General features: G+C 41.8%; 1 protein-coding gene across 2 annotated transcripts; it reads left to right on the forward strand.

Annotated features, from left to right (window-relative positions):
* Positions 1-5296: 5296 nt before the first annotated feature.
* PLRG1 (pleiotropic regulator 1) lies at positions 5297-34821 on the forward strand. 2 transcript variants are annotated; one of them, XM_054029614.1, is made up of 15 exons: positions 5297-5381; positions 11514-11620; positions 12764-12906; positions 16348-16401; positions 17500-17593; positions 21219-21309; positions 21561-21662; positions 26857-26949; positions 27791-27940; positions 28030-28131; positions 28926-29028; positions 30011-30119; positions 30520-30659; positions 33252-33445; positions 34620-34821. In XM_054029614.1, exons 1-15 carry the CDS (start codon positions 5373-5375, stop codon positions 34677-34679), a joined length of 1551 nt encoding a protein of 516 aa, XP_053885589.1. In that variant the 5' UTR covers positions 5297-5372; the 3' UTR covers positions 34680-34821. The 2 variants fall into 2 exon arrangements, with proteins under 2 accessions (XP_053885589.1, XP_053885590.1); XM_054029615.1 differs by lacking the exon at positions 5297-5381 and adding an exon at positions 5438-5542.
* The last annotated feature ends 36659 nt before the right edge of the window (positions 34822-71480 follow it).

The raw sequence follows: 71480 nt of genomic DNA on the forward strand, positions 1-71480 counted from the left end.
ATGACTCCAAGATCTCTTGCTTGAGTGGTAACAGCTAATTTAGACCCCATCATTTTATATGTTTAGTTGGTATTATGCTTTCCAATGTGCATTACTTTGCATTTATCAACACTAAATTTCATCGGCCATTTTGTTGCCCAGTCACTCAGTTTTTGAGAGACCCCTTTGTAGATCTTCACAGTCTGCCTGGGTCTTAACTATCTTTAGTAATTTTGTATCATCTGCAAATTTTGCCACCTGTTTACTCCCTTTTCCAGATCATTAACAAATATGTTGAATAGAACAGACCCCTGGGGGACACCACTATTTACCTTCCTCCATTCTGAAAACTGACCATTTATTTCTAGCCTTTGTTTCCTATCTTTTAACTAGTTACTAATCCATGAGAGCACCTTCCCTTTTATCCCGTGGCAGCTTACTTTGCGTAAGAGCCTTTGGTGAGGGACCTTGTCAAAGGCTTTCTGAAAATCTAAGTACACTATATCCACTGGATCCCCTTGGTCCACATGCTTGTTGACCCCCTCAAAGAATTCCTATAGATTGGTGAGGCATGATTTCTCTTTACTAAAACCATGTTGACTCTTCCTCAACAAATTATGTCCATCTATATGTCTGACAATATTATTCTTTATTATAGTTTCAACCAGTTTGCCCGGTACTGAAGTCAGGTTTACAGGCCTGTAATTGCCGGGATCACCTCTGGAGCCCTTTTTAAAAATTGGAGTCACATTAGCTATCCTCCAGTCATCTGGTACAGAAGCTGATTTAAATGATAGGTTACAGACTACAGTTAGTAGTTCTGCAATTTCACATTTGAGTTTCTTCAGAACTCTTGGATGAATACCATCTGGTCCTGGTGACTTATCGCTGTTTAATTTATCAATTTATTCCAAAACCTCCTCTAATGATACCTCAATCTGGGACAATTCCTCAGATCTGTCATCTAAAAAGAATGGCTCAAGTTTGGGAATCTCCCTCACATCCTCAGCTGTGAAGACTGATGCAAAGAATTTATTTCGTTTCTCTGCAATGGCCTTATCCTCCTTGAGTGTTCCTTTAGCACCTCAATCGTCCAGTGGCCCCACTGGTTGTTTAGCAGGCTTCCTGCTTCTGATGTACTTAAAAAAAAATTGCTATTACTTTTTGAGACTTTGGCTAAGTGTTCCTCAAATTCTTTTTTGGCCTTCCTAATTGTATTTTTACACTTAATTTGCCAGTGTTTATGATCCTTTCTATTTTCCTCACTAGGATTTAACTTCCACTTTTTAAAGGATGCCTTTTTGTCTCTCTCTGCTTCTTTTACTTTGTTGTTTAACCACGGTGACTCTTTTTTGGTTCTCTGACTATGTTTTTTAATTTGGGGTATACATTTAAGTTGAGCCTCTATTATGGTGTCTTTAAAAAGTTTCCACGCAGCTTGCAGAGATTTCACTTTTGGAACTGTACCCTTTAATTTCTGTTTAATTAACCGCCTCATTTTTGTGTGGTTCCCCTCTCTGAAATTAAATGCTACAGTGTTGGGCCTCTGTGGTGTTTTTCTTGCCACGGGGATATTAAATTTAATTATATTATGGTCACTATTACCAAGCAGTCCAGCTATATTCACCTCTTGGACCAGATCCTGTGCTCCATTTAGGACTAAATCAAGAATTGCCTCTCCTCTGATGCATTCCAGGACCAGCTGCTCCAAGAAGCAGTCATTGAATGTCTCAAGAAACTTTATCTCTGTATCCCGTCCTGAGATGACCTGTACCAGTTTATATGGGGATAACTGAAATCCCCCATTATTATTATTGAGTTTTTTTATTTTAATAGACTCTCTAATCTCTCTGAGCATTTCACAGTGACTATCACCATGCTGGTCAGGTAATGGGAGGGGGATGGATAGCTCAGTGGTTTAAGCAGTGGCCTGCTAAACCCAGGGTTGTGAGTTTAATCCTTGGGGGGAGGCATTTAGGGATCTGGGGCAAAAAATTGGTCCTACTAGTGAAGGTAGGGGACTGGACTCAATGACCTTTCAAGGTTCTTTCTAGCTCTATGAGATAGGTATATCTCCATGTATTGTTAATATATCCCTACTGCTATACTCTTATTATTAGAGCATGGAATTTCTATCCAGAGAGATTCTATGGTACAGTTTGATTCATTTACAATTTTTACTTCATTTGATTCTATGCTTTCTTTCACGTACAATGCCACTCCTGCACCAGCACGACCTGTTCTGTCCTTCCAATATATTTTGTACCCTGGTATTGATTATCCTTATTCCACCAAGTTTCTGTGATGCCTATTATATCAATATCCTCATTTAAATACAAGGCACTCTAGTTCACCCATTTTATTATTTAGACTTCTAGCATTGGTATATAAGTATTTTAAAAACATGTCTCCTTTTAGCTGTCTGCCATTATACAATGTAATTGAATGGGACTCTATTTTATTTGACTGTTTCTGATTAGACCCGGCCTGTATGTTATCATTTTCCATCCTCTCGTCCTCACTAGGAGATAGAGATTCTCTATTCCCTCCCCTAAGGGATGTCCGAACTGTGTGCTCCTCCACTCCTGTCAGCTTTCCCCCAGCCCTTAGTTTAAAAATTGCTCTACGACCTTTTTAATGTTAAGTGCCAGCAATCTGGTTCCATTTTGGTTTAGGTGGAGCCCATCCTTCCTGAATAGGCTCCTCCTTTTCCAAAAGTTTTCCCACTTCCTAATAAATCTAAACCCCTCCTCCCTACCCCATCATCTCATCCACACGTTGAGACTCTGCAGTTCTGCCTGTCTAACTGGCCCTGTACATGGAACTGGGAGCATCTCAGAGAATGCTACCATGGAGGTCCTGGACTTCAATCTCTTACCTAGCAGCCTAAATTTGGCCTCCAGGACCTCTTTCCTATCTTCCCTATGTCATTGGTACCTACATGTACCATGACCACCAGCTCCTCCCCAGCCCTACACATAAGTCTCGAGAGATCCGCAACCTTCGCACCAGGCAGGCAAGTCACCATGGGGTTCTCCCGGTCATCGCAAAGCCAGTTATCTGTTTCTAATGATCAAATTGTCCATTACTAATACCTGTCTCTTTCTAATAGATGGAGTTCCCTCCCCCGGAGAGGTATCCTCAGTGTGAGAGGATACCACAACATCATCTGGAAGAAGGGTCCCAATTATGGGATTGTTTCCCTCTGCTCGTTAGATGCTCTCCTCTCCTTCTCCTTCATCCTCCTCAACAGCACAGAGGCTGTCAGACCGGGGGTGGGACTGTTCTATGTTTGCTGGAAAGTCTCATCTATGTACCTCTCTGTCTTCCTCAGCTCCTCCAGTTCAGCCACTCTGGTCTCCAAAGCCCATACATGGTCAATAGATACATATTTTCCCTGGAGTGCCACCATGCAGAGGAACCTTCTTATAGCAGGAATTTCAATTCCTGAGGATTTTGGCAAATCAACTGAGACTGTAAATTCCTCAGAGTAGGGGGCTTGTCTTTTTATTTACTTGTAAAGTGTCAAGCATGACTATAGTGCTATATGAATGAATAATAATAGTAATACATGGACATTAACAGGACAATCTTTTCCCCCCATATATGGCCATAGCTGACATCTTTTGTGTGGTTTATACGAAGTCTTTGGGGAAAAACAAATACTCTATGAGTTCAAATAAAGGCTTCCTTTAAAAAAAAATATTTAGTGTTATTAGAACAAGGAGTCCGGTGGCATTTTAAAGACTAACAGATTTATTTGGGCATAAGCTTTTGTGGGTAAAAAACCTCACTTCTTCAGATGCATGGAGATGAGAAGTGAGGTTTTTACCCATGAAAGCTTATGCTCAAATAAATCTGTTAGTCTTTAAGGTGCCACTCCTTGTTGTTTTTGTGGATATAGACTAACACGGCTACTTCCTGATACTATATTCATTACACCTAATAACACTAAGTATCACATAACAATGCAGTTTTCCTTTGCAAATTTCTTATTGTGATCCTGGGATTAAAAACACTTCTCCCTTGTCCACATTACTCTGGCTTGTTTCATACATAAAGTTTAATATATTACAAATCCTATGAATTAGAAAAACCTCTCCTAAAATATTTCTCTGCATTCTACAATAAAATTAGAAAGTTGGATGAGGTTTTATAAAATCAAACCTAAATTCAGAAACCAATACTCCAGAGACATTTCTCATTTTGGAATTGTTAACATGCCTTTCAGCATTCTGATCTTTACTACAGCTGCTCAGTGAAATACCCTGTATCTTTTAGAAAGCTAACTGTTGCACTCTTCTGTTCAGTATCTGTAATTGCAGTTGCTATGTTCTGATGGTTAATTGCTCCATACAACAATTGTTTATACAAAAACATCTGTGCCGCCACATGGTTATATATATTTATCACGTAATCCCCGAAGACTGAGTGGAAATGACACAATGTAGCCTGGCTAAAACATGTTGCAGCAGCGACAGTTAAATTAAAGCTGCCTAAGAGTGTATCTTCTAAACAGCTTTTTTCAGTTGTTTATTACACTTTTTTTTACCATCTGGCTGAAATGTTCAGGCTAGTCTCTAAGTGTGGCAAGTGGAGCTGGAGTAGTAAGGGTCAAGCTTTGATCCATTATTAAATTAAAGCTGCTTCTCAACCTGTTTTGGAGTAGACTGTAAAAACCGTCAACACGTTTGCAAAGCATCGCTCCTCTCAAGATCTTCTAATACAGGCTCTGGGTGCGCATTTCAACTGGCTAGAGCTTCGTTACGTTCAAACGAGCCCTGTCCAGCCCGGCTAGCAGGGGAAGTTCGCTCGCCCGAGGGAGCGGGTCCAGTAGCTCTGGGGTGTGGAACGGCAGCGGGCTCTCCTGGAAGCTCTACCGTCCTATCCACAGGCTTCGCCGCCACTGCTCGCTCCGAAGTCCGCAGCGGGCTCGCCCCCAGCACGTGCGGCGAGCGCTGTGTCGCCGCAAGGGGCGCTGACAGTGATTGACAGGCCAGGTTCACCTGAAATCAGGGGCCCTAAACCACGCCCCCTAGCTGCGTGTGTGGCTTGTTGTGGGCTAAAAACACTTCATCCATTCGCAGCGCCCAATGCCCCTCGCCGTGTCCACCGCTCCAGGTGTAGCAGCGTCACAAACGGATCCTGACCCCCTGCTCCGGGCACCACGCGGGGGGGCGTAGGGGGGAAGGAATCGAATCCGCAGCTCCCCAAGCAACGCCCCGCCGGGCAAGAGCCCCGCCCCCTCAGCCCTACCATTTCTTGATCGATGGCGCATGCGCCTGTGTCAGCGCGTCACTTCCGGGTCAGCCGGGCAGGCGCCGGAAGTGTCTCCATAGCGGAACGGTCGGGGGGTGTGTGCGGTCAGTCTCTTGCTGGGCGCAGCGGGCACCATGGTGGAGGTGAGAGAGCGGCCTCCCCCCGCCCCGCCCCCGAACCCCCAGCCCCGGCTGAGGGGTTTGCCGCTGCCGAAGCGAGGAGCGCCCGGCCTGGAGAACCGGGCGGGGGATTCCGGCCTCCCACTGCCCCTGAGGCTGCGATTAGCCCCCTCGGCCCGTTTCCGGTATGCCCCGTGGTGGGGTTTGTGCCCCGGGGGGATGAGCTGAGCCGAGCCGCAGGCCCAGGCGTGGGGGCGGGGCTGGGGCCCGGCATCCCCCGTGGGACCGAACCCGCCCGCCACCAGCCTCGCGCAGCAGTGGCGGCCCCGGGTGAACCGGGCTCTGGGGCAGCTGCCGGTCGCCCATGTGGTGTGTACGGTAACGAGCGAGGGGGTGAGTGTGTTGAGTCCCGGTCGGGGGAGGGTTGTCCCTCTCCCCAGGGCAGCGTCTGCACGAAGCGAAGGTGCCTCGGAGGTCGCTGGCGAGTTTCAGCAGAAAACGTTCCCGTTCTCGAGGAAGGTGTCGCCGCCCCTGTCCCTTGGCAGCAGTGCGAGCACCCCCGTGCCGCCCTGTCAGCCTTAAACCCGACAACGACTCTGCTGGTCTCTCTGGTCGTTGGCCTCTGTTGACATTATCAGTGGGTTTGACAAGTAGTTAAGTACTTTACAAAAGCAAGTATCATTATCATCAAACATAGGAATTGCAGTACTGGATCAGACCAGCAGATTACCTAGTTAATCGTGTTGTAGAGTTATGTTTAGGCTTGTCAGAATTAGATTTTTGTTTTATCATTGACAGATAATCTCCATTTTCCTTTGTATTTCATTTCTATTTTTATTCATTTGCATTTTCACAGTCCCAGGAAATTGTGGGTGGAGAGTCGGACAATAATTATTTAATGACAAGTATCAGAGGGGTAGCCGTGTTAGTCTGAATCTGTAAAAAGCAACAGAGGATCCTGTGGCACCTTTGAGACTAACAGAAGTATTGGGAGCATAAGCTTTCGTGGGTAAGAACCTCACTTCTTCAGATGCAAGTAATGGAAATCTCCAGAGGCAGGTATAAATCAGTATGGAGATAACGAGGTTAGCTCAATCAGGGAGGGTGAAGTGCTCTGCTAGCAGTTGAGGTGTGAACACCAAGGGAGGAGACAGTGCTTCTGTAGTTGGATAGCCATTCACAGTCTTTGTTTAATCCTGATCTGATGGTGTCAAATTTGCAAATGAACTGGAGCTCAGCAGTTTCTCTTTGGAGTCTGGTCCTGAAGTTTTTTTGCTGTAAGATGGCTACCTTTACATCTGCTATTGTGTGGCCAGGTAGGTTGAAGTGTTCTTCTACAGGTTTTTGTATATTGCCATTCCTGATATCTAACTTGTGTCTATTTATCCTCTTGTGTAGTGACTGTCCAGTTTGGCCAATGTACATAGCAGAGGGGCATTGCTGGCATATGATGGCATATATAACATTGGTGGACGTGCAGGTGAATGAGCCGGTGATGTTGTAGCTGATCTGGTTAGGTCCTGTGATGGTGTTGCTGGTGTAGATATGTGGGCAGAGTTGGCATCGAGGTTTGTTGCATGGGTTGGTTCCTGAGTTAGAGTTGTTATGGTGCGGTGCGTGGTTGCTGGTGAGAATATGCTTAAGGTTGGCAGGTTGTCTGTGGGCGAGGACTGGCCTGCCTCCCAAGGTCTGTGAAAGTGAGGGATCATTGTCCAGGATGGGTTGTAGATCACTGATGATGCGTTGGAGCGGTTTAAGCTGAGGACTGTAGGTGATGGCCAGTGGAGTTCTGTTGGTTTCTCTTCTGGGCCTGTCTTGTAGCAGGAGTCTTCTGGGTACACGTCTGGCTCTGTTGATTTGTTTCTTTATTTCCTTCTGTGGGTATCGTAGTTTTGAGAATGCTTGGTGAAGATCTTGTAGGTGTTGGTCTCTGTCTGAGGGGTTGGAGCAGATGCGGTTGTACCTCCGTGCTTGGGTGTAGACGATGGATCGTGTGGTGTGACCAGGGTGGAAGCTGGAGGCATGAAGGTAGGCGTAGCGGTCGGTGGGTTTTCGGTATAGGGTGGTGGTAATGTGGCCATCGCTTATTTGTACGGTGGTGTCTAGGAAGTGGACCTCCCGTGTTGATTGGTCCAGGCTGAGGTTGATGGTGGGGTGGAAGCTGTTGAAATCATGGTGGAATTCTTCCAGGGTCTCCTTCCCATGGGTCCAGATGATGATGTCATCAATATAGCGTAGGTTGAGAAGTGGACGAGAGCCGAGGAAGCGTTGTTCCGGGCCAGCCATAAAAATGTTGGCATATTGTGGGGCCATGCGGGTGCCCATAGCGGTGCCACTGGTCTGGAGGTATATATTGTCACCAAATTTGAAATAATTGTGCGTGAGGATAAAGTCACAGAACTCAGCAATTAGTTGTGCTGTGTCATCATCAGGGATACTGTTCCTGACAGCTTGTATTCCATCTGTGTGTGGGATGTTTGTGTAGAGAGCCTCTACATCCATGGTGGCTAGGATGGTGTTTTCTGGGAGGTCACCAATGCATTGTAGTTTTCTCAGGAAATCTGTGGTGTCATGGAGATAGCTGGGAGTGCTGGTGGCGTAGGGTCTGAGTAGGGAGTCCACATATCCAGACAGTCCTTCAGTGAGAGTGCCAATGCCCGAGATGATGGGGCGTCCAGGATTTCCAGGTTTGTGGATCTTAGGTAGTAGATAGAATAACCCCGGTTGGGGCTCTAAGGGTATGTTGATTTGTTCCTGTGTTAGTGTAGGGAGTGTCCTGAGTAGATGGTGCAGTTTCTTAGTGTATTCCTCAGTGGGATCTGAGGAAAGTGGCCTGTAGAATTTGGTATTGGAGAGTTGTCTGGCAGCCCCCTTCTGGTAGTCAGACCTGTTCATGATGACAACAGCAGCTCCTTTATCAGCCTCTTTGATGATAATGTCAGGGTGGTTTCTGAGGCTGTGGATGGCATTGCGTTCTGCACGACTTAGGTTATGAGGCAAGCGATGTTGTTTTTCCACAATTTCTGCCTGTGCACGTCGGCGGAAGCATTCTATGTATAGGTCCAGACTGTCATTTCGACCCTCAGGAGGAGTCCATGTGGAGTTCTTCTTCCTGTGTTGTTGGTGGGAGGGTATCTGTGTATCAGTGCGCTGTTCAGTGTTATCTTGAAAGTATTCTTTGAGTCGGAGGCGGCGAAAGTAGGCTTCCAGATCACCGCAGAACTGTATCATGTTCGTGGGGGTGCTGGGGCAAAAGGAGAGTCCCCGAGATAGGACAGACTCTTCTGCTGGGTTGAGTGTGTAGCTGGATAAATTGACGATATTGCTGGGTGAGTTAGGTGCATGGTTTCATATTCTCACCAGCAACCACGCACCGCACCATAACAACTCTAACTCAGGAACCAACCCATGCAACAAACCTCGATGCCAACTCTGCCCACATATCTACACCAGCAACACCATCACAGGACCTAACCAGATCAGCTACAACATCACCGGCTCATTCACCTGCACGTCCACCAATGTTATATATGCCATCATATGCCAGCAATGCCCCTCTGCTATGTACATTGGCCAAACTGGACAGTCACTACACAAGAGGATAAATGGACACAAGTCAGATATCAGGAATGGCAATATACAAAAACCTGTAGGAGAACACTTCAACCTCCCATGCCACACAATAGCAGATGTAAAGGTAGCCATCTTACAGCAAAAAAACTTCAGGACCAGACTCCAAAGAGAAACTGCTGAGCTCCAGTTCATTTGCAAATTTGACACCATCAGATCAGGATTAAACAAAGACTGTGAATGGCTATCCAACTACAGAAGCAGTTTCTCCTCCCTTGGTGTTCACACCTCAACTGCTAGCAGAGCACCTCACCCTCCCTGATTGCACTAACCTCGTTATCTCCATACTGATTTATACCTGCCTCTGGAGATTTCCATTCTTGCATCTGAAGAAGTGAGGTTCTTACCCACGAAAGCTTATGCTCCCAATACTTCTGTTAGTCTCAAAGGTGCCACAGGACCCTCTGTTGCTATTTAATGACAGTAGATGTTGATACAAAAAATTAAAGGATGATAATAGTTAAAACACCAATTGTCAACATCACATGTCAAAATATAGGAATTAATGTCCTTAAATCACACTCTAATAAATTCTCAAGCAGCATTTTTCTTACTTTACCGATCTATAATATTTTTTGTCAGTATATTGTGCTTCTAAACTAAACGATCCTAGACTTTGCAATCTCTACGTGCTTTTAATCAATTCTGTCCATCCATCTCTGGGCTCCTACCTCTATTTTTTTTGAGGTTAGGGGATGAGAACTGAGCCCATTATTCAAGGTGAAGAGTACTGTCAGTCCCCATTTTACACGAGGGGCACATGAGAAAGATTGTAATTTGTCCCAAGCTAACCATCCGGTCAGCGGGTGAACTAGGAATAGTACTATAGTTTCCTGACTCTCGGTCCATGTTCCATAGTTACTCTAACATCTGTTTTAATTCTTGTTTCTGTTTTTAGTTTGGATTCAATTTCCAGCAGTAAAAGAAAGTAATACACCTCTACCCTGATATAATGAGGTCCAATATAACGCGAATTCGGATATAATGCTGTAAAGCAGTGCTCTGGGGGACGGGGCTGCTTTACCTCATTCTATCCAAATTCATGTTACCGCAAGCGGTTCCTCTGTGCCCGCCAGCTACTTGCTGCACCCCACCCCGCCAGCTCACCTCCGCTCCGCCTCCTCCAACAAGCACGCTGCAGCTCTGCTTCTCCTCCCTCCCAGGCTTGCTGTGCCAATCAGCTGTTTTGGTGCGGCAAGCCTGGGAGGGAGGAGAACCAGAGCTGTGGCACACTCATGGGCGGAGGAAGAACGGAGGTGAGCTGGGGTGGGGGGGCCCCAGAGAGGGCTGCTGCAAGTAACGGGGGGGGGGTCGCTGAGGAACTGCTCCCCACTCCAGCTCATCTCTGCCTCCTCCCCTGAGCGCGCTGCCAGCACTCTGCTTCTCCCCCCTCTTCCAGACTTGCCAGGCCAAACAGCTGATTGGCGCTGCAAGCCTGGAAGGGAGGGAGGGAGAAGTGGAGCAGTGGCAGTGAGCTCAGGGAGGAGGCAGAGGCAGAGTGGAGGTGAGCTGGGGCAGGGAGCGGTTCCTCTCCCTACCCCGATATAATGCGGTCTCACCTATAACACGGTGAGATTTTTTGGCTTTTTAGGACCGTGTTATATCGGGGTAGAGGTGTATATGCTTTAGTTGCCAGTTGTTTACATAGCACTTATAAAACACGTATTTCTAAAGTGTTTATGAAAGAGAGATATAGTGTAGAGCTCCCTGTGAGCTGAGGGGTGAAAACATGGCACTAAGCAAGTCACTCAGACATTGCTAATGTTTTTGAAACTTGATGCCTGTCTAAGTCTCATGGCCCTCTTCCTGGGTCTTCGGGAAAGAGAAAATGCTAATACAGTTGTGGTAGAAAAACTAACATTTGATATTAGAATTACCATTAAAGTTTCGTTAATCTGCCTATGAGTTCTTGTTGACAGCTCAATGGTGTTCTGGACCTTTTCTTTTAAAAACAAAACAATTTGATTAATTAAATGAAAACAAGTGCTACTGATTTTGAGCCCAGAATAACACTACTGTACAGTTTTCTGATCAGAGGCATACACAAAGGTGACATAATGTACATGGCACTTTATAAATCTTTTGCTTGTTTATTTAGGCAATAAAATCAAATTTATAGGGAGTCCTGCACTCTGACTCATTTGCTTTATTGGCAACTTATAAAAATGGAGCTGGCAAGCATGAGTGAAAAGCTTTTTTGTTTCTCTTCATTAAATTCACATGTGCCTATAGTTGGAAACACAGAATTTTGATCCAAGTTTTGGCCTGCTATTTTTGATCATCACAGTATCCCATGAAAGGGGGAAGTAGTTAAGTATTGATTTAAGTTTGGAGATGAGGGAGGTGAAACTCTCTCTCACATCAAATTATAGTTTTTAGCACTCAAGCACAACTGTGTACTTTAGTTTGCTAAAGTCCATTTCTTACATACAGAAGGCAAGAATCACTACTTTAATTTTCATTGCCATTTTCAGGTTTTTTATTAAATTATTGCCATGTGTATAATTAAATGTATCTTCTCTGCAGGAAGTGCAGAAACACTCTGTGCACACATTAGTGTTCAGATCCTTGAAGAGAACCCATGATATGTTTGTGGCTGATAATGCAAAGCCTATACCATTAGACGATGTAAGGTAAGAACAGCTATCATAAAATATTGGTATGTCTATTATTTATTATCATAAAATATTAGTTAACGTGAGGCAGGCACTCCTTTGCAACTGTTTCTAGCACTGGCTGAAACTCAGGATTTCCAGTTCACTTCAAATTTGGTTTCATTTAAAAATTTTTGAATTTGGTCCAATTCAGATTTCATTATAAACTGAAAATTCCTCTAAAAATTAGTTTTGGAAACACCTACATATGGTGTTTCTAAAACAAAATATGATTCTGGGGACAGGCAGCTGCTGTTTGAATTTGACATTTAGTTGTGCTGAAACTGACAAAAATGTCATTTTCTGTCAGCAGCTGCTGGGGCTCCCAGGGTCTGCAGCTCTGGGGCTGCTCACTGTGAACAGTGCTCTGGGGCCAGTGATCTCAGGGCTTCCAGACTCCTAGCCTGAGAGTCTGGAAGCCCTGGGATTCCTGGTCCCAGGGCTGTCTTCATGGTGGGGCTCCCCAGATCCACAGTGTGTGGAAGCCAGTACCAGGACCTCCAGGCTCCCAGCTCCATAGCAGGGAGCCTGGAAATCCTGGCTCAAGCTGAAGCTCCCAGGGCTTACAGGTTCCCTGCTGTGGAGCCAGGAGCCTATGTTCTGAGAGCCATCCTGGCTAGGTCTGGAGCTTATAGGGCTGTGCAGCTCTCAGCTCTGTGACAAGGACTTCGACAGCCTTTGGCATGGTGGGGCTGCCATGGAGTTGTGGACCCTGGAAGCCTGGGATCGCCGGCTCTGGGGCAGCCTGCATGGTGCAACTGCCATGGAGCTTCAGACCGTGGAAGCTCAGGGTCCCCAGCAGCTGCCAGGTGAGTTGGTGGGGAACCAGGCAGGTTTCCGTAAGAATCCTGCCTATGATTCTGCAAAAGGTAGTCGAATCTGGTTCTCTTCTGTAAGACATTTCAGACTTGACAAAGGAGTTTCATTGGAAAATTTCTGACTAGCTTTAATTGTCATACAAGTCTGATAGTGTATGTTCAGACTCTTGGACAAAACTGCTATCTGGTGATAGTGAAAGGAAAATATTAGCATAGCTAATATTTACAAATATTTTAAATATAAACATTTTAAAATGAATAATGTATTAGAAGATCAAGATTTAATATATATTTTCGTAAACAGCCACAAATTAAAGATGTCAATCAAGCTTCGCACAGATTATGGTTCTGTGCTGCACATGCCTATTCTGAAGGAAAATTTTAGAGAGAAGGATTCTCCAAATCCAGGGGATCTCTATGGACATAAACAGTATCCTGCAAATCAAGGTTAGTGTGCCATTATTTGTTAACTGAAATTAAATTTCAAGATCACTATGATATAGCCTAAGGGAAATATTTGTAAGGAAAACATCTATTTTTCATTGTCTTGTATTCTGGCATATGCCCATACAACGTAAACTGTTCGGAACAGGGAAGGTGTTTATCAGAACATATTATGTGGTACAATGTTATACAAATAATAAGGCTCAAAAACATAATGGTTATTTCATGTAGGTGGCAAAGAAGGAACAAGACATTGTGTTCTTCTAGTTTGCCACTAATGGTGGTGGTAAAGAATGTGTGAAGTGTTGGCTAAGAGTTATATAGAACTTTTTCAAATGTCTTTAAACATGTAGGTATTAAAAATACCCTATATTTAAGTATGAATTATTCACGGAAGGAGGAATCCCTTTTCCCTTTCAATTAAAACTCTTCTAGTGGCAAATGACATGTACCTTGAGATTTTTTAACTTCTGGTCAATCCCTTCTACTGTGATATGTTCATAGAATCCTAGAATATCAAGGTTGGAAGGGACCTCAGGAGGTCATCTAGTCCAACCCCCTGCTCAAAGCAGGACCAATCCCCAACTAAATCATCCCAGCCAGGGCTTTGTCAAGCCTGACCTTAAAAACCTCTAAGGAAGGAGATTCCACCACCTCCCTAGGTAACCCATTCCAGTGCTTCACCACCCTCCTAGTGAAAAAGTTTTTCCTAATATTCAACCTAAACCTCCCCCACTGCAACTTGAGACCATTACTCCTTGTTCTGTAATCTGGTACCACTGAGAACAGTCTAGATCCATCCTCTTTGGAACCCCCTTTCAGCTAGTTAAAAGCAGCTATCAAATCCCACCTCATTCTTCTCTTCTGCAGACTAAACAATCCCAGTTCCCCTCAGTCTCTTCTCATAAGTCATGTGCTCCAGCCCCCTAATCAATTTTGTTGCCCTCCGCTGGACTCTTTCCAATTTTTCCACATCCTTCTTGTAGTGTGGGGCCCAAAACTGGACACAGTACTCCAGATGAGGCCTCACCAATGTCGAATAGAGGGGAATGATCACGTCCCTCAATCTGCTGGCAATGCCCCTACTTATACAGCCCAAAATGCCATTAGCCTTCTTGGCAACAAGGGCACACTGTTGACTCGTATCTAGCTTCTTGTCCGCTGTAACCTCTAGGTCCTATTCTGCAGAACTGCTGCCTAGCCATTCGGTCCCTAGTCTGTAGCAGTGCATGGGATTCTTCCGTCCTAAGTGCAGGACTCTGCACTTGTCCTTGTTGAACCTCATCAGATTTCTTTTGGCCCAATCCTCTAATTTGTCTAGGTCCCTCTGTATCCTATCCCTACTCTCCAACGTATCTACCACTCCTCCCAGTTTAGTGTCACCTGAAAACTTGCTGAGGGTGCAGTCCACGCCATCCTCCAGATCATTAATGAAGATATTGAACAAAACCAGCCCCAGAACCGACCCTTGGGGCACTCCGCTTGATACCGGCTGCTAACTAGACATGGAGCCATTGATCACTACCCGTTGAGCCTGATGATCTAGCCAGCTTTCTATCCACCTTATAGTCCATCCATCCAGCCCATACTCCTTTAACTTGCTGTCAAGAATACTGTGGGAGACCATATCAGAAGCTTTGCTGAAGGAATAACACGTCCACTGCTTTCCCCTCATCCACAGAGCTAGTTATCTTGTTATAGAAGGCAATTAGGTTAGTCAGGCATGACTTGCCCTTGGTGAATCAATGCTGACTGTTCCTGATCACTTTCCTCTCCTCTAAGTGCTTCAGAATTGATTCCTTGAGGACCTGCTCCATGATTTTTTCCAGGGACTGAGGTGAGGCTGACTAGCTGTGTTCCCAGGATCCTCCTCCTTCCCCTTTTTAAAGGTGGGCACTACGTTAGCCTTTTTCCAGTCATCCGGGACCTCCCCCAATCACCACCAGTTTTCAAAGATAATAGCCAATGGCTCTGCAATCACATCCGCCAACTCCTTTAGCACCCTCTGATGCAGTGCATCCAGCACCATGGACTTGTGCTTGTCCAGCTTTTCTAAATAGTCCCAGACTACTTCTTTCTCCACAGAGGGCTGGTCACCTCCTCCCCAGGCAGTGCTGCCCAGTGCCATAGTCTGGGAGCTGACCTTGTTCGTGAATACAGTGGCAAAAAAAAGCATAGAGTACATTAGTTTTTTCCACATCCTCTGTCACTAGATTGCATCCCTCGTTCAGTAAGGGGCCCACACTTTCCTTGATCTTCTTCTTGTTGCTAACATACCTGAAGAAACCCTTCTTGTTGTTCTTAACATCTCTTGCTAGCTGCAACTCCAAGTGTGATTTGGCCTTCCTGATTTCACTCCTGCATGCCTGAGCAGTATTTTTATACTCCTCCCTGGTCATTTGTCCAATCTTCCACTTCTTGTAAGCTTCTTTTTTGTGTTTAAGATCAGCAAGGATTTCACTGTTAAGCCAAGCTGGTCGCCTGCCATATTTACCATTATTTCTACACATTGGGATGGTTTCCTCCTGCAGCCTCAATAAGGATTCTTTAAAATACAGCCAGCTCTCCTGGACTCCTTTTCCCCCTCATGTTATTCTCCCAGGGGATCCTGCCCATCAGTTCCCTGAGGGAGTCAGTCTGCTTTTCTGAAGTCCAGGGTACATATTCTGCTGCTCTCCTTCCTTGTGTCAGGATCCTGAACTTCACCATCTCATGGTCACTACCTTCCAGGTTCCCATCCACTTTTGCTTCCCCTACTAATTCTTTTCTGTTTGTGAGCAGCAGGTCAAGAAGAGTTCTGTCCTTCCAGCACTTGTACCAGGAAGTGCAAGTATTCTTTTCTCAAGAGTGTCTCACATCTTCATACTGTAATTGAGATGTTTACCTTCTGAGAGAGTTACAAGTAGTGAGAGAGGCTGGCATGATGAGGACTGTCTTAAAAAGAGAAGTTAAAAAGAACTTGTATTTGCCTTTTTTTCCTTCTCCAATCTCATGTAAACTTCATTGTCTTAGCTTAATAACTTGATAAACTCTTCTCTAAAATTCTCTTACATTCCATGTGGAACATTCATTTGTTGGGTAACAGAATCCTTTCTTGCTGGATGAGCTTCTCTAATGCATCCTTATCTATATGAAAATATACTCTTTTTAGTTTTTTGTGGGGGACTAGAGTGTTCCTAAAGCAAAGTCATTGTTGGTAGTAAGCAGTAGCATCAGCATTTCAAAGAATGGTGCTTTTCTGGTCTATGCCAGATATCTTACTGACACAGTGGAGAGTAAAAGAAACAAAGGGAAATAGGGAGCACTCAGGTACTGCAGTGTTACAACTTAGATGCGACTGCCATTTTTGCTGGTTGCTGACATGCTATGATTTTTGTAATTGATCACTTTATTTTAGTGTTTACAACAAAAAGCAATAATTAAGAAAAATATTCTGTTATTTAGGACAAGAACTTGAATATTTGATAACAGGTACACATCCATATCCACCTGGTCCTGGTGAGTAAAATTTTATATAAAAATATCTACTTTTCACACACAAATGATATAAAAACTATTTTTAAAAATCAGGAAATTCAGAGTTTATGCCGATGATCTAGACAGTAATTGGATAGGTTTAGTTTCAACTGTGAATTATATTGATAAACAAATTCTAATAAGGATGTTCTCATTTGGGTGTTAATGAAACTCTTCTGACAGGCTATATTAGAAGAAAGTTGTGGAAAAATAGGCAGTAGCTCTAAAATATATTCTACTTTGGGTATCTACAGGAGGCTTCAACTACATTGACTTGAGTAGTGGGAGTTTTGTTTGAAACAGGTCTGTGGTATCATACCCCATATATTTTTACAGTTTAAATGGAATGTTTCAGAAAGTGGGCCATCTTTACTATTAATAGAATTGGAACAGTGTAGTTTCATTATTAAAGTATATGCTGTAAGAGAAATTGAAACTGTTATTTTGGTATAGAAAAAATTAATTTAATCTGAATGCTAGTGTCCAATATTTAAAACGTTGGTTAAGAGAGGTGGAACAAATTCTCTAGCCTTGTGCAAAAGCAAAGTAAAAGCATTTTGAACAGGTATGCCTTAAGGGAAGGAGACAGAATCTCACTCCCAACCCCTAATATTGCAATTTATGGAGGGCCGATGCTTTCATAGTTCCTACACTACCCCTACAGTATCAGCCAGTGGGTTTAGAAAATCATGGGTTTTCTGGCTGTCTCTTCTGCAACTTATACAGAAACAGTCTCCACTCATGATGGGTTCTCTGTTCCACAGTGTTTAGAGGAAGGGGTGTGCACACTGTCTCTATGTAGGTATTTCTTGTCTCTTGTAATAGAACCACACCGTTTCCACTGCCAGTCAAACCCTGTATGTGCCCCTGTACAGTGTTGTCACCATGCAAAGGATTTGGACCAAAATGAACAATAACCTTGTTTTATTTAGCCTTGTGATATTCTTATCTGTCAGCCATGTCAGTGAATGACAAAGATTTCTTTGTTACCAAAATATTCAGTTATATGTAACAGTTCATATACAAAAATGCATCTCTGACCAGATTAATTTGTGCTTTTTGTATACTTTCTTTTACAAGGTGTGGCTCTGACAGCAGACACCAAGATCCAGAGAATGCCCAGTGAATCAGCTGCTCAGTCCTTAGCTGTGGCACTTCCTCCTTCTCAGTCCAGGTACTGCTGAATTATTTTCTGAGACTTTTTTTTATAACCTATAACCAAGTTAAAAAACATAACCTGGATTTAATGATGAAAGAACCTTTCTTCAGACAAAAACACCCTAAAATTATATACTTTTCTTTTTAAATCAATAAATAAAAATACTAACATTAGCTTGGAAATTACAAATTAAGATTGCATTTTGCAATTAAACACCAAATCACTAGAAAATATGCTCATGCAAAAATTAGTCACCCAAGCAATCTTAATTTTGCTCCAGTTGTGCCGCATATAGCAATCAGATTATAGTGTTCTTAGCCTTCCACCAAACAGGTTTTTTTAAGATGAAGAATTTAATTTTTTGTGGTGATTAGATTAATTCGTTTGGATGGAAGAGTAAAGTTATCACAGAATCCTGAATTAGCAGTGTGAGGAAGAATGTGGATGATTATAACTGCATTTGCATATATTTTGTTTTTTCCTAAGCAGAGCCTTTACTTGGAATGGCCAAGCTTTTCGATGCTTGTGGGTTTTTTAGAAAAGTACAGTATTCTCAAGATGATTGATTTATTATTATTATGGTAGTTGGGAAGACACTAACGTAGAAGGCAGTCTTTTTTGGTCTTAACTCTGAGCTAATGTTTTTTGCTTGCAGTAACTGATTACATATCTGTCAAAATGCCCTCCTTTTCTGCAACCTATGAGTTTTAATCCAGCACCATAAGTAGTGTTGTTCTTTTAATATACATGATTCTAGGTCTGATTTGTAATTTTTCTCTCTTTTGGCCCCAATTCCCATGCAGATTCACAGTCATTTATATATCCTCTGTTCTGTACATCTCTAATCATAGTATTTGTTGAGTGTGAATAATAATCTTATTTCCAGTTTTATTGTTTGTTTTCACACATTATTGAACTTCCACACAATAGCTAATAACAATATAGGATACCCTATCTCAAGCAAAATAGTTCTGTTTTTCATTGCTGGTATTTAGTAATTTTTCATTGGACTTAATTGTTCATAAGAACAACTTCTTGATATGCTGTACAGAAATCCTTGTTAACTTTCGATCTACCTTCCGACAATCAAAGCATGTGATAGTCAGACCTGGGCTTCACATTTAGTATATCTTTAAAGGGATACTTTCCACTTACAATCACACCTTCCTGGAGTGTGTGTTTTTTTTTTTTTGTTTTTTTTAACCTATTGTTGGTAAAAGTTGTTAAGTGCTGAAGGCTAGAATGTCGTTGCCATGGTAACACTATGGGGGGAGGGGCTGCTTGGCTGTTAAAGTGCTTAGTGCAGTGGTCCCCAAACTGGGATGTGCCCCCAGGGGGTTGCAGAGGAACATTCCGGGGGAGAGCACGCTGGGGCAGGCTCCAGCCCCACCAGGGGACGGGGAGGGAGCACCACGCTTCCAATCCCACTCCGCCCCCTGCTCTGTCCTCCTTCCCTCTCCACTCCCAGATCAGCTCCACCTCTGTCCTTGGCTCCCCTATCCCCAGTTCTGCCTCCAGCTCTGCCTTCAGCCCAAGCGCCCCTGCAGCCTCTGTGACCCCTGCTCCCCACTCGCCTGCAGCTCCTGCACCCCCCGCCCCTGCAGCCTCTGTGACGTCTGCTCCTCACTCACCCTGCACCCTCCCACCCCTGCAGCCTCTGTGACATCTGCTCCTCACTTGCCCTGCATCCCCCCACCCCTGCAGCTTCTGAGACCCCTGCTCCCCACTCGCCCTGCAGCCCGTGCACCCCCTGCCCCTGCCGCCTCTATGCCCCTGCCTGCCCTGCTCCGCTGTCGGCCTAAGCTGGACAAAGGTGCCCCTCCTATGACTTATCCTTTTGTTCATTGATACAAACAAGTTCTGTATTACACTCCCAACACAGTTAGTTACCACCCTTATCCTTGTATCTGCTAGTCCGAATTAAACATCCTTCTCCATTATCCTGTTATCCCATCCTTATCTTACGAGCGATCAGTGTGTTCCTGTACCATCTCTTAAGAATGTGTTTATGTAGCTACTTGAGAACTCTGGGTGTTCTTGTACCATCCTCTCCAGACAGGAATGTGCTTACTTGGTTAGCCAATATCTAGTGTGTTGTTATTTTGCCAAGGCCAGGCCTACTCTAGTTCACAGCATTTGGTTCACACTGCCTAGAGCTCTAGCCAGGCCTACAAAAGTAATACCTGAGATTAATACAACAGAAAGGGTGGGTGGAGGGGTGTGTGGAATTTCCCTGTTAATTCAGTCTGTTTACTTTGTTTGACAGCACTATGACAGTTTCGGCTGTTAGTTTGTAGTTTTTTCCCTACACAGTACCAGAGGAAAGAACACGTTTTTGTTTTTAAGTTGTTTTAGGTTCTACACTGGCCTTGAGTCTTCCTGACAATTTTTTTGCTTTTCCATCACATTTCCCTTTAAAAAAAACCTTTTTTTTTAATGTAGTAGATTCCAAGTGATCATTTACCTTAATTTCATTACTGACACTAAATAAGAAAATTGGCTGGCGGCTGCACTATGAACTATAGCACCAGATAGCTAGAGCTGGGGAAATTATTTTGGATCTCTTGTTCTCTGGCATGGAATGAAATCTCTGAAACTGGGACTTAGGAGATAATGGCTAATGTTTATTACAGTAGTGCCTCCTGGTGTCAGATTATTAAGTCACCATTGGTATTGGTGGGGGAGGAAGGGGCGAAACAGTGCTGGCCTTGTACAAAATAATGTTTGGGGCCTCTTTATACAGCTTCCACTCCTGCCTGTATGCTTGCAAAACCCATTATGCTGTGGTTGTTCCTCTTCTCATCACCAGTTTGTAAGAATCCACATTTTAATTCTCTCAGCTGGCCTCAGACCAGTTGTTAGATGTACGGCGAGCCCAAGCTGAGCAGAGATCTGCAAAGAAAAGATTCTTCAATACAAATATTTTGAATGCTTTACAGATTTAAATTTAATTTTTGAGTAAGGCATATTAGAATAGACTAGAATCATAGAACTGGAAGGGACCTCGAGAGGTCATCTAGTCCAGTCCCCTGCACTCAAGGCAAGACTAAGTATTATCTAGACCACCCCTTTCAGTTGTTTGTCCAACCTGCTCTTAAAAATCCCCAATGACGGAGATTCCACAACCTCCCTAGGCAATTTATTCCAGTGCTTAACCACCCTGACAGTTAGGAAGTTTTTCCTAATATCCAAACTAAACCGCCCTTGTTGCAATTTAAGCCCATTGCTTCTTGTCCTGTCCTCAGAGGTTAAGAACATTTTTCTCCTTCCTCCTTGTAAAAACCTTTTATGTACTTGAAAACTGTTATGTCCCCTCTCAGTCTTCTCTTCTCCAGACTGAAAAAATTGGGTTTGTTTAATCTTCCCTCACTATTTTAAAGACAAGTTTCAGAGTAACAGCCGTGTTAGTCTGTATCCGCAAAAAGAAGAACAGGAGTACTTGTGGCACCTTAGAGACTAACAAATTTATTAGAGCATAAGCTTTCGTGGACTACAGCCCACTAAGTGGGCTGTAGTCCACGAAAGCTTATGCTCTAATAAATTTGTTAGTCTCTAAGGTGCCACAAGTACTCCTGTTCTTCTTTTTTCACTATTTTAAAGTGCTTCCTATTCATTGTTCAGAACTTTTTTCTCTATCCAGGTTAGAGGCAAATCGTACTGCTGCTGGTGTGGGTGATATTTACAGACATGCTGGGATTCCGGAGCGTGCACAGCCTCCTGGTTTGTCCATGGTGAGATACTTATAATACATAACACTTCTAATATTGATGATGTAATCTTTTACCTAGTTGGGTTCAGAGTCTGCAGTTAGCTCCATGCAGTAGTCCTATGCAGTCCTCTTGATGGAAAGAGGCTGACCAAAATGTGAGGCCTTCAGAGGAGAGAGCATCCTCAAGGCTTTGAAAGGGGTGCAAGAAACTCCAGAGTTGAGTGGAGAATGTTTGTCATAGAATGTAATCGTAACCTTCTGTTCAATTTATAGGCTCTGATGGAAGCAGGTGGGAACAAAAATTCTGCGTTGATTGCAAAGAAAGCTCCAACAATGCCCAAACCTCAATGGCATTCACCATGGAAACTGTACAGAGTAAGTTGGAAGCATGCAACAAAATAAAAAGGAGTATTACATTTTCTATAGATCTACTAAAGTCCATATTTTAAAATTTTACTTATCTTACCCCAAAAGGGAATTAGACAGTCAATTTAAAAATCAAGCCTCTGTCTGAAATGTGAGTGTACCTCCTCCCTATTCTAGGTATCACCTGAAAAGAGAAATTAGAATAAACTATTTGAGGTTTTTTTCCATTTTGTTTACTATTTCGCAGCATATTGTTTATAATTACTCATTTTCCCCTCTTGTTTTTGTGGGTCTTTCACTTTAACAGTGAGTGGGGAAAAATAAAAAAGAGAGAGAGAGAAACTTAGAGTGACTCCTGGACAGATGTAATATCTGTGTGACCGGATTACCAGGGAGCCAGCCACGGTCTCTCAATTAGAGTGAACTGCAAAGAATGGGGCAGACAACCCCATAGCTGTTGGCTATTTTAATACTTAGATTTACCAAGTCAGTACTAAACAGCTTCTGTTATACCTTATGGTCACTCAGCAGTCCAAACCACAGTTCCCTTAAAGTAACCCAGCTTCAGGTCTCCACCTAGTTACCCAAGTCAAATATGATTAAGATTAATGAAAATCTTATTCACCATATAAAATAAAAGGTTCTACCAATCCCAAAGGATTGGACACATTACCTCCCAGATTAATGAATATTCCAGAATTTACCCAAATACATGCTTATAGCCAATTCTTATTAACTAAACTAAAATTTATTAGAAAAGAGCGAGTATAGGTTAAAAGATCAGTATACATACAGACATGAGTTCAGTTCTTGAGGTTCAGATACATAGCAGAGTTGGGTTTCAGAGTGGTAGCCGTGTTAGTCTGTATCAGCAAAAACAATGAGGAGTCCTTGTGGCACCTGAGAGATTAACGAATTTATTTGGGCATAAGCTTTCATGGGCTAGAACCCACGAAAGCTTATGCCCAGATAAATTTGTTAGTCTCTCAAGTGCCACAAGGACTCCTTGCTATAGCAAAGATGGTGAGCTTTGTAGTTGCAGAGTTCTTTTAAAATTTAGTCCGTAGGTTATAGTCCAATATTATATTCAGGGTGTTTCCAGCTGAACTGGGACCTCAATCTTGCAACTCAAACTTCCCCTGATGGAGTTTAAGCAGATCTGAGATAAAAGGGATTGGGACCCAAGGATCTTTTATACAATTTCAAGCCTTCTTTGACATGGCGGAGTCTCTCAGGGAACAATATGTAATTAGGGCGACTTTGAAGTAGGTTCATCAGCGGTACTTAGTTATACAAATTAACATAAGGCAATTGCCTGTTCCTCCACCATTCACAGGTGATTTGCTATACATTTCAAAGAGAGATGAATACAGTGATATCCCATGTTTACAATTAATTTAAATGCTAGGATGTTCTTTTGATATCTGAATTACCAGAATACAGCATAGACAGGGACTGTTGATTACATTATTGACCATTACCCATATATATATATGTAAATACACAAAAACAGAAACATTATCTCCCCATATATCTTTAAGTGTTGAATTTGAGTAATTTATCCTGCAGGATGTTTAACCCTTTCTGGTCATATGTCACAACCTGAAACTACTTTAACTTATTTTTTAAAATTGACTAGATTTCAAATAGGCAACCCTGCAATTGCTGCTCTAACAGTGTTAACAGATCATAATGAAATAAAAGCATTAATATAATTTTTAAATACAAACACTATTGGAGAATTTTTCAATAAATCTGACCAGTTTTACCTAACATGAATACTGTCTGAACACTATTGAATTATCACTTCATTTAGAACTGCTTGACTTGTATGTGCTTGAGCTCAGTCTAAATGTTGCATTAATGTTAATTGTTGCCTTAATTTTATTCTCACATGATACCTTGGTGATAATTGAGAAATACTAATTGGTATCTGAATACCTTGTTAAATGAGTATATGGGAAAATAAGCATGAAGGGAAAAATTCTAAAGGTATGTGGTAGAAAAAACAAACTGAAAACGATGAAATCCTCCCTTTAGAATTAGATATTACTTGAAGGAAAAGTTTACGTAATATGAAACTCAAGAAGCTTTCAACCATGCTCAGAGAAATGGTCTGGTTACTGAAGGAAGATCAGACTTAATTGTGAGAGACTGGAAAATCTCAATAATGCTGAGTTACCAGAGGACTATCTTATTTTGTTAGCACAGTTCATCTAGTGTATAGTGCCTTTTTATGTACACTTGATATTCTGTAAACATTTACTGAAGATTTATTATCTATGAGACCTATGGTTAATCTAAAGAACAGTCTTTTTGAAAAACCATTGAGAACAAAGGAATGTGTAAGAGTATGATGTAAGATTATAGCTCTGCAGCAATTCAATTATAAAAAAATAAAGAGGCAAATTTTATTTTTGGTGCAACAGTGTCAAAAAGGAAACAAGTGAATAGTGGTGCGGACAGTCTAATAAGGAAAACAGGACTTTAGAGAGAATTCTTGTATATAACTGAAGATGACATGGTGGAAGGCTCAATATCATAGTCTGCCTGTAGCTCCTGCTCAGTTATGGCCCAGCACTAGCTGTTAAAACCCCAAAAGGGAGCAAGGCTGGGTCACCAGGTGCAGTGAACCCATGTGTACAGGGGAGCCTAGATTGTTTTAGCACTCTGGCCCTGATTCACCACTACCCTGAGCTGCACTCTGATATAATGGAGAGTGATAGCCACAGAAAATAGAATGTGGCTTCCAGATCCAGCGCTGCCCAGAAAATAGAGCAACAGGAGGAGGAGGTTTAGTGAAGCTCCGCTTCACCATACTTCCTCTCATGCCTATTCACATGCCCACAGTCTCCCCTTATGCTGGGCGGGGGGGTGGGGGAAGTGGCTTGTTTAGGAGGCAGCAGAGCCACCTCCACCAGCTTTCCACTGGTGGAAAGTTTTTTCCTATGCAAGAGGATTTGGCGACTGGTGGTCTCCAGCTGTTTTAAGACCACTTTGAACCATCGGGCCTCAGTGGACCAGAGACCAGTGGTCAAGTCCTATCTATTATTTAATATGTGTTCTATAGCTATATATGAGTAACATCTGCAAGAAACCATCACATAATTCAATGAAAAATGTTTTCTTTAGAAGACATGGACTACAGCTATGGTTATGGAAATGCAAATAAAGATAGCCTTTCAGTTATTTTTTTCCTTCATGTTCATATAGCCTGTAATTTTACTGGATTTTTTTTTTAAACTGATTTTTAATGCTACTGTAAGGTCCTTGATTGATTACCCTGGAAACTGACGTTCCTGCTATTTATAGAACAGGTAGCACCTGGGCAAGGGTAATGTCATTTTGTCTCACCCGACAACTGAAAGAGCCAACTTTAGGGAGGGTGTATCACAGTCTATTTGCCATGTTCTCCTGCTAGCTGTCCTAGGGATTAGCTCCGCCAGTGGGTGCACCCTCTTCCGGTGATACCGCTCCTGCTATCGTCTCCACTTGCAGACCGACGTCACTCCAGGAACCGCAGCATCTTCTTTATGAGTTGGCCCTCCAGCCATGGGTGGTATTGGTGGTTGGGGATGCGTATCACTGTCCATAGTCCGCCACTTCCCCAGTGGCTAACAGGGTGGACCCAGGTCCTCTCACTACTCCAGGTCCCAACCCAGGGACCCTGTAGATAGTACAACAGGAGGCTGCTGCTTTACCTTCTCTCTGTCCTGCTACAATTCCCTAGGTCACTTCCCCATGGCCTTGGTACCTTCTTCAGACTCACCTTGAGGCCTTCAGCTGTCCAGTCTCAGCCAGCCAGGAGCTCCTTCTTGCTCCCCTGTTCCCTGCCAGCAGTACTCCAGCTCTCTCAGCCTGCTAGGGGGACAGTCCTCACTTCTGACTGTCCCTGCAGCTCCTTTTATGTAAGCCTGCTGGGCCCTGATTGGCTGCTCCTTGCAGCCTCTCTCCCATTGTCCGTTTCCCTTGCAGCCTCCCTAGGCTGCTTGGAAGACTCACCTCCACTTCTCCTCTCTAGGGTAGTGTATGGTTAATCCCTTCCACACCTGCGTGGGGTGGACACCCCATCACACACCCTTCCTCTCAAGCCTGCAGCCCTCGGGGTGGGGTATGGGTACCTCCGGCCCTGCAGCTACCTAACTTGTGCCTGCAGATCATCCTTCACTTTTTCTATTTCTCTCAACTGGAGGCACACATTTTTCTGGTCCTCCATAACATACTTGAGCCATTAGCTTTGGAACACTAAGTCTCCTTTGGCTGTTTGCAAGGCCTTCTCAGCAGTTGCCAGCTTCTCCTGAAGCTCCTTTATTTGCCCTTCAGTGCCCCCTTCATTCAGGGTCAGTGTCCCCACAGTAGCCTGCTGTGCCACTGTGTACTCCAGCTCTTTCGGCCTACTGTCACCTCTCCTTGAGCTCCCAGCTGCCCACTGACTGACTGTCCTTACAGATCCTTTTATGTGAGCCCATTGGACCCTCGATTGGCTACTCCTTGCAGCATCTCTCCCATTGGCTGTTTCCCTTGTAGCCTCTATAGGCCTCTTAAAGGACTCACTTCCACTCTAGGGCAGAGCACAGTTAATCCCTTCTACACCTGTGTGGGGTGGATGCACCCTATCACAAATGGGATGGTAATTCATTCTCAGTTTATCAACTCATTAACTGGTGCATCAATCCAACAAGGTTGCTGGTTATGACTTGTATTTTTTTAATGTGGACACACCTATCTGGGGAGAACTGGACTGAAATTGCCAGATTTACTTCCCAGCTATGATGGTCAGTCAGCTGATGGTAACGAGTACTGGCAGTTCATGTACAATTGTATGGGAATATAGAAGAGAGGCAGCCAAGACCTGGTCCTTGCCTGAGGAATCTAAATGGTGATCTACAATCATTTCTGACCTGATATGGATTTGAATCAGTGATTTATAGGTGAAGGTTTCTTTCCCACTACAAATCCCCTGTATTATCCAGTTTCTCATATTTTGACACTTGTGTCCATTCTTCTTCTGAAAATGTTGCTTCTATTTCAGTCAATATTTAACTTTATTTTCCAAGTCGAATTTTAGATCTCCAATTTTATTGTGAAACATTATATTTCTTGGGATAATACTGATGGAAATTCAGAAGTAGAGTTAACAATAATTATGTCAACAAATGTACATTTATTTTGATTCAGAAGGCTTTTATTACTATTTGTAAAGGTTATCAGTGGACACCTGGGCTGGGTGAGATGTATTGCAGTTGAACCAGGAAATCAGTGGTTTGTTACTGGCTCTGCTGACAGAACTATAAAGGTAAGGAATGGAGGGAAGGATTGGCGAATGGAGGGAAGGATTGGTCCCAGTTTAACTTTACTTTTTCACTTGCTTCTTAAATGTTTTCAGCTGTTTGAAATGGTTTCTTGACTGCCATGCACAGAACAGTCAGCGATAAAACACATTTTCTTTCACTCGTCATCTTCTGGAAGATTACTTTCTGTGTGAGATCTGATTTTAAAAGTTAGGATTAGCATTAATGTTGAAACCTCTAGACCATTGATACTCAGAGTTCAGTGATTCAGGAGGCAAATTAGCGATCAGCATTACCCAAAAGAGCCACTGTATGTGAATTCATCATTTCATTTTTTTATTTATATATAGATATAAAAAAAGTTTGTATATAAATTATTTATAATTATTCTCAGCAAAATACTGACCAAATATTTTATCAACTACAATTGGTTAATAACAGTAAAAGTATCGTAATTGGTTGCTTAAGTGTTCATGTCGCGTTCCCTGTTAGTACCAGGCCAGGGAAGCCAGTGATCCAACCGGTGGACCAAATTCGATGATGAATGTTGGTCATGTGCCAGCTGAGGCATGTTGCACCTATACGAAGAAGAATAATTAAATTACACAGTGTTTTAATATTGTATGCGGCAAAGAGCCAGAGGAGACGCATTAAAGAGCCTATTGTAGCTCATGAGCCTCAGTCTGAGTATCACCGCTCTAGATCCTATGATGCCAATGAGATAAAAGTCTATATGCTAATTTAGTTCTTAAACCTTAATTATGCATGATAGATTTGCCTAAGGTATAACTATATAATGCTTTGATATCTGGCTAACTTACAAATATTTATATCTCTCAATACCAGATCTGGGACCTTGCTAGTGGCAAATTAAAATTGTCTTTGACGGGGCACATTAGTACTGTACGAGGGGTGATAGTAAGTGGAAGAAGTCCATACCTCTTCTCTTGTGGAGAAGATAAACAGGTGAAGTGCTGGGATCTCGAATATAATAAGGTAAGTTTAGACTTCTTTGGTCAAGGCACAATGAATGAAAGATTGCCCTTTAAAATATCCAGTTAACTAAAGTCTATTTATCCATCTAGGTTATTAGGCATTACCATGGTCACCTAAGTGCAGTCTACGGTTTGGACTTGCACCCGACAATAGATGTGCTGGTAACATGTAGCAGAGATTCAACTGCACGAGTAAGTAGAACAGTGAGATTTAACTTTGTTACATGTCCATTTTTATAATTAAAAAACCTGTAAGCATAGAAAAATTAAAACATAAATAGGCAACTTGTATTATCTACATGAACTCTTTTACCAAAAATGTCATACCTTTTTTACCTTCACTTATTGCATTAAGTCCCTGCCTGAGTGAAAACCGCAAGTTGAATGTCAACACACTTGGGCTCTGACAGTCCAATGAATGAGCAAAAATTCCAGTATTGAGAGCTCTCCACCAAGAGCACTCTGCCTCCAGTTTCCAAACATTTAAATCTAGGAACTTTTAACTCTTGAGCTCCTCTGCTAATTTCAAGTCCTGCAAAGGCTCATGGAGAGAGGGATTGTTTTGGTAATCAGGATCCAAACCATGTTGGTGTCTCTAGATTAAAATTGAAGCCTTGAAATTGTGCTCAACAGTGTATAGAGGGCTAGTGGATTCTTATATATTACTTACCCCTGAGGCCACTAAGAAAGATCATTTAGACAGTTAAGAACCTTTAGTCATTAAAGTTTCTTGGCCTGAGAGAGTAGTACAGCTTTATGGTGACTGGCTTTAAATAAAGTTGTCCTGATTCCTTAGAATACATTGAATGGCAGCTTTTCCATGTTTTTTCTCCAGCTTGCACAGTTCTGTGATGAATTTATAAGTCAAAAGTATAGTAGTTTCATTCGTCAGGATTGTGACATGTAATCCATGCAATCAATGATAGGACCTAAAAAATGATGAATATACGTTTTCTTGACTAATTAAATTTAGTGTGCTCTCATAGATTTGGGATGTGAGGACAAAAGCCAGCGTGCATACATTAGCGGGACACACAAATGCAGTAGCAACAGTGAAGTGTCAAGCTGCGGAACCACAGATTATTACAGGTATGGTATATGTTGTTTCCGAAATTGAGTTACTCAAAACCAACTAACTGTGCATATAACTAGTCTGTATAAGCACACGTTCATATCACTGTTACCTTCATTGATTAATACCAATTCATCATATTTGTTTTTCCCATTTGCTGTCTCTTCTATTAAATCAATTTGTAAGCTGTTGGAGGCAAACAAGTACCATATATTGTGATGTTTGTGCCGTGCTCTGGTCTGTTTGAAGCTAATGTAATACAAATAATAATACAAAAGAACTGCAACATTAATGGAAAAATAAGGTTATGTGTTTAAGTACATGTCAGGTAATGCAGAAGTAAAGGTTCTGATAGTAACACGGCACATATACAGTATTTCCAATTACTAGTTGGCCAACTAGTAATGTGCCTAATTATATGTAGTATGTATTCAATGAAAACTTTACTTTCTGCATTTCCGGACTCTTGTGCTTAAATATTCTTAACTTTTTTTTTCATTTAATATGTAAAATGATGTTTGAGTGGTTCTTTTCATGTCCATGAAATCATGCAAGGGGAAGAGTCACTGTAAGTGTAAATAATAAGAGGAAATACAAAACAATTAAAGTGAAGAATTTCAGATTGTACAGGTAAGTGTAAAAATGATGGCGTCAACCCCAGTATATCAAAAGCCATATATGGTAAAAATTCAACTTAATTGCATGATGACAACTTGCATTCCTTTTAGTTTCAAACTAGATAAAATAATCTTCATTCCTTCTCTTAAACATTTATAATGTTGCTGTAAAACATTTTGGCTTTTAACAGTCTACTTCAGAGGTGGTTATATATCAGTAGTTACTAAAGATCACTGTTTCTAGTGAGTATGTTTTTCAAGCACTTTTAGGATGAAAGGTCTTGTTTTAATTTATTAGCAACTTCTGTATATCTGATTTGGTTTTCCAAACAAAAGTTGGCAGTGTTTATGTATATACCATTTTTGTCTTTTTAAATCACAGGAAGCCATGATACCACAATACGACTGTGGGACTTAGTGGCAGGAAAAACTCGTGTCACTTTGACAAATCACAAGAAATCTGTAAGAGCAGTTGTATTGCATCCAAGACAGTAAGTTTTCCTTGTTCCTTTAGCCTGTCACAGTTTGTAACGTGTGACAGGAGAAGCAAGCTAATATTAGATACCTTGTAGAACATTAGTTTTATATGTACTACTCAGCCTAGCAAATAGAGTCCAATTAATAAAATGAAAAACAAATGTAATGAAACATAGCAGAATTACATAACTAACATTTGCATGATAAGAAAGCAATGTATATAAATATAAAAGGTTATGTTTTTATAAACTGGCTATTTTAGAAACATGGTAATTTAGTGATAAAGTAATTTTGGAAATAACATTCAGCATCTGCCATGTAGCTTTAGAAGTGATGTGCCACACTGAAATGAATTATTAATAAAATGATATGATGTAATACTTTTTTAACTTTACTGTGCTAATCTTATTCCAGTTATACATTTGCATCTGGTTCTCCAGATAACATTAAACAGTGGAAATTCCCAGATGGAAACTTCATTCAAAACCTTTCTGGTCATAATGCTATTATCAATACGTTGGCTGTGAATTCCGATGGAGTGTTGGTATCAGGAGGTAAATTTAAACATCTTGATTTTTTTCCTATGTGTATGCATTTAAGACTAAATCCTTAGCCAAAGATGCAGCTTAAGTAGGTGGGCTAAGTAGCCCCTGGAGAGCAAGAAGAGGAGTCCCTGTCCTCTCTCTCACTCTCCACTTGCTGTTGTGGAGTGGCTGCAGAGTCACTCTGTGGACCCTACTGTACTCTTGAGCCTGAAGCAGCCATTGCCTTTTTAACATGTTGCCTATAGGTGTGGGTTGGATTGGGCAAATCTATATAGCAGTAGCTCTCCCTGGCCTACTTCTGCCTCACTCCTACCCGCTTGATGCATGGTAGTGCACATGGAGCAGAGGTCTGCAAACACAAGGTGCATGCATTCCTGTGAAGACCACCAGATCCTAACCCCTTACTTCATGTGCAGCAGAAGAGCATTGGTTCTGTTTCCTGAAAGCCCTTTGCATATCTTTGATATCATGGTGGTGATGAAAGTTGGATAGACAGTATATGCCCCTTAATGAATACACTACAATCTACTTGACACAGCCTCGTGTATCAAAGTCTGTCTTACTCAATATATAGATGTGTGCATATATTTTAAACTGAAGAAAGTAACCACATTGCTGTATTCAAATTCCACTATTTGTTTCTCCATACATTGAATCCATCTACCTTTTTTGGAAATTTTACAAATGGTGTATATTATTTAATTAAATGTTGAATACTTCCTAACTAAATCTGTTATGAGTTAATTTATTAGAACATTGATTAGCTCAAGTTGATGGTGACTTTTTTCCCCAATAACAAGGTTTAATCAACTACTGTAGTGTAACTAATTTTGATGAAAATACTATCAAAGCTATATGTGTGTGTGTGTGTGTGAACTCAGGGCCCCATTCTGCAAGGTACAGTACAAACATAGTGAAAGGGTAGTGTATGACTTTAGACAGCTAACAGTCTAAATAGATGAGACAGGCAAAGGGTGGGCTAAGGGAAGTATTGTCTCCTGTTTGCAGACAGAGAGCTGATTGTCATCTTGCCCAGGATCACATAGGGAGCCAGAAGCAAAGTAGGAATTAAATTCAGATCTGCAGAGTCCCAGTCCAGTGCCTTAACTACAAGACCAACTTTCTTTTCACTTCTTTCTGCTCCTGCTAGCACTGAAGAACCAGCACAGCTATGGGAGAGTGAACTGAGATTCTATTCTATGCACTACTCACAGAATTATTAACTAAGTTACAATTGCAGGGGCAAATTCTGCCTTTGGTTTCACTTGGGCAAACCTGTTGTACACGTGTAACCAAGAGTAGAATTTAGTTCACAGAATCATGTCTGAGCCAGAACATGCGGCTTTCCTTCCTTTAAGGATGAGTTTGTAGAAAGACTGTTACTGATAAACATTTTTTTTATTTGTAAATGGAGCATGTTTGCTCTGGAAGTCGAGAGAAGTCACTTTTCAGAGGAGAATCATAATATTTAAACACCTAAATATTATCGTCACATTTAGTGTAGTATTAAGCATGGAGGGCGGTCAGTTTATTCTGATTGTTTTTAAATATAAATAAGTGGGCTTTCTTTTTAAATGTAAATTAAATCTGTATTTGTCACCATAAATAACAGTTCATAGCCTTAAGGATTTTTGCAAATTGTGTGGGTAAAAGCTTTTAAAAATGGATTCTTTTTTATTTAATTCTAGATAATTTTGAAGGATAAATTCTGCAAGGACCTTGTAGGAGCATTTGTACTGATTTTAGTACACAACTGGGCTGCTCTTATTCTGCAGGCAGCCCCTTTGAAATAGCTGAAGCTTATGGAGAAACTAGTTTCTTTCCACAGATCAAAATTGCTGTTCTAGTAAAAACTAAATTGTAAAGACTTCTTTAAAAAACTGGGACCTTACAAAAACAAGTTTTCTTGAAAATCAGTACACAATCTGCCACAACTGCAAAGAAACTGATGCTGAAATAAGATACATTAATGTTTGAAGTCTTACTTTAGAAAAGACTCTTCCTGAAATGTCTGGATTCCATATCTGGCTGGCATTGGTGGTCAAATTAAGCTCTGGTTTGACTAGGTGGCACACATTTAGCATAACTGAAACATTGCTTTGATAATGGGTCTTTCCAAAAGTGGATCTCTGATCCATGAAACTACCCTTAAACTGATGCTACTGGCAGTGATATTGGCTCTAGTTTAATCTGAAAGACCTTCTATAAACTTTAAATTTGTGCAAGGTCATAAATTCTGTAGTGTTTTTAATTAATTCATAATTGAATATAGAAATACCAGCCTATTTGTAATGCTATATGCTACCAAGTGGGGAATTGGAGTTCAAGATTCCAGCACCATTTATCTGTTCCCAGACAGACTAGGGAAAACTTAGATGAACTCCAGAGCAAGTTGCATCCCTCCCTCTTCGTCGGAAAGGGAACAAGGAAACCAAAAGGAAATGGGGGACCTATTGAGGTGCAATAAACTACTCTAATTGAGTGTTTTAGCTAACCAGTTCAAACCAGTCGATTTCCTCGTGCATTAGTCAGAAGTTCAGAGTGCTGTTCTTACAGGGTGGCAGAAATGGATTGATTGAAATGCTGTTTTTTCTTTTTCAGCTGATAATGGCACTATGCATCTTTGGGACTGGAGAACTGGGTATAATTTCCAGAGAGTACATGCAGCTGTACAGCCTGGTTCTTTGGACAGTGAATCAGGAATATTTGCTTGTGCATTTGACCAGTCGGAAAGCAGATTGCTCACTGCTGAAGCTGATAAAACCATAAAAGTGTACAGAGAAGATGATACTGCGGTATGCTGAAGTGTCTTAATTGCATTTTCCTGAAGTCCACAGTTTCAAGACAAAATTAACAGTCAGGTTTTCTGCAGAACTGTTTTATTCAGGTTAAGGTTGCAACATTTATATCCAAGAGGAATATAGTAGTGTCTAATAATATGTGGACCGTGGCTAGTTTCTGTACTAGCGATTACCTGTTAAGTGTAGTATACAAGCCTGTCTAAAGGAGGTCCATCTATTCAAATACAGAACTCCCCTTGTGAAGCAGTATGGGGATATCTCATTACAAAAAGAGTGTGCATTGCAAATTGAGGCCAATGTAGTGGTGTGCCTTATTGTAATCTTCAAGACAAAGATGCAGTTTAAAATGGGTATATTAATAATCTTTATGTGATTCCTATAGAATAGTTATAAGGCAAGCAGATTGGAATCTAGTGTAGACAGCTTATTTTCGAAATACCACACTTTGTTAAAAACTGAGTACATCAAGGAATGAGATCAGTTGCTGTATAGTCACTGTATATAATAAGTGTGTGTGTAATACATGGATTCTAATAATTTTTGGACTTTCTGGTCCACTAGGCACTACTATAATACAAATAATAATAGATATGAATAGGGTTATATAATGTTACTTTGCACTTACATAGTGCCTTCCATCTGAGGATTTTAAGAGTGCTTCACAAATAATGAATTAGCACCTCCATATCCCTTGGAGGTAGCTGTTTTCCCCACTTGGGGGAAAATGAGGCACAGGGGTTAAAGAACTTGACCATGGTCGCATAGCATATCAGTGGCAGAACCTGAGTAGAGCCCAACTCTGGTGGCTCCCAGTCCTGTGCCCTGATCCCCAGAACATTCTTCTAAACCTGTCATTGACCTCTCATGATCTTGTTCTCCCACCCCAAAAATTCACAAAAACGAGATTCGTCCAGGACTTCCAATGGTGGGAGAGGGAGGAGGAACAAAGTTAACGAGTATATGAAGCCACTGAGCATTCTTAAGTAAAATTCTAACTAAAGCAAATACATAAACTGTTCAGTATTATGAATATAGTGTACCTATGAAATTTATAGTATATAATGTGTAACTGATTTTTAAACCATGAACTAATTATAGTTTAGTTTACAGTTAAAAATAACTTTACTACAATTTCAGTCTTTATTTTTTGTTACTTTTTCCCCCCCAGACTGAAGAAACTCATCCTGTCAGCTGGAAACCAGAAATTATCAAGAGAAAGCGATTTTAATGAGGCAACATCTGCATAGTCATGCTTTCATTTTGTTTTGGCTTTCCTGAGAGCATTATGTTCTGTATAGAACTGCAGAGCAGGAACTCAGCTAAAGTCATTGTTGTTTCACCTTGTTTTACAATAAATTTTGTTTCTATTAGGGTTTTGTCTTTTTTAAATAATAATAATCCCAGGAAACCAGCTGCAGCTGTTAACTGTTTGACTTTGTTGCGCATGTATAGTTCATGAATAGGATAGACGTGCAGGTGGTTATTTCATTATATATTCATTGTGTGCAAGAGCTCTGAAGATACTTTGTTGAGCCAGTTTTTCTGGAATACTCTTGTTTGTCTCCAAGAACTAATGACAAGTTCTTTGAGTCAAACATTCTACAGGATTTTTTTTTTTTTTTTTTTAGAGAATGAAATTTTTAGATTTTTAGAGCAGTATTGTTTACCCCTTATTACTGTTAAATTACTCTGTCACTGAATAATAAAACCATCAATGAGGAGTCAGGACTGTATGACAATTATGTGCTTTGCTTCATGAACGTGAGCCATTGAGCATTGCCAGAGATTATACTATTTGGTGAAACTGAGTTTAAAGTAAATTTTTTTTCCCATTAGAAAAACTTTTATCTTGTACCTAAAATTTGGGTAGTAAGGTATGAAAGTGAAATTTGTTTGGACCTTTACAGTGAATATTTTATAGTTTTATATTTGAAAGCGTCATTGTCAGGATGTTCAGGACCAAATGACTTATCTTTTTAAATTATATTTTGTCTTTATCAATGATCAAAATCATACATGAGTCATCTTATAAAACTTTTTTAAACTGTTCTTTTGGTGCTAAAACTCTTCTGAATTAGATTTGGAGACTGTAAATCATATCTTAATGTTGCAGCTTATCACTGCATTATTGAGACATTTGTAATATTTGAAAAAGAACTTTTAGTATTCATGAAAGGTGATGAATTAGTAACCCTAGAAAGGCAAGTCTTTAATTTGTTTACAGAACATGCAAGTGATGGGAAGCAGAAGTGCAAGCAAATTTATATTATTTTGTCAGTGAGCTCAGTCCTGTTCTGAAGTAATTTCACATAGGGGAGGAAGTATTTGTAATTGACCCTGACCTTGGCCTCAATCCTTGGTTTTCCAGATGATACTGTTAACCACCATCACAACTGTCTTTGTTTTCACATTGTGAATATGTACCTGTCCATTAAGAACTTTGCTATGGCCACTAGTTGGATATTAACAACTTCTAGTTGCTGCCAACCTGGCCTTGATATTCAAAGCTGTGAACTAGTGGTGGGAGAACTGCCAGTTCCCGGAGCCCTCTGTTTCAGAGAATTTTTAGTTTTGGGTCACTTGTAATGCAAGTATGTATGTTAACATTGTAAGAATAGTTAAACATTATTTACTGCCATCTAAAAGATTTTAGAAGGAACACAGTCTTGTATACATCCTTTGTTGAATACTATATCTAAAAATAATAGACTGGATAGTGTCCTTTTAAATAGTCCATGCAGCTTAAAACAGTTGCACTTTGGTTTAAGACTATTACCTAAACTGTTATGTCCACAATGTTTTATACATATAATTGCAATAATTTTGTTCAGTTGCTATACATCAAGTTTTATTGCCTTTTACGTCAAGATACTTCAAGGTATGAAAGAAAAAAAAGTTGGGAGAGATAAGTAGCATTTCCACAATTCTTCAAAAGAAGACATATTTAAAAGCAAAAAAATCTGAAACACTGTCAATATTAAATTTTGGGTTAAAGCTGCTTTGAAAATAAATGAACATCTCACTTTTAAAGGGATGCTTCTAACTCTAATCTTTTGAAATTTGTCTAATTTTTAAAAAAATGCAACATTTGATAGAACGTCCCAAATCTTAAAAACAAAAAAAGTCCCACCCTCTTTTTCCCGCCTTCCCCTTTCTGCACACACCTTGCCTGCAGCCTCTTACCTGTGCTGGCTGTTTTGTGCTGTTACTGGTAAACACACCTTGCAGAGCTTGGGGAAGTGTGTGCATGTGAACTCCCCTCAGAGCAGTGCCTGAGCAGTGGTTTCATGCTAGTATGTAGTGGAGAAATACATTCTACCATCAACAAATCATAAATGTGATTATACAGATAATTTGGGTCCTTGTAAAATATATTTGTCAGTGTATTGATATGTAAAAAGATTACATACAGGTAACTTTTATATACATTTTCATTTAAATATACTTCAAGCGGAATCCTGACTTAAAAAGTTAAGTAATCAGCAAAGATTCAGATGCATGTTGCTGCTGGTCAAAATTACTAACAATCGGGATAGTAAGTGCCGTATTATTTAAGTCGATATTATTTCATGAGTACTGAAGTTGTGGCGCTCTCAAGAACAGCTGTCAGCCACTGTAACCTCAGTTATATGGAAAGCGTGTTGTATTCTTGTGTATTGTATTTCTGTAAATTTATTATGACCACAAACTCTTTTGCATCCCTGAAATTCACAAGTTTGGCATCATGTGTTGCAAAATGTTCAGGTTGGGAATAAAGCCCTCTTTAGGGAAAAGGAGTAGGAAGAAATAATAATTTTTCCCAAGAAAATCTTAGATTACTGTTGAAACACCTTAGTCTCCTTTATCAGGATACATCCATTTGAAGTTACAAGGTGAAAAATTAGAGACTTGGGCTCATGACTTGCCTGTCCTTCTGGGTTAGTTCCTTCTTCCTTCCCTTAACAGCTTCTGTCATTGCACTGTTGTACTACTTTGTGAAGATGGATGAATAATCCATTGCAGAACCTGTGCTTCTCACGTACAGTTTGGCAGAACACCGGTAGCATGGTGAGGTAGCACGGTGAGGCAGCACCAAATATTTAGGGTCATAATCTCTTTGCAGCAGTACATGTACATAATTCTCATTAACGCACATGGATTTGGTTTGCAATTTAAAAGGTGTGTAGTCATTACTGTTCGGCCTTACAGTTTTCCTTTCTGGTTCTGTAGTACACTGTCCTAATACTAACTCAGCTCTCCTTGCTTTCTTAACATTTGACCTGAGTGTTACATTTCTTACCAGCAGTTTCATTTTTTCTATTAGTTTTTTCAGTAATGTAAATATCATTACACCTGATTTAGTTCTAATTAATTATCTATAATACACCGAGTGCAGATTAATTCATTTTTAAATGTTCCTCTATTGAAAGGTTAGTTTTAATAAGTAGCTATAGACAATTGTGATGTTCTTCCTATAGATGTACAGTGAGCATCTTAGTCTTTTCTTGTACATCTAAATAAATCACAAGATAATGGGGCAATACAAGAGGATAAGGCTCATAGCTTAACTTCCATGTTGCTGGGAAGTATCATGCTACAATTTGTTATAGTACTTTTGGATTGGAATCTAATCTGATACGTGGATAATTATTGCCCAGTATCTTGTAAAATCCATTATTGCCTCTGTGTTTGTGTATATATAGTAAAATCATACCCATTTCTACCCACAAAAGTTTGTTTTGCTTTTTACTGTACAATTACAGTAAAGTGAGAGAAACTGTTTCTGATTGTAACATAATTGCAAAATTGTGTAATTGGCAAGGGTGATGTGATTTTATAATCTTCTTATGCTGTACAGTAAAGCATACAGTGTAAATTAAAGAGCACTAGGAAGTTGTCATTAGATGGCAGTATGAAGGCTGTGGAAGAAGATTATGCATTTTTCCTGATACAGCATACATAAATGAGTCTTTAATCATCTTTTTTTGTCCAGTTCCTCTTGAAAAAAAAATTGCTATGCCTAACTTTTAAGTGACAGCAATTTAATAACCAATAAAATTTTAAATACAAAATGATTTGTCATTTTTTCATATTCAGTTTGTTCTTCAGTTATGATAACACAACAAAACAAACTATGTCAGTGAGTGAAGGTAAGTCAAGATAAAACAATGGGTAGCATCACTTAGTATGTGCTGTTTTCCTTTAGTACAGCATGAATATTTTTTGCTGATCAGGTGTAACAGAGGATTGAGGAGGCTGGGTTCCTCTGTCAGGTGATTCAACCCTACATGAAGGTGCAGTAGAACTAATGTAGAGTCATTAACAGGTGGATTCCATTAGCCTCAACAGGGACATATACGGGATTGAAGCCTCTCTGAAAGAGATAAACATAGGCCCTGGGATATAGAAGTCTCCAACCAGAACCTAGGAACAGCCAAGCTTGTGGAGAAAGCTTAGGTGACAGTTTGTTTTTGGTTGGGGTTTGAGTTACCAATAAAAGGCAAGGGATATGTTTGTGGTGGTGGTATTGTTCTGTAGTCAGGATTTCATCCTGTCTACACTGAAGTTAATGGGAGTTTTGTCATTGACTTCAGTGAGGCCAGGATTTCACCCAGAGCATAGGCTAGGAATGCCACCTACTTCTGGGAAGAATTGGCCTGGAACAATTTTGTCTTTATATTCTTGCCACTTACAATTTTTGTAGAGATCTTTTTAATAAACATTTTTGAGAGTTTATTTGTACAGACAAATTCCAGTGTATTGCATTATTGCCTTCAACTGAAACCCAGAAACCCTAAATTTTAATTTGTGTGTACTAGTGAATGAACTACTAAATTTTTAACCTTCCTGAAATTCAAAGCCTACAAACAATTCAGGTATTCTCCAACTATTAACATGTTCTTTCACATTGTTGCAATATCTTGTATGCTGCTCAAACATTTGTTTCAGGAGAAGCAATTTTTATTATAGCTTTCATTTTCAATTTGATACAAAGTAGAGATTCAGAGTTTTTTGGAGCAGAGGTTACAAAACAAACAGCCTATCGTATAACATGAGATCTCTGTATATTTTAAACAAACATAGGCGTCTAACTACTGGTCTTTTTACTTCTTTGCTTTATTAAGTAGTGGAGAGTTTTACCATGTTGCTGAAGCATCCAATTAGCACAGTATGCAATTCACATGAAAACCATTTTATTTGTACAAATTAATATGTGAAAAGTTAACGTTTTGAATGATGAACAAAAATGGATACAGCGTTTTCTTTTAGAGAAACAGAAAAATAGTTCAAGTTCAAAGATTGCTTTTTGCCTTTTATTATCAAAAGTAGATAGTAGATTCTTTACAGGTTAACTGAGGTTTATAATTGTATTTTAGGTGAATATCTTGGAGGAAGCAACAAAAGTAACTGGATGGTCTATCATTTAAATGCTGTTTTGAACACTTAAAAGCAAGATATCCTTGCAAAGAATGACAACTGAAAGCATGCTGTTATTTTAATAGCAATTGTCATTTAAATGGAATTTGTAGTTTGTGGATCAACATTTTTTTTTTAATGTAAACAACTTCTCATTGAAGTGAATTGGCATGTGATGAGAGGGGAGATATTGACCCAGTTTATCTATAGCTACAGAACTTGACAGGAGGGGAACTAAATGGATCACTATTACGGATGCAGAGCTTTGCACCTCTAGGGCACTGCATTAATTTGAAGCTACCTTTTGGATAGTGATCAAGGATAATTATAGTCTAGCAGCTTTCTGGTGGTCTAGTGGACTTAAACTGTTGTATACGTGGCACTGGCCTATGTAATGAGAACTAACAGAATTGGCTGGCATTTTACTAGCAGTCTCAATAGAGAGGTCCGAGAGTGGGTATGGAATGTGGGCTACCATCTCACGTCTAGAAGTGGTCTCCCCAGGATAATGTTGAGGCACAGTGGTTTGGACCATCTGGAGAAGTTTGCATTGCCACTCCCTGTGCTATACCTCTTCTGGGATTAAGCTCAGAGCTTGTGATTCCTTTCATGAACACTTTTTTCAGTTATGTTCATGATGATGGAACAATACATTTCCCTATGCTTTCTTTAAACAAACAAAAAACCACACCTCTGAGATTGGTCACTGACAGCATTATAACTTCCATTCAATGAGTTTCAAGAACTTAAAATGAAAAACATTAGAACAAGCATTCATGAAATAATTTTTATGTTGGAAAAGCATGCAACGCTTTTCCTGCAAAAATACCATATTGACATAATCAAGAAGACTTTTCCTCTCATAACGGGCAAGTATCCTAGCAACCACTGAATAGCAAAGTCTATTCAATTCTCAAAGGTACTATCTAATAGGGGCATGAAAAATATACTTGGACCTCAGCTTCAGCCTCCCTTTGGTTTCCAAACATAGGACCCAATTCGTCAAGCCCTCTGCACAAGAAATTCCCTTTGAAGTCAGTGACTTAAATGGGAGTTTCATAGAGCAGCTGCAGTGTCAATCCTTTGGTATGACTCTTTCTCCCAATACTTCCCTATGCAGAATTTATTTAATACCTGCTTTTTTATCTCTGTCTGTAATGCTTAAATGTAAGTCAACCTGGAATTCAATAGCATTTGAATGTGTCTAACTGTATTCATTATTACACGTATATTGCATTTTATTTTGCAGTGAATTCTGGACACATTTATTGCCTCCTTTAACTTCCTTGGATGCTATGAATGTTGCTGACAAGCTTTCACCTTTACCTCTTCTGTAGCAATGGAATCTTTATTTGGCTTTGATTTGTCAAGGACAAATCCTTTCTTGCCACAGTGCATTTTTTAAATGTAATGGCCTGCAAAGCTGAATTATTTCTCTCAGGTGTGTAGATAAGCCACGCATGGCTTAACTAGGTCTGTCTGGCAATTCAGGCAATAGTTCATCTACTATTAGATAGTGAAGGCAAAAATCATGTGGACAAAGAGCCAGTGGGTTAAAATGGAAAAGGTCTTAAATTTGTGTGAAGTAGGAGAAACCCTCCTATAAAACTGTTTTTAAAAAGAGGATTACTTAATGTGTTTGCATCCATTAAAATAAAAAAATCCAAATATGAAATACTTTGCTTTTGTTTGTGGTTTCTTCTGTAAGCATTTTATAATAATTTAGTGTCATTATAAACAGAAGTTTAAAAATATAAAGCAGCTGATATTGGGCTAGAGAAGAGATGGATTTCATGGGCATGAGAGATAGGAAAGAGTGCAGTTGTCAATGAAAAGAAGGTAGGCGGAAGAGAGGGATAGAAGGTAAAGAGTGATATTTAGTTTTGAGGAGCGTGAGTTTGAGATCGTGCTTTGACGTTGTGTGGAGTTGTCTGGGATTGAGAGATGCCAGACTGAGCTGAGAGAGAGAGGTCAGTGATAGAGTATAGGAGTCACCAGCATAGAATTAGTCGTTGAAGGCATGGGATGAGATGAGGTTGTCAAGGGATGTATTGAATATAAACACACTGTAGTTTAGTTGCATAAGGAGACCACAGCAAAGACAGGACTCTGGTGATGTATGATACTGCTGTGGGATTCCTACAAAGAGGGAAACTAAGTACAGATATGTCTGGACAAGGCTCAAGAATGAGGTCTTGAATGTAGCCAAGCTGTACACTATTGGTAATGTAGTTAAATAGCTTTAAAAACCAAAAGGGCTAATTTTGTGGTCAATGTAATGTAAAGCTTGCAGAATAGTGTAATTTGCTCACAATTATTCAAACCTATGAGCAAATAAATGAGCTGCTGCATTCTGAGCACAATGCAAGTGATGGCATTGTAGTGATGTATGAATTTCAGTCATTGAACCTCATGGTCACAAGAGCATGTGTTGCTGTTGTGAGAATGCCAGGAGATAAATAGGGGTGTAGCTTGCACAACTGGAAAAAATATTTTTGTATCACATCCCATACCTGGCTTCACAGGCTGGCTTTTCTTTCCCCATGGGTGCTCAACCCCCACTCCACCCCTTCCCACCCCTCTTTGCCCCACCCCCACTCCACCCCTTCCCACCCAGTTCCACCCCCTCCCCTGAGCGTGCCCCATCCCCGCTCCTCCCTCAGAGTGCCTCCTGCACCCTGCGGAATAGCTCATCCGCGGTGGGTGGGAAGCCCTGGAAGGGAGGGGGAGGAGTTGATCCGGGTAGCAAGCAGGCGCGGGGGTGGCGGCTGGCTGCTGGTGGGTGCTAAGCATGCACAATTTTTTTTCCATAGGTGCTCCAGCCCTGGAAATAATCAGCCATTGTGCTAAGATCTGGAGTTAGGGTGAAGCTGAGGGTATGGAGGCTTGTATGCTGAACAGCTAGGGCAATGTCATCCACGTACCTAGATTTCCTTGACTCCATCACTGGTATATCCGCAGTATAAAAAGTATTGGGGCCAGGGCAGAGCCCTGATGGATGCCAGAGCTAAGAGTTCTTGGTTTACTGATCTGGCCATTAAGGTGTGCCTTAAAGAGTCGGTCTCAAGTCATTGCTGCGAAGAGGCAGATCATTCACCATCAGTGAATGATGCAAGAGATCTTGAGGAGGAGGCCCGGTCTCCTAACAGTGTCGTATGCCAAGGACAGATCAACAAGGGCGATTCCTGTCTCCAACTTATGTTGGAATTGGCCTCAATGTGGCCAGTAAGTGAAGCTACTTGGTCACAAGATTTCATCCGAAGAGTAACTGCTGCCTTCTCTGCTGGGAGGATATCTTCGATAATATCAGACAGACGGTGGAGCAGCACCTGTTCCATGAGCTTGCTGGTGGTTGAGAGGAGAGAGATGGGGCAATAGCTGCCTGCATCCTCTGCGGGGTTCCCAGGCTTCAATAGGGCAGCACTGTCTTGGTATATTCTGCAGCTGAATATTGTGTGCCAGTGTGGTCTCACACCGGTCACACTAAACTCCTTGACACTCAACTCAATAATGCTGTGCACATAGTGTTGGGGATGCTCAAATCGACTCCAGTTGACTGGCTGCTGGTCCAATCGCACATCCAACCTCCACAAATTAGAAGAACTGCTCAGACGTCTCACTTTCTGAACCATGTCAATGCAAACGCAAAGATCCCGCTGCACCATGACCTGCACAACCCACCAAAGACTAGATTAAAATCCCGCAACCCTCTGTGGAACCGTATCAACACCCTTATGCCCAACTTCAATGCTGAGGCTCAGTGGACAGTCACATGGAGCATTTTGACCAATCAAAACAAACAGCTTGTCATTGATCCTGTTGAGGAACCACTGAGTTTTGATCTATGCCAGAAAGACTGGTACAGATTGAATTGCATCAGGACATCTCATGGGAGATGTGGACAAACTCTCTTTAAATGGAAAACGAGGCAAACATCTGTATGCAAGTGTGGTCACCAGTCACAAATGATGGAGCCTCAGCACATCCTATCTGAGTGTCCCCTTCATTCTTTTGCTGGGGGCCTGAAGGACATTCACCAGCTCACTGCTGTGGCAATGTGCTGGCTATCGAACTTGGATATAAATTTGTAGTTGTTGCTACCTACCCAAGCCAGATGAAGGAAGAAGACTGAAAACCTTGGTAAATGAGTTATTACTTTGTCACTCCAAATCAACATCTCTATTCTAGTAGGAATATTGACAATTATCAGTAAATTGAAGCTACTATATGTAACAATTTTAAACAGAAATGTTCTTTCTGATGATCAAAGTTAATGCAGTACAGTGCAAATTTTTATTCTTGTTCCTAAAGGAAAGCCTTTGTTAAATTGGACTTAAAGATGTAAATGTCTATCAATTGTTTAAAAGGAGGGGAGGGGGCATGAAGGACTGCATTTATGCTTTGATTTGTCTGTAGCATTAAGAAAGTATGGAGTATGTGGTCTTGGTTTTGTACCTATATGTCGGATACACAAGTGTGGTACCCTGCCACTCTGCACATCAGATAAATGATCTAATTTTTGGTCCAGCCCTTAAGTTTCATAACCCAAATAATAACTCTTAGTCTCACAGTATAACAGTACCTCCACATTTCAGACCCTTTACACCTTTGGGGAAATGACCTGAATTTGATCCCTTTTGATAGATACAAAAGCTAGTTGTTTTCCAGTAACTATTTTACATGCTACAATAAAGTGAAGTCCAGTGCCCTTACCTTTATAAGCTAAAGCAGCATACAGTCTGTCAACAAGAGTAAGGTGGTTTAGTAAAATTAGATTGCTCTGTTTTCAGTCACTGATTCAGTGAAGTTGGCGGAGTATAGAATTGATTCTTGGTTTTTGGTTGTTCTGTAGGTGATGGATGATACAGTGGCAGAGTTAAGGTAACTTAGGTGACAAACTTTTCCATACTTTGTAATGTTCGCTTTTTTTTAAGTGTTGCACCTTTGTCCTCCCACTTAAAATTTCCATAATGTGTGGGTGTTGTTGTTTGTTTGTTTGTTTTTTTAAGGCAACTACAACCTTCAAAGGAGGAGGAATTGAGTAACTGAAAGGATATTGACAAGTCTTGACTTGATGAAAGATTTTAGCTGAGGAATCCTGTGTTTAGAAATTCTTCAGAGACAAGGTGGGTTAGGTAGTATCTCAAGTAGAGGAGTCCCTGGTGGACTCTGCAAGCTGCTCAACAGCTCTGAGGGAGCTTAGGTGCTGTGCAGGGATGGATTAGTTTCTTCCTCCAGGTCCCCCATATGACTCTCTGCCGCCTGCTCCACCCAGCATGGTGGGAGAGTGACACATCGAGGCTTGTAAAGTGGTTTTTGTGGGCTACAGTTTCTAGACCATTGGATAAAGTCTCATTTTCTCCCCAGAGATGCTTCCCCACATGTTCCTGTTACCCTCTTTACTCTCAGATCCCACTGTTTCTTCTCCTCCACCCCGGTTCCCTGCCTGATCCTCCTTCCTCGTCAGTATGCTGGGACCATGCTTGGTAAATGTTTTGAGGTTAAAATAACTACAAATGCTTTAGTAACTAAATAATTATGCCAACTGTTCTTTCTTCCTTGTCTCCCAAAAAGTCAAAGGCACCAAGACCAATAGATCCATAACTCAATCAAGTCGTTATGGAATTTTAAACTTAAACCAAACCAAAGTTAAGATGATGTTGAAGTAAACCATCTCTGGAGTTTTTCTGTGGGTGGAGGGGCAGTCTGTTCTTTGTTTCTGAACCTTCAGTTCTCTTCGCCATCTTGTCCAATTTGCCTCAGACTTTCCAGAAAAATTTCTACCCTGGCCCAACACAGTCCATGTGAAATTTCAGCTAGACTGGCTATGTTTTGATGAAGCTGGGTAATGAGGTATGGGAAGGAGGAGGCCAGGGTGGAGGAAGGAATGTCAAAATCCTGTTTATAGGCTACTTTCACTTTTGACTAAAGAAAGACTAATAATATTTTCTACTTTCATTTTTAAATCCCATAGGTAATTGCTGTAAATGGCACAATAAGGGATCCAGGTAATGCAGACCACAAAAAATGGTCAAGACAGAATTTAAGGTCATCTTAAAAATGTGGCCTCAAGAATATTCTAAGACATGGTACCCATGGAAAAAAAATCTTTTAAAATAACAAACAGCCACTATCTGTAATGCAAAAGAGGGTCACAAAATTAATTAAGAAGGTCATGGAAAATTGGGAACATTTTAATAGCTTTATTCCCAAATACTTCTCAATCCATCTTTTTATATAAAGAAACCATAGATGTTTTCATTCTGTTTAAAAGAAAATAGTAGAAAGGAAATATCTAGGTGCTGTCCTGCAAATGTATACTTTCAGCCTTGCTTGAAATGTATCAATTAGAAAACATTTAAGTTAACCATGATGTTAAACATAACTTAGTGCCTAGTATAAACAGGGACAAGTCATCTTTGAAATACATGTTAACTTTACCCTAGGAGGCACTTTTGGATTAGCCACCTGCAGCTGTTTTAAAACAACTGTTGCCCAGACTGAGGGCAAAAATGTGTTTAATACTGTGCTAGTTAAGACATGTTAGTTGACATGTTTTCTGACATGGTGCACTTCCAGATGAGGCCTAAGTAATGTGTGCTGGAACTTGGCATGCATGGGAATTTATAGGAGCAGGACATTGTCCTCATTTTTCGACTTGGTTGCCTGTAAAAGGTGTTTCTGTACATTCTTATGCGAAGTGTGTGTAACCCACACACTTTCTGGGTGCGGTGTTCTGTCCCATCTAGTGGCACCAAGACCACTTAGAGAGAGAGATTAATGAGTCTGCTCTACTGCCTTAGCTAATAGTCATATGGCTTTTAGCTCATGCAGTAGAGGCTTATGCACTAAGCTCCAGAGGCCCCAGGTTCGATCCTGCCCACTTGTTGGTGTTACATGTACATAAGTCCTCCTTTATCCTTCAGTATCGAACTGATCACAGCTAATATTACTAAATGAGGGAAAATGAAAGGGAACCTCACTGAAAGCCTAACCCGGGAAAAGAAACATTTTAAAAAGAAGTTTTCACTTAACCCATTGTTCCATGCGAAAGCTGGGTGCATATTAATATATATACTTACATTCATTCACATAAAACCCACCAACTTGCTTCAGTTGTCTTGACCCTTTTTGTGCATTCAACTTTCTTCAGAGTTTTTAGACTTCTCTAATTCACACTGCTGGCAGGGTAGTTATGGGAACTTGCACTGGTGTAGCAGAGATCTGTTATTCCCCCACTCTGCTCCTGCCATGTCTTTTCCTATCCTCAGCTTGACCCCTACACTGGGGTGGGAGGCAGCTGTCACAAGAGCTCTGATGGCTTTATGCTGTCAGAGAGTTCCTCTCGTCCAAGAGAGTTCTCCGCTGGCAGATTATGGCCAGAACTCGGCCTCTTTCTCTAGGGCAGAATCTTGCCTGGAGTCTGCCTGGATCACTCATGAACAGGAGATAGGGATAACTAACTTAATTGGTTGTTTGCTACAAATGGTTCACTCAGCTCTACCCTGCACCAAGGAGGAGCCCCTGACCCCACCCCACCTCATCCCATAATGGAATAGCTCACCAACATTTTGTACATATCTATCAGCACTATCAACAAAATTATCTGGAGCAGAGGGAGTTATTTTCCCTCATCTCTCCAGTGATCAGATAGGTTCCAGTGATGGTGCATATTTTTTTCTTTTCTTATAGTACACAGGGCTGCCACTTACTCAGCACCCCCTAGTGGCCAGAGGATGTCCTGCAGTGCCCTTATGAGTTCTACACAGTCTCTCTTCTGAGTAGAACCACCCCCCACTTGGGGCTGGTTTAACGACTGCAAACAGTCCCACATAATCCTTAACATCTCAGAAATGAAGTTCAGCATTGCAACCCAGGAGTTCACACTTACCTCTGGCTCTTCTGCTCCCCTCACAGAGCTCTTCTCCTGCCACTGTCTGTTCTCGATAGGGTAACCCCTCCTAGCAGTTTCTAATGGGAGCTCAGCCTTCTGGCTCTATCTTCCTTCTATCAACATCTCCCCTGTTCTGTGCAAGAAGGCTGGCTATATACTGCCCTTCTCCAAAGAGCTACTCTCAGTTGGCTGCAAGAAAGGCCCCATCCTACACTAAAGGCTCCTGATCCCAGGTCCAGTATACTGTTTTTTTTCCCCATCCAGCTACTAGTTCCCCAGGACTTCTTCCTCACTTCCACTACAAGGCCATTTCCTGGGCCTTTGTTCATCCCAGCTTCCTGGAACAGGGTCTTCTGGCCTCCTCTGCTCTTAAAAGCCAGTATATCCCATTACTCTGCAGTTTGGAAGGAGCTCATGCACCTCTAATCCCTAATACTGTAGATCTCACTGGGCCTCATTCCTTTGTAGAATTAATGGATTTGTTGTTCAAATAAGATCAGTTCAAAACATCGCATGTTTACAAAGCCTCTTGATATCGTGCATATCCATGGATGTTCCTCAATATTGTATGATAACTCCTGCCATGGGGCATTTCCCAGTGCATCTGTCATTTTGAATATTTCAATTCTCCTGTCTTAAGATCAGGGTGTCTACTTATTAAGGCCTGCACATTTAAATGCAATAGTGGTACGAGTTGGTTTAGCAGTACCACAGTGTCTAGGACAGCATCTGTCAGAGTGGAATCAGTTGTGGATCTCATTCTGGAGAACAGGAAAAAATATCTTGTTTCCTATTTCGGTAAGCTTTCTTGGAACTAAGTAGAACATTGGCCAGCCACAATGATGTGTTTGTGTCCCATATTTGAAGTGTCTAATCCAAGAAGTTACATAATATTTACCTTCTACAGCCTTCGCAACCTTGGCTTGACCTTGTTTCCATTGCCTCAGCTATACTGTACAATTTTGGGTTTCTTTATCCAAGCTGAACCCAAGGTGAACACCGGCAATGTGCTCTGCAATAGATCACAATGATATAACCATGTACCACACCTTTTGGAACAACATGAGGTATCTGGGGCTTTCCAGACCCCGCCTCACACATCCTTACCAATATCTGAGGATGAGTGACATATTCCTTTAAGATATAACCTGCCATGGTAGTTTCCAACATATCTATGGACTGGACACTAACACTCTTAATGCCTCACTTAGTCCTGTGGCCACTGGTACTGCTAGTGCGATAGGAAGGCTTTTTTCTCAGCATTATAGACTCTTGAGTAGTGCCTCACCTTGCACCAATCTACTCTTTTATTTTTGTCAATTGTTCCAATATCTTATTTGTTATGAACCCAGGCACTTCCCCACCTTGAATTTCATTTAGTCCTTCCTGTAGCACCTGTATTAGGAAGCTGCCATACTACAAAGAGGTAATCACTTTTGATACATTAGGATTTTTCGTATTTCATTGATTGCTGCTTCCAGTTCCTTAAACAGCTGTTCCCTGTTATTCTCGCATCCTGAAAACCCTTTGAAGCCCACCCTATGTCTTAATTCTGTTTAACTTTTTGTTAACAGATTTTGTAATTGAACGCTCTCATTTTCTGATTTTCTTCCCATAATACTCCTAGTATTATTCCTATATCTCTTTTTATCTCTCTCCCCCTGACTTTTTCCCTTCTCAGGCTACGAATTTTTCTCCAATTCCACCCCATCCATTGAGTGTCTGAAATGTAGCACCACTTTTGTTATCATTTGCATATAGAAGCGCACATATTTTGCATGACAGAACTGTTGTGATTTCTTAAATTCAATACTACAGGTATCATTTGGTACTGTACAATATTATATATGATCTGATGTTCATAAATGTCAGGTCCTGCTTCCATTTCTGAGCATGGTTCATCATCTTGCTTCAATTCTGGAGTTAGGAGGCATTGTTCCTCCAGTATGTTCAGGAATGGTAATGGTACTCTGCCAATCCTTAATCACATTCACAGAGAAGGTCAAAGTGTCAGATACTTTCCTGGGACAGTAGGTTGACTCCTGGGCAGTAGTCTGATGATTTTCTGAAGTAACTGTAACATATACAGCATATAATAACTACACGCTATGGTTAGGGTAGCCATTACCATCCCATTTAAACACACCACCCCCACCGTCCCCCATTCCCTGTCCCTGCTCCTGAGAATTGCCTGTGCTGCAAGATTCTCCACCTTGGCTGCAGTCCAGTCTGTACCAGAACACTGTAAATGTCCTGCATGGTTACCGGGAACCATAAGGCTAAGGTGGCATTCTTCCCCTTGTGCACTGCCACCGCTTTGTTCCTCTGCTGTATCCCAAATTTCACAGACCCCAGTGCAGTGCATATTATGCCTCAAACAGTGATCAAGGTCTGAAAGAGAAAACAAATATTCTTGGTTCCCTCTTTTTACATTAGTTGACTCACTTCTGTCCTTCCCTTTGTATGGTTTCACTGCATAGCATGCAGTCATCAATTCACCACCCCTTTTTCATCCCTTACCTGATGGACTAGTCTTGTCCTTTAAATAACAGGGATCTCCTCAAATGGCTTTTGGAAAGCGCTTTTTATCTTGGACACGCTGCACAAGTTCCTGATCTCCTACTTCATACTCCTTGCCAGAAGCTTGGCCATAAAAATATTTTTTCATTTTTCACTGGACTTTCTCTAAATTAAACAGCTCACATTTCTAAACTGCAATTTTATTTTTGTATTTCAGCTCTGAATATATTTTTCAAAAGTGAGAACTTTTTTTATTTTTTATTTTTTGGCCTGTTAAATGTTATATTTTAGCAATGTTCAGTTTTACTGCCACTTTTATTTCTTTACTCTTTTCTGAGTTTCATCCAACTTAGATATCTGTACCTTTGCTGCTACACTTAAACGTGTTCTTCTGACAGGCAATCTTAGCTGCTGTGTTCATTTTTTCTTATTGAACTTACCAGATATTCTCCTCCCCCCCCCTTTATTTTTAAATCATCAACTTTTTCTTTGAAACTTAGACCTTTTAACACTTGCACTATCCCCAATTGCCTAGTCCATTCCGAGCTCTGCTGTTTCTTAGAATCTGTGCAAACCTTCTTTCAACTTCACATTACTTTTCCTTAAACCACTCAGCTTCAGTTTTTAATTGTGAAATAGGATATTTCCCAAGGCCTCACTAGCTACTACATTCTGGGGTTGTAAACTTTTTACCTTTTTGCCTGGAGTGACACAGTTTTCAGCCAATATATCTGGCAGCTTTAAGCTTATCTCTATCTTTTATTCTAATTTTTCAGCTTGGCACATTTTGTAGCTGTGACTGCAAAGCCTTACTGCATATACAGCTCTTTAAGGACAGCTGCTTTTTGTTGTCTCAGGTTGTCAATACTCACCTGAATAGAATCCACTACTTCTTTAGGGTAAGAAGAGTGTTACTGGGGAGTGGGATCCTGTCCCACACCTGAATACACAGTTCCATACACCCACATTCAAAACTTCAAACAAAAACTTCAGGAAGTAGCATGCACAGTTCCAGAACCTCAGCATCCGTCACATGCTTCTTCTAATTTAAAGAATGAATCCTCTTAATTGTAAATACTGTGTGAGCCATTGGTATGGACATCTTCTCATTGACCTGTGAAGTGTCCTACAGCAAAGGATTAGCCAACTCCACCATATAACCCCCACCTTTCATCCAATCTGTTCCTAAAATTTCCTCAGAAGCATCAGCCACAAGGACATGAGTAACAGAAAAGCTGCCTACTGTGACATCTAAGGGTCTAGACAGCCAATGAGTGGCTCCTTACCCTGTCATTCTGGTCATGGTAATACACTGGTGTGTGACATACCCCACCTGAATTCTAGATGTTAGAGACAGATGCCCCACTAACAAGCAAAGCTTGCTTATGAATGCCTCCTCTAATTGATAACACATTGGGTGGGGGAGGGGGTCTCCCATCACACCAGGGAATGTGGGTAAGAATCCTGGATAACTGGGAGAAGGCTCAATATCTCTATTGGGGAATGGAGGAAGCAGTTTCAGATGGCAGACTGCTCCCCATCCACAAGGTCAGCTCCTAAAGCCTCTGCACCTCCTTCTCTAGTTCCTCGTTATGCCTCTCTACCTCATAAAAGGGGATCCATGGTCATGGCCACTTCCTTTCGCTCGGCCATGCCCTCTACAATAACCAGGGATTCCTCTACTGCCCTCTGAATTGGGTTCTGCCCACTTTCAACCTTGTAATTTTAGTCTCATCCACTGGGTCCTTATACTTACCCTCCAAGGCATGGCAAAAAGCACATTCTGCTTTTTCAGCCAAAGTCTGAACATTAGCACGACTCCTGTCAAACACCATTTTAACTGCTCTCTCACCTCTGGGAGCAGTCCATCTATAATAAGTTGTTGGTAACCTGGATCGTCACAAATTGGATTATTCATGATCAAAGAATAAGGGAGAAAAAGTTGCTCTTCCTATTCTCCATGGGGCTTGTTAAGTTCTGCTGAACAGCACTGACAGTGGTGATTGCTGCATCAGCTCCAAATAAAACTCTGATAATCTCTGAACACAGGAACTGCCACAGTCCCTGACCTCAATAGCCCTGTGGAATATGCAGCCAAACCCCAGAGCCAATTACCTTCTGCAAAATTCTCTTCCAATCTCCTCCAGTCAGATCACAACATTTAGCGTACTTGCTAGTTTTTGTAGGCCACTTTAACACTCCCTCTATGCCCCTGCTTCTGGGACAAGGGCCTATTTCTTTCATTATGGCTGATATCTCCTCTGGTGACATTTTTTTAACCTTCACCTCTGAACATGTACACCCTGATTGTTTGAGACTAGGACATGATTATAGGCTCTACAGAGACAGGCACCATAGGGACAGCTTTAGAGGCCATATTGCTCAAGGAAGGAAAAAGTGGCTTCTGAGGTGGAGCCTTCTCAGGTGGAGCCTGAGCCTGGAAGTCTGCATTGCAATGAAACAGCCCCACAGCCTGAGCCTGAGTCAGCTGGCATGGGCCAGCCACTGATGTCTAACTGCAGATTAGACATACCCACAGAGCTTCAGGTCTGGGAAAAGTTCTCCCAGTGTCCCAGCACAATGCAAGGAGGAACAGATTGTTTAGCATAAGTAGTTAACGCATGTTGTAAGGGACCATTGATGGTATCAGGGCCTTTTAATACCTCTGCAGTGATAGGACAAAAAGAGGGGTTTAGTGGGTTACAAATTGTTGTAATAAGCCATAAATCCAGTGTCTCTGTTCAATCCATGATTTTTAGTGTCTAGTCAGAGTAATGAATTTAAGCTCCCAGGCTTGTCTTTTGAAAGTGTAGTGCAAGTTTCCTTTGAGGATCAAAGATATTAGCTCACCCACCTTGTGTCTCTAATATCCAACTACACTACCTTGCTCAAGAAACTCACATTCCTGAGCTTTTCAGTCAAAGCCTCGGAATTTGTAAGACACTGCTGTAGCTCAGTGATCTTGTCTCTCAGTTCTTCTCACCCTTTTGCATTTCTTTAACTTGAGTTTCATATGTTCTGCATTCCAGTTTCAATGCTTCATTTTGTTTCACAAAAGCTCTGTCACTTTCCAAATCCTGAAAAAAAACTGTGGCTTTTACCCTCTTCTTAGCAACCTTTTTGTTGCCAAAAAAGTTACTTTCCAGCAGATTAGCTGCTGCTTCAAGTGGATTCTGGGTTGTGAGGATATCCACCTCTTTATGAGGACCCCCCCCCTCCATGTCCGGCCAGATATTTATGTATGTATTTTAACAGTGACTCCATTGTCCATTATAAATGCTTTAAACCCATCAATACTCTTAGGTTGCAGTCCCTGGGATATTGGGTGTTAGCGCAATCTACAAACTGGCTGACTCACCAGAATGTTGGTTTGAGATTCACTTACTCAGAAGATGAGTCTGGCAAATCTTTATTAAGGCAAAACATTCAGTAAGTGGTGATCAGTTACAAGTGGGAAGCTCATCTGCACGATATCATCATAGTCACTTCAGCACTGGCTAATACAGCTTCAACCTCCCTTTTTTTTTTACATAAACTTATTTATAATCTTTTCTTATATATGTGTGTTAGTCTCTCATATCCATGTTAACTCTCCTCCACTGTCAGTAAAGGTTTAGTGTTAGTGTGACGGGTTGGATCACAAAAACCCCCTTGGGAGCTGCCACCTGATGTGCAAAGACTACCTCTGCTCCTGTTTTCCTTGCCAGCTCAGGACTCCAGCACCCTGTCTTGCTGGGCCAGACACTCCCGTCTGCTCCAACACAGACCCAGGGTCTGAATCACTTGCCCCAAAGCTGTAAGTTTACCTGAAAACAGCTCACAGAAGTGTGCTTGTCTTTAGCACTCAGATGCCCAACTCCCAATGGTAGGGTTACCATATTGAACAAATAAAAAAAGAGGACCCTCCACGGGGCCCTGGCCCTGCCCATTTCCCACTCCCAGCCCCGCCCCAACTCCGCCCCCTCCTCCCTCCCACTCCCAAAGCCACGCGAAAAGGGCTGCCCGAGCGCTACCAGCTTCACGGTTTGCCGGGCAGCCCCCAGACCCTGCGCCCCCGGACGGCGCTTCCCCAGCGCAGCTGGAGCCCGGGAGGGGAAGCGCCCAGCCGGGGGCGCAGGGTCTGGAGGCTGCCAGGCAAACCATGAAGCCGGTAGTGCTCGGGCTTCGGGCAGCCCCTATGCCTCCGGACCCTGCGCCCCCGGCTGGGCACTTCCCCTCCCGGGCTCCAGCGGCGCAGGGTCCGGAGGCATGGGGGCTGCCCAAAGCCCGTAGCGCTCGGCTCTTAAACAGAGCCGAAGAGTCAGGGGAGGAGCAGAGCAGCCGCGGGAGGGGAAGTGCCCGGCCGGCATTTTCCCAGACATGTTCGGCTTTTTGGCAATTCCCCTCAGACGGGGGTTTGATTGCCGAAAAGCCGGACATGTCCGGGAAAAACCGGACGTATGGTAACTCTACCCAATGGGGTCTAAACCCAAATAAATCCCTTTTACCCTGCATAAAGCTTAAGCAGGGCAAACTCATAAATTGTTCGCCCTCTATAACACTGATAGAGAGAGATGCACAGTTGTTTGCTCCCCCAGGTATTAATACATACTCTGAGTAAATTACTAAATAAAAAGTGATTTTATTAAATACAGAAAGTAGGATTTAAGTGGTTCCAAGTAGTAACAGACAGAACAAAGTAAGTCACCAAGTAAAATAAAATAAAATGCGCAAATCTATGTCTAATCAAACTGAATACAGATAAGTTCCTCACCAGTTCCAGAATGCTCCCTTTTACAGGCTAATCTCCTTTTAGCCTGGGTCCAGCAATCACTCATACCCCCTGTAGTTACTGTTGTTTGTTCCAGTTCCCCTCAAGTATCCTGGGGGGTGGAGAGGCTCCTTCCTTAGCCAGCTGAAGACAAAATGGAGGGGTCTCCCACGGGTTTAAATAGACTCTCTCTTGTGGGTGGAGACCCCCCTCCTCCCTCCTATGCAAAGTCCAGCTCCAAGATGGAGTTCTGGAGTCACCTGGGCAAGTCACATGTCCCTGCATGACTCAGTCTTTACAGGCCGAAGCCATTGTCCACATGGTATCTGGCATGTCTCCAGGAAGACTTCTTATGTGGATTGGAGCATTCCAAGATGCATTGTTCTCCAAGTGTTTCCTGATCAGATACTTAACCTTGCGAATTCCTTCCTAAAGATGCTGACCAAATGCCTCCCAAAGCTTACTTAGAAACCAAGCAAGCATACAGCCCATATGCTTAACCTTAAGTAGAAAATGATATATATGCACAAATAGGATGAACAGATATAGTAGACCATAACCTTCACGGAGATATGTTACATGGCAGTGGCAGCACAAAACATATTCCAGTTATGTCATACATACATTTATAAGCACCCCCTCCCCATAAAGCCTTATGGGGTATACTGTCACAGTTAGTTCAAACCAGTCTTTTCTAGCTTTTTAGTTACTTTATCTTCTTATTTTTCTGCAGTTTCTTACACATTCATGGGTCTGCTTACGCTGTTAAACGCAATCAGAACAGACTCTTTGACATTCATAGCAAGCTTCTGTCAGGCCTAAATATGCCTTTGCTCCCAGCTGTTGTTACTGTAGCATGCCTGGGGAGGAGGAGGGTGTCACTATGAAGACTCCCCTCCTACAGTTTCGTTTTCATGCCAAAGTATCTTCATTGATGTTTTCTCAATATCTGGCACTTTGGAGATGTGCATTTGTTTTCCATTAGTGCCTGTATTCATTTGAAGAGTTTGTTACTTCAAATTAAAATTTTAAATGAACCATCAAAACCTCCAGAATGGCCTGTCAAATTATTGAAAGATAAATTGCTTAATAAAAAGTTCAAACTCCTCTTTCGTGTTTCCTCTCTTCTCTCCCACTACCTTCCTTTCCCTCCTCATTTTCCCTCCACTTCCTTCCCTGTAGATTAACTAAGGTGGTCTCCCCCTGCTTCCTCTTTTCCCCACCCCCAGTAAGAATGATGGATTTTCATGTACTTTGTGCTTTATTCAGAACTGAGAGGAGAAAGCTGAGATTCTTCCAATGTAAACACATATATGATAGGTGGAGGAAAGTCCTGTTGATTTGTAGAGAGGGGATGGAAACTGAGGTGTGAGGTTAAGAGGGATGGTAGAAAGGAAGGGCAAATTAGTTTTAAATAATTTTATCATTTTTAAAAACAGTCAGCTGTCTGACAGATCCCTTTTTTAAAATTTATTTTATATGTATTTTTCATGTATGCTTAGGGGCTTTGCTGTTTCAGCAGGAGGAAGTGAAAAATCAAAGTACAGGAGTACATGAGTGCTGAGAAACAACTATAGCGTGATTATAGCTTTGTTTTTAATGTGCTCTCCAGTAGTGTGGGTATACATGCACTCTTTATAAAAACACAAACTTGGCCCTTCCAAATCTCCAGCAAAAGGCTTTACATAATCCACCCAGCTATTCATCCTCACTCTTCCCAAAGGCCTGGGCCAATACAGAAGTCTTTCAGCTGTGAAGGTGAATAGAGATCAATTTTAGGAATTTGCCAAGGTGCCAGTTAGATTTTAAAGCTGAAATCTAACAGACTAGATTAGCCAATTTACTATGTGCCATAGCCAATACTGGAATGGAATTTAGTTAGGATAACTAAATTTGTTTAGTAGTGTTAGCTTACTAGGGTTAGTTTACTAGTTTTAATGCTAGGTTCTTTTCAGGTCAGTTTTGACCTTGGACAGGATTTCTCAAATCAGGATGCTTGGTGCTCTTAACTAATAACCAAAAGCACATATGTATGTACTCAGCATTTATAGATCAAGTTTGGCTACAACAAATGTTCTAGCCATATAGTGAACACACAAATGTAGTCTTGCAAGCACTTGTTGTAGACTAGGGTTGAAGCTCAACATATTGAATAACAATACAAATTACCAATGTTTCTTATTATAGTGATTTATGATTATCAATCATTAGTAAGGAAGTTTTATTACCACTGTACTTGGCACTGTCACAACTGCTGCTGGAATACTGTGTCCAGTTCTGGTATCCTCAGTTCAGGAAGAATAGAAAAATTGGAGAGGATTTAGAGAAATTATTAAAGGACTGGAAAACATGCCTTAGTGATTGACTGAAAGAGCTCAACCTGTTCAGCTTAACAAAGATGAGGTTAAAGGGTGATGATTACAGTTTATAAGTACAGTACACCCATGCTATAACAAAACCCTGGGGATCCATTTGTTCAGTATAGCCAGGGGTTTGTTATAGTGGGGGAGTGGAGAACAGCTCCTCCAGCCCTGGGGCCACGGCCAAGACAGAGTGCTTCTCCGGCCCCGGGGCTGTGGCAAGGACAGGGAGCTCCTCTGGCCATGGGACTGGGGCAGGGAGACACAGTTCATCTGGGGCCACCGCTGGGGCACACTTTGCCCTGGTCACGGCCCCGGGGGCCGAGGACTCATTAGCCCCCTGCTGTGGCACCAGGGCTGGAGGCACAGACCCCCTCCTTACAGCCCTGGGACTGGAGTAGCTCTCAACCTCCCACCACAGCGGGCAGGGCTGGAAGTGGGATCCAGAGACCACGTTCACTGTAGCCCAAGTTTCACTATTGCAAAGGGTGTTATTGCGAGGGTCTTCTGTACCTACATGAGGAACAGAAAATTAATAATGGGATTGTTGATCTGGCAGACAAAGGCATAACACAATCCAGTGGCTGGAAATTGAAGCTAGACTAGTTCAGATTGGAAATAAAGCACAAATTTAAACAGTGAGCGTAATTAACCATTGGAACAACTTAGTAAGCATTTTGGAGGATTCTCTATCACTGGCTTTTAAATCAAGATTGGATGTTTTTCTAAAAGAGATGCTCTAACTCAAACAGGAATTAATTCAGGGAAGTTCTATGGCATGTATTAGGCAGTCGGTCAGACTAGATGATCACAGTGTTCTGTTCTGGTCTTTGCGATTCCCCCCACATAGATTCATTGATTACAAACATTAGTTAATTTATCCTCACAACACCCCTATGTGGCACAGAAAAATCATATCCATTTTATAGTTGAAGAACTGAGGCACAGAGATTGAGTGACTTGCACAAGTTCACACAGGAAGTCTGTGGTAGGACTTAGCTATAGATCTCCTGAGTTCCAGACTAGCATCTTGGTTACAAGACCATTCTTCCTCTCCCAGGAGGTACTAACTTTTCTGCTGACTCCCTATGGGGATTTGGCTACCTGTTATCTAAAATAATTTCATGTCCTCTCGTGTTTTACATTGAGAAATCTTTTACCTGAAGCCTCAAATAGCTAAATTTATGCTCTTCCCTACTCCATCTCTCTGACACTTGAATACTGATATTATACTGTATGAAACAAATTCTGCTATATTTTCCTTTTGCTTAACCTTTCTACTTTACTCTTTATTCCTCCTTCCACGTTTTACTGTATTTGAAATTGGGCACAGCAACACATTATGAGAGTGGGAAAAGTCCCAAACTGTGGTGTTACACACTATTAACAGCAGTGCTAACAGCCAAAATGATCACTTGATTTGCCAAATTATGCAATACAGATAACTAGTCTTTTGCATTCGTTTTGGAAGAATCTGTTCCAAGGAACATTTTCTAATGGGTCTGAAAGGGAAGAAAATGTTTTAGTGTAAAGAAATGCTCTGAAGTGCCTGATGACCATTCAGTAGCGTCAGTGCTATGGCATGATAGGTGCTGTGTTGCCTAATGTCCAAGGAAACAAAACATTTTGGAACATGATGGTTGAAATCCTGGCCCTATTGAAGTCAATTGGAGTTTTGCCATTAACTTTGTTGGGGCAGGATTTCATCCTATATCTATCTATAGCTAGCTAGCTCGCTCTCTCTCTGTATGTATGTATGTAATTGTGTGTGTGTGTGTGTGTATATTTATATATTTATCCAATATATATATATTTTACCATTAACCTTGCTGGGGCAGGATTTCATCATATATATGTGTCTGCCTTAGGTTGTTCCAAATTCACAATCCCAGGGGGCTGGCTGGATTTCCAGACAGATTCTGGTTGGAGTCCTATATCAGGCGCATCAGGGGTCAGCTTGTTATACCAGCATTCCATGAGCTGCCCTGGCTGCCTTTTGGCTTGATATTTTTATGATGTAGGTTTTGGTCTGTAAAGACCAACTTATGTGAGAGACCTCTACCCCTGTGCCAGACTACAGTCAGTGCTGGTACTTAGGCTGAAGCCTCCTTGGTATAAGTGAAAGGGGGGCTATTGGGAAGGCATTTTCAGTGAAAGTCCTTTGGTGTTGGAACTTACTCCTGCCCTTGATCTGAAATAATCTGAATGGATTGATCTTTATGGCATTCTATGAAGCCCATCTATTTCCACTGGCTTTTGGGAAAGGGGGAGAACTACTAGGGCAATAAGTGGTTTGGAGTTTGTGTGTGTGTGAGAGAGAGAGAGAGAGAGAAGGTGAGGTTATTGTCTCTAGAAGTTTCTGTTGCTAGGCTATTATTGGCTGGGGCTGGTAATTATGAAGTTATCTATTACGATAACTATATTTAAAAATGGCTATGGACTTGTACGGCTATGGTGAGGTGCTGATTTACTTAGGTACATGAAAATAACTATATTTTTAAAATGAATAAAGAGATTATTTTATTCATTGCATGAGATTATGTTGCACGCTGTTGTTTTAGTAACCTAATGATGTGTAATTCTGAGTGATTTGGAGAGCACATCAGTGTGCCTTAGTTTCTAGCCGATACCTCCACTGTAACTTTTGTCAGGTAATTAATCTAGAAAATAATATCATGAAATTGATGCACTAAATAAGTATTTCAGATAAGCACTTTAGTGCTCAGGAGTTGAAACCTGTAGGGATAGTACAGATTTTTCTGATCTCCCTCAAAGATAAACTTGACCACAAAGCACCATTAGTTGTGTTTACATGTACGTATTTTTCCCTGGATAGCCCACACATAAATTCTCTTATATATTGCATTCTCAAAATACATTCTCAATATCTTTGCTAATGTTTTGAATTAAGTCCAGTTGAAGACAGAGGGGAAGAATGTGGCCTAATGTAGCAATATGATAACAGATCTGATAATCATACGTTTTATTCTATTTCTTCTATTGACAGGTACTGATCCAAAGCCCCCTGAAGTCAGAGGGAGTCCTTTCATAGACTTCAACAGGCTTTGGAACAGGCCTTTACTGTATGACCTTAAGTAAGTCACTTACCTTCTTTGTGCTTTGGTTTCTCCATCTAGAAAATGGGTTTATTCTACTTACTTATCTGACAAGGTTATTGTGAGGCTTAATTCATTGTCAGTGCTTTGGGATCTTCAAATGAAAAATATTTCAAGTACATGGTTTATTTCTTTGAGTGTCCCATGCATTAGCAGCAATCTTTTTCATGCTCTGAAATCCTTACTGTGTCAATGAGTGAAAGTAGACAGAGAGAGAGAGAAGTGAAAGTGACGATGGACCTGAATTATGCACCTCATATAGAATCTTATTAATTGAAGGATCTCATTCTCTGTTATAATAAACATTGTGACAGTAGTTTCAATAGTCCTTCTAAAAAATGTGCACAGTAATTTGAAACCACTGTCATTTTTTCACTTCTTTGGAGTATAAACCCCATCCTGATTCCTAAAAAAGAGTGAGATAATATCACACGACTGAGCTGCAGAGAAAACAGCAAACTGTTCCAAGTACAAGAGCCAAAGTGAGTGTTGAGAAAGGAATCACTATGTTATGAGCTCATGCTGGCTACAATATTTGGTATGAGTGTAAACTGAGCTTTGAGCCTGAGAGGGAAAACAGATTGAATCTCAGAAGAGCACTTTAATGTGTTTTGTTTTCTTTAGTATCAGAATCCAATTTACAAGCTGCTCTCAAACTGAAAATTATAAACTAGTCACCAGTGGATCCAGCTCTCTGACATCTCCTGCTTCTATCCTCCCACTTGAAGCAGCTATAAGCATGAGGACTGGGAGATGTTAAAGGTCAGAAGTGTGGAAAAAATCATTGGGTTTTATTATGGGCATTATATCATCTTGTAGCCAAGTCTAAAAGAACACATATGGATGAATTTTGTACTTGCCCTTTTTCTTTTTAAGATGCTATTGTGACAAGATACATTACCTAAAAGTTGTAGAGTTTACAAATAGAGCCATCAGAAAACAGGTGTGATGACGACAGTGATGCAGGAAGTGAAATGATCAGGTAAAAAAATAATAAAAGAGAAAAGGCTATTTTTCCACTCCCTTCTATGCTGGCACAAGGTGGCAGTGTTTCAGAACACTACTTAGGGTTGTTAACTACTCACTAGTTTTACGTTTTTATTCATACAGGAAGGTCAGCAATAAAACTGTGATGGAAGTGCAAAGCATGAGTGTGTTGAGATATAAAATGGAACTGACAGCCCATTTATTGTATATTGCTCTTCCAAAAAAACCCCAAACCTTTAGTATCATCTTACAATGGCGTTAACTCTAACAGTTGGGCTGTCTATCATAACCCATAATAATGGAGGAGAAAAGAGGTAAAAATAATCCACAACATTTCTTCTGAAACCAAATCAGGCAAATAAATAAATTCAGAGCTTTGGTAAAACCTAATCAACTAGCCAAAAAGGATTTCTGGGATACTTACATGCCAATGGCAGAAGCCACAAAGGTTGCGTGGTTAAGATGCTTGACAACAAGAAAAATGTTATCAAAGACAATAAAGGCCCCGTCTATGCTACAGAAATCAGTGTTTTGAAACAGTGTATAAAATGGTACTGGGAAAACCACGTTACAATATGGATTATCCTTGCCTATGTAGAGAGGAAAAACATGTCCCACCCCTAATTCAGTAAAGCTTTTAAGCATATGGTTAAAATCCACTGAATTCAAGTTGAAGTTAAGCATGTGCTTAAATGCTTTAATATGGGGCTGGACTGCAGAATCAAGGTCTATGCTTGTGAACTAGTGGTACTTTGTAACAGTTCTGTGCCATTGTGAACACAAGGCAGGGTAGCCACAGGCATTTATAACAGTATGCTATTAGGTCTGCTCTGAACAGGGTCTAATGCATCATTTTTAGACTCCTGTAAAAAATCACAGCTGTTTTGCAGTGCCTCCTTCTGGCCCTCAGATGGTTCTGCAGCACCCAGCCTCAGTCTCCCTTCACCCAAAAGCTCCCCAATATGTCCTTAGAGGTCTGGGTCCCACAATAACATCCCTTCCTGGGGGCTAGTGTATTAACATACAGTATGCTCAAACACAATCACCTTCACCCCCACTTGCCCCTCTTTTCTGAGGTCTGTCTATTTTGCAGTTTCAAATAAAAAAAATTTTCAAAGTCTTCCACTGGGCACCATCCCTCCTTTGTGATGTCTATTTCCCTTTCACACTCCCTCTTCTCTGAGGTCTGGTTTCAATTTCCCCAGCTAAACACAGCATTTATTTTCAGCGACTCCTTCCTCTGTTTCCCTTTGGAGCCACCTGGGTTACCCAAGCCCCTCTTTGAGCCCATACTCCCAGGCTGGGAAAACTCCAGAAGGTTTTCCCCCAACTGCTTCCCTCCAGAATCCTACCAGGAATTCAGTTCCAGCTCAAACAGGTCTGCAAAAACACTCCTCTGCTGTTATCTTTCACAGGGAGCTCTCAATTCCCTGCCTTATGAAACCCAGGCATCCTACCTTTCAGTCAATTGGGCAGCAGGCTATCAGTTACAAGTGCCTTCCCTTTCACTTTGTGACAATTTCCTATTAAGAATATTACATCTCTATTCTTTGTAAAGCCCAGCACGCATATTACTGTTTATTTTTTGCAATAGAAAAATAACTCCTGGTGGGGAAAAAGGTAGTGTCTTTTTTTTTTTTAAACACAAAATGTCTGTATTTCCTGATATATTGGGGTCAAATCCAGAGCCGCTGAAGTCCAGGAAGTCTTAGAAGGCTTTTACATCAACTTTTGTGAGTTTGAGAACAAGCTCTCAAGGACAACACAGACCCAAAGAAATGTATGCACTTATGAGCAGATTTTAAGGACATGCTAACTTTGCTTTGGTAAAGATTAGGCAATTTTTTTCTATTTTGTATATTTTTTGATAAAAAGTACCATAAGGCTTTGGATATTTAAATCCAAAAGAAAAGTAGGGAATTGGATCCTGAAGATGCATAGATTTAAAGCCAGGAGCAGGGATATTCCATAGGACTTCCCTGAATTAATTCCTGGTTTAATTCCAATAGCTGTGTTTCAATTAGAGCACGTCTTTTAGAAAAAACATCTAGTCTTGATTTTAAAAATTTCCAATGATGAGGAATCCACCACAACCCTTGACAATTTGTTCCAATGGTTAATTACATTCTTGGTTAAAAAATTGTGCCTTGTTTCTAGTCAGAATTTGTCTAGCTTCAACTTTCAGTCATTGGAAGCCATTGGCTCTTGTTATACAATTGTCTGATAGATTATCAAATGTATGTTCTCCATGAAGGTCCTTACAGACTTATTAGATCACCCTTTTACCTTTTCTTTCATAAGCTAAATATTAGATTGAGCTCCTTTCACCATAAAGTATGGTTTTTTTCTAATCATTTTCATGGCTATTCTCTGAACCCTCTGCAATTTTCAACATACTTCTTGAACTGTGGATATCAGAACCAGACACAGCAGTGGTTGCACCAAAGGCACATACAAGGTAATATAACCTACCTACCTACTTGATATTCCCTTGTTTATCTATTCAAGGATGGAATTAGCCCTTTTGGCCACACCATCACACTGGAAGCTCATGTTCAGCTGATTATTTACCATGATCCCTGTTACGCTGTGTGGGTTGGCTCACAATTGTGAGTGCCTATATCAGGGCAGATTGTCAGAAAACAGGGCAGACACTCCAAACTGATGGTACATTCTATAATTAGATTTCACCAAGCCAGTAACAAATGTGAACTCCTGGATCACCATGCCAATCTTACCATGGAGTCATAGGGAGTCTCCTCAGCTTCTCCAGTCTATCTTGCCACGCAGACAAACCGGACTTTGTGATAATAATCACTTAAACCAAAAATCACACCACATCAGGTTTCTCCCAGTCCCAAGGAACCAGTCACTTACCCCAGATCAACTGGTACTCTCGATCTTACACTAAAGAAAATGCTGGCAGCCAATCCTACAGTAAACTAGCTAAAGGTTTATTAGCGGAAAAAAAAGAATGAGAGTTATTGAGTGGTTAAAGCAGGAAAAACACATGTACAGGTGAATTAAAGTCTATAATTCCGAATGGTAGCAGAGATGTAGTAATCTGCCAGTTTCCCAAAAGTCTGTCACGGCTACGCAGAATTCTGGAGATCTGTCGTCTTGTTCAGTTATTCTGCCCTGTTAGCATCCAAACACGCCAGAGATCCAGGATCTTTCTTTGAATTCATATTTATGGTATCTTCTCACAGAAAGTAAGCTGATAGTGTCTCTACCCATGTGGGCTTTTCCTTTAATTATGATGAGTGAGGAATGCACTTTGAGTCTCTGACCTCAGGTCATCACCTCAGTGGCCATTTGCTTTAGAATTAGCACCTTTTCTGATGAAGTCCTTCATTAGCATTCCCTAAGGCTTCTTTGATGTCGTATGTGTTATTTAGTTAGGGGGTATTTACCATGTAAATGGTTTGCTAGTCTGCCAGCATCACAACCACCACGTATTTTTCAGTCACTGCTTCCCAGGATAGTCTCCCAGCCTATGAGTATGTCCTACGTTCTTTGTTCCTAAATGTATAACCTTACATTTGGCCATAATTAAATGCATATTGATCACTCTATATCAGTGACCTGTCCACTTCATCATCATCATCATCATTATTATATTAATTTGTATTACCTTTGTGCCTAGGAGCATGGCCCATGCGTATAGGAGGCTTGGGGAGGCTGACCATGCAGGGGCCAAATGCCAGATGTGGCACAGGTGACCTCCTTTGGACACGCACTGGCCCGCTGCCTTTGCACCAGCCAGGAGCACTGGAAACTCCCTAGACATAGGGCGGTCACTGGCATCAGGACTGTGGCCCAGCCTGTGCTCTGACCCCACTCTGCCCTGAGGCCCCACCCCTGCTTGGCCTCTTCCTGCCTGCCCACTTCTGGTGCGATACTCCAGCTCTGCCTGCCTGCTGGTGAGTCTCCAGGCTGGCTGCAGTGTTGCACTTGGCCAGGCGGGGATCCCAGGGCAGGACACTGGCAGGGCAGTATCAGTGCAGCTGCTAGTGCAGCCCGGGGGCCTGTGCCCAGCTTCTCTCAGTGCTGACCTGGAGAGGAGGTGCTTCGCTGGCTTGGTTGGAGCCTTGCACCCCTTGGTCAGGGCCGGCTCCAGGCACCAGGCACCCAAGCACATGCTTGGGGCGGCACCTGGTAAGGGGCGGCGGGTGGAGCGCAGCGTGTCATTCCGCGGGGGGGGGGGTGCTCCGGCGGCGCGGCGCTGGGGGGGCGGACTCCGGTTGTGCGGTGCTCAGCGAGGGGGCGGTGTGGGCGCGGCGGCGCTCGACGGGGGGGGCAGCGCGGGGCTCGGCGCTTGGGGGGGGTGCAGCGCGGGCACGGCGCTGGAGAGGGGTTCCGGCAGCGCTTGGCAGGGGGCGGGGGTGGGCTCCAGCGGCGCTCGGCGGGGGGGGCATCGCGGGGCTCGGCACTCGGGGGGGGGGGGGTGGGCTCCGGCGCGCAGCGGCGGTGCTCTGGGGGGGGTTCCGGCAGTGCTCGGCAGGGGGGCGGCGCGGCGCTCGGGCTGAGGGGTGGCGCTTTTTTGTGCTGCTTGGGGCAACAAAAAAGCTAGAGCCGGCCCTGCCCTTGGTGGTGGGAACCAAATGAACCATGCCACCCTCCCTACTGCAAGGGGAAGTGGTGGCAGCCATGGAGCTCCTGCCTCCTCTGGTTAAGCTGGAGCTGGCCCTTGGCTCCCCTGGCAGCTGCACCCCTAACCATCCTGCCTCCCCAGGCTGCAGCACGGGCCTCTCCCCTTCCCCTCCCAGGGATTCTCAGCATGAGAGTGGAGGAAAAGGATGGGACTGAGCCCTGCATGGTGGGGCAGCAATGAGCCCTGGGGACGGGGAAGTAAGGAGCCTGGGGGGTGGGAAGGGGTAGTAAGGAGCTGAGTGAGGCAGTAAGGAGCCCAGGAGCAGAGGGATTGGGGCAGTAAGGAGTCTGTGGGGCTGAGAGGGGACAGTAAGGAGCCAGTGGTGTGGGGGGATAGTGAGGATCCTCACGGCAGAATGTAAGGCTGGAGCTGGGCAGTGGAGTGAGGGTGGGGCCTTGGGGAAAGAAGCCTTGCAGGGATGGGGGCTTATGGTCCAGGTGCTGGGGCCTCCCCACCTTGACTTCTAGGGAGCTTCCAGTGCTCTGTAGCCTCTCCAAAGGGAAGATTTATATGCTGCCTATGCCTAGGAGCCCAAATTATGGACCAGAATTCCATTGTGCAAGGCACTGTACAAACCAGAACAAATAGACAGTCCCTTCCCCTTACCATCTAAGTATAAGACAAGAAACAACAGATGGATATAGACAGGCGAGTACAAGGAAACAATGAGGCAGCATAAGCAATGGTCTCAGCACAAAAGCAGCCTAACCGTTGTCACATTTTTTGTAGGCCTCAGAACAAAGGAGAGTTTTAAGGAGGGTTTTAAAGGAGAATAATGAGTTAGTTTCGCAGATGTTTACAAGAAGCTCCTTCAAAGAGTGTGGGGAAGTATAGCACAGAGAATGAAAGTCCTTATTTGAAAATTTAACAAGTGGGAGAGGAGAGCTGACAGGGAGATGGGAGTCAATTTTTGATGCCGAATAAGCGACAATACGGGATAGGTCATGATGGGCCTTGAAAGTGAAGACAAGTAGCTTATGTTTGATACTACTGGAAGAGAAGAGGGAGCCAGCAAATGGATGCAAAAAGAGGGGTGACATGGTCAAAGCCCTGAGATTCCTGGCTCTAGCCTGGGCTTCCACAGTTGCTGCCATAGATTTGGAAACCTGCCAGCCCCTAGAGCCCAAGTTGGAGCCAGGAGTCTAGCAGCCCCAAGAGCCCTGGCTCTAGGGGCTAGCAGGCTCCCAGCAATAGCGGAGCTAAGTGAAATTGATCTTCTTGTTAGTTTTATGGCTGCTATTCACTGAACAGCAACCATAAAATTGATAAAAATGTCAATTTTACATTTCCTGTCAGGAACATCATATTTCAATGTTTTTGAAACACAATATTTGGGGATCTTTGGTTCCACAAAACATTTTGGGTAAATTTGCTCAGATACTTCAGTGACTGACAGGCACTATAAAAAAAAACCCTACACAAAACAAATGGTAGTTGGAAGAAACTGAAAGAGGATCTGTTAGAGATTGAAGTATATCTGAAAAGATGAAATATGCAAATACCATAATGGTATTTACCCATATGGACTAAATTAAAACCAGATAGGTTTAGATTAGCTCATGCTTTCAGGGTTCACATATGGTTTAAATTCAGATAAATTTAATCCATTAATTAATTAGGATTTTCACAATACAAAATGGTGACTATCCAAAAGCTCTTAGGTATCCATTGCACCAGTTACATATAAAACAAACAAAATAAATAGCAACTTAACCCGACTGCCAACATAACTAGCCCCCCCTACAAACATATAACACCTACATCCCCTCTCTTCACATTTATGGGGGATCGAACTCCATCAAATCTTATCCTCCACAGCCACCCACACAAATAGATGCACCTTGTAGTGTGCCCTGAAAATCAACAGAACAGGGATGTTTCAGATTGGAGAGCTGGGGGGCCAGTTTGTTTTTGCTTATTTTTTGTCTTCAAAAGGGTATTTGAGTAAAATGGGTAGACCTTTTGGAATCATAATAGTGATGGTATCAATTAATGCACGGCAGTCCAAGCTTACACCGTCAAGTTCCTTTCCAGAAATTTTCATCTGGAAAAAAGCAGTGCACAGGCTCAGCAACTCCAAGTGACTTGGTTGCTTTTGATTCTTTTTGCAAAAATAGCCAAAGGCCTTAATTCACATATGGATTACTGCATATTTTATTTGTAAGAGCAAAGTCTCTTTTGATTTATAGCTACTTTAAATAATTACTTAGCTAAAAATAGCGAGGGAAGGAGCTGGCATAGTGGCTCAGCACATTAATGATTTGTTTTCATGTGTCAACCCTCTGCTCTCAGTGCCACAAGCTTTAGTCCCCAGTAGGGACTTAAACTGATGAAGTGATAGCAGCAAGTTTCCAGATCTCAAGTGTACTGTGAGGGCTGTTCTTTGGTGATGAGGGCAGTTGCCCCAAGAAGCTGGATTTTCATAGATTTTTTTTAAGCCAGATGGGAACATTTTGATCATCTAGTCTGACTTCATATATAACACAAGCCTTAGAATTACACCCAGTAATTCCTGCATCAGGTCCCATAATTGGTGGTTAAAGCTGAATATATTTATTAGAAAGACATCGAATCTTGATTTAATGACTCCAAGTGACAGAGAATTTATCACAGCCCTTGATAATCTGTTCTGTGGTTCATTATTCTCCCTGTTGGCATCTTTTTCCAGTCTGAACTCAGCAGATTTCATTTTGATGTCCTGGCACCAATGGCACTGCACGCAACTTTGATCAAAAATCAGTTTAAATGGTTGTTGTAGGAGGAACCTGGGGTTGGTCCAAGCGCATTGCTTCCAGAAATTATTTTCCCAGCAAAGCATCTCAGCTTTAGGATTATGGTATGGATTTGTTTGGGTGAGAGGGAAGAATAATCAGAAAAATCCACATTTTATAGCTCAGAGGTTTGAGCATTGGCCTGCTAAACCCAAGGTTGTGAGTTCAGTCCTTGAGGGGGCCACTTAGGGATCTAGGGCAAAATCAGTACTTGGTCCTGCTAGTGAAGGCAGGGGGCTGGACTCGATGACCTTTCAGGGTCCCTTCCAGTTCTATGACATAGGTATATCTCCATATATTATTATTATTATTTTATTGATACCTTTTGGTTAATACTTGAGTATTCAAACAGAGCTGGCTGGAAATTTTCTGATGAAATTTAGTTATGTCAGAAAACACTGATTTGCTGGAGTGAAAAGTTTAGCTGAATCTCACAGATTTCCAGTAGAAACCTGCCAGTGTTCCAAGGTTGACAGCTCTGCAGTAGAGAGCCTGGGAGTCCCTAGCTTATCTCTAGGGGCTTTATAGACTTCCAGCTGTGCTGAAGGGAGACTGCTAGACCCTGAAGCCCTCACTGGAGCTGGGTCTCTGGGGGCTGCTTGGCTCCCAGCTCCAATCAGGGCTCTCAGGGCTTCCAGGCCTGCTCAGGAATAGGTCAGCCCCAGCAGCCAGCTGGCCTGGGACTCTGTAAGCACTAGGCTCCCCAGTCCAGAGCAGTCCACATGGCAAGGCTTCCCTGGAGTTGAGGATCTTAGGGCTGCTGGTATCCCAGTGCTGTTGCAGGGAACCTTGAAGTCGAGAGCTCTGGCTTAAGTGGGGAGCCTAGCAGTCCCCAGAGCCTGAGGCTCTCACATGATCCTTACCGGACAGCAACTGACGGTCAATTTCACAATTTTGTTTCAAGAACACCATATTTTGGTGTTTCCATAATGAAGTTTTCAGGGATCTCCAGTATGACGAAATTTCAGTAATTTTGCTTTTCTCCTGAACTGGAATGAAAGCAAATTGGGAAGTACCAACATTTCTCCCAAACCAAAACTCCCATGTTTTAGCCAGCTCTATATTCAAATAGGGAAGGACCAATTTGTTATCACGTTTCCTCCCACTAAAATCTTGCTTTTTGTAGCTTCATGACAACTACACCTGAAACTGAGTTTTTAAGTGTACCAATGTACTTCAGGGTCTACCATCCTATAGATGTGTACTGACCTCTCTGGTCCTGAAGTCACTTAACTGAGTTGAGAGAAGGCATAAGGATGAAGAAAGCTTATCACCTTTTGGTCCAAATTCTGTCATTGGTAATATATAGAATTCCTTTGGAAATCAATAGGAGTTGCACGTATTTCCAACAGTAGAATTTTGCCCTAGTTTATTTCTTGTCTTGTACCTTCTTCCCCCATCCTCTCTCTTGCATGCGCAAATAAAATACAACAGAGCTCTGCATCGGCACTGTTGTTTGCACTAATGAATCTGATTGGACCCATTCTGACATACCTAGTAAGGGATGAATTAAAAAAAATTGATCAATCCCTTATTTAGGCATAGCAACAGTCTTTCTAGTCACAAATGAACAGTTTTAATGGAGACGAGAATGAGTGAGGTTGTGCTACTAAGACTGAGGCCTAGTCTTCACTTACCGGCTGGTCCGGCGGCACGCCATCGATGTTCTGTGATCGATTTATCGCGTCTGGTTAAGACGCGATAAATCGATCCCGGATCGATCCCGGAAGTGCTCACAGTCGGCGCCGGTACTCCAGCTCGCCGAGAGGAGTACGCGGCGTCGACGGGGGGAGACTTCCTGCCGCGTCTGGACCGCGGTAAGTCCGGACTAAGGTACTTCGAATTCAGCTACGTTATTAACGTAGCTGAATTTGCGTACCTTAGTCCGAAGTCTGGACTAAGTGGGGACCAGGCCTAATTCGGAGAGCTAGTTTCTTAACAGACTTTCTGGTGTCCAAGTCCAACTTTATCAGAGCCCCTGGTACTTTGATTCCATCAACGGTAGCTAGGTGGCACAAGAGAACTTTGTGTAAAGCAGAAATCTTGCAGTCTAAACTTCTTTTGTGGTTATTGTCTGATGACAAAATAAACACAATATATAAAAACAGTGAACTCTTCTCAGAAAAATCTTAAAGGGGTTGTTTTAAACCATCATTAATTTAATCAGTATAATGGGTCAGGAGAAAGAATAGGAAAATCTTCTCAAATGTCTGTCAGAAGCTAGAGTTAAAGTAGAAAAGGGCATACCATTATCTAGTTTAAATTATTATGTACTATTCAACATGAGTAAAAGTTTTACTGAGTGGGACCATTCATGGAGTATTGAATTAAATGGGACCATATGTAGGGTAAGGAAATATCCAGTGTAAGTAGGGTTATCTGAATCTGTCCCTAAATATATCTGAGCACCACTGAATCCCTTTAACATTTATTTTCATATTTGATTTTACTTTAGTTTTCCAGAAGCATATTTTTCAAAAAGAAATCAGATGGTGTGTTTATACATCAGGAATAAACATCCTGATCTTCTTGAAAGAGGAAGGAACATATTGTGCAAAATTATGATCCCAGATTCAAAATA

Source organism: Malaclemys terrapin, chromosome 5 (assembly GCF_027887155.1).
Source record: "Malaclemys terrapin pileata isolate rMalTer1 chromosome 5, rMalTer1.hap1, whole genome shotgun sequence".
NCBI lineage: Eukaryota > Metazoa > Chordata > Testudines > Emydidae > Malaclemys > Malaclemys terrapin.

Coding starts and splice junctions, on each gene's coding strand:
- PLRG1 (XM_054029614.1), top strand. Junction 21,663..26,856: donor CACCATGGAAACTGTACAGA/GTAAGTTGGAAG, acceptor CTATTTGTAAAG/GTTATCAGTGGACACCTGGG. Junction 28,132..28,925: donor GCAGAGATTCAACTGCACGA/GTAAGTAGAACA, acceptor GTGCTCTCATAG/ATTTGGGATGTGAGGACAAA.